Source organism: Henckelia pumila, chromosome 3 (genome assembly GCF_033568475.1).
Source record: "Henckelia pumila isolate YLH828 chromosome 3, ASM3356847v2, whole genome shotgun sequence".
NCBI classification, from domain to species: domain Eukaryota; kingdom Viridiplantae; phylum Streptophyta; class Magnoliopsida; order Lamiales; family Gesneriaceae; genus Henckelia; species Henckelia pumila.
Window position 1 is genome coordinate 131,212,132 of NC_133122.1, and position 72,089 is coordinate 131,284,220.

Consider the following 72,089-nt stretch of genomic DNA (forward strand, 5'->3'; position numbering starts at 1 on the left):
GAGTGGAGTACGACAATGTCGCCCGTACAACGCCTCAAAAGGTGCCATCCCAATACTAGTGTGATAGCTGTTGTTGTAAGCGAACTCGATCAACGGCAAATGATCCTGCCAGGCTGAACCAAAATCCATGACGCACGCTCTAAGCATATCCTCTAACGTACGGATAGCGCTCTGACTGACCATCAGTCTCCGGATGATAGGCAGTACTCAAACTGAGAGTAGTACCCATCGCACGCTGAACACTCCCCCAGAATCTAGAAGTAAACCTGGGGTCCCGATCGCTGACAATGCTCACAGGCACTCCATGAAGTCGGACGATCTCCTGAATGTACATCCGTGCCATGCGATCCACAGAGTACTCTCGGCTATAGGAAATGAAATGCGCTGACTTGGTGAGTCGGTCCACCACAACCCAGATAGCATCACAGTTCCTCGGGGATACCGGCAAATGGGTCACAAAGTCCATAGTGATAAACTCCCATTTCCATTCAGGAATAGGCAGACTGTGAAGCAATCCTCCAGGTCGTCGGTGCTCTGCCTTGACCTGTTGACACACCAAACATCTCGAAACAAACTGATAAACACTGCGTTTCATTCCCTTCCACCAGAAACGAGTACGTAGATCCTTGTACATCTTGTTGCTCCCAGGATGAATACTCAACTTAGTGCGATGTGCCTGAGATAAAATCTCCTCTCGCAACTCTTCATCCTGTGGAATCACAAGCCTACCAGACAAACACAGAAAGCCATCTGACTGATAATGAAATCCAGACGAGCTACCCTCGTTAGCTAGACGAGCTAAACGCTGGGTCTTTGAATCAGACATCTGAGCATCTCGGATCCGCGAATACAAGGCTGGCTCAGATAATATCGCAAACATCTGGATACTCTGCATACCTTTCTTATGCTTGAAGGTAAAACCTGAAGTACAATAGTCACTGATCGCACTAGAAATCGAACAAGTCTGAAGTGCGGATAGTCGCACCTTGCGACTCAAAGCATCAGCGGTGAGATTAGCAGCTCCCGGATGGTACTTAATCTCGCAATCATAGTCCTTAAGCAAGTCCATCCAACGTCTCTGTCTCATGTTCAATTCTGCCTGAGTGAACAAATACTTGAGACTCTTATGGTCGGTGAAGATCTCAAATTTCTCGCCATAAAGATAATGACGCCAGATCTTCAAAGCGAACACAATGGCTGCCAATTCCAAATCATGGACTGGGTAGTTGTCCTCGTGAAGCTTCAGCTGTCTAGAAGCGTATGCGATCACATGCCCATTCTGAGTCAGGACACAACCTAACCCCTGAAGAGAAGCATCCGTGTAAACTACATACCCTCCGGATCCTGACGGTAATGCTAACACCGGCGCAGAAGTTAACCGCCGTCGAAGCTCACGGAAATTCTCCTCACACTCGGAGGACCACTCAAAATCCACACCCTTGCGGGTAAGCTGCGTCAACGATCGAGCTAACTGAGAGAAGTTCAGAATGAAGCGACGATAATACCCTGCTAGACCCAGAAAACTACGGATCTCAGCAACTGTCGTCGGACGCGACCAATTAAGTACCGCTTCAATCTTGCTTGGATCAACAGAAATCCCCTCCCTGGATATGATATGGCCAAGAAAAACCACTCTATCCATCCAGAACTCACACTTGCTCAGCTTGGCGTACAATTGCTCATCTCGAAGAGTCTGCAGCACCAACCGCAAGTGAGAAACATGCTCTTCCGTATTACGCGAATAAACCAGGATGTCGTCAATGAAGACCACGACAAACTTGTCCAAATACTCCCTGAAGACACGGTTCATCAGATCCATGAATATAGCCGGCGCATTAGTCAAATCAAATGGCATCACTAGGAACTCGTAATGCCCATAGCGAGTACGGAATGCAGTCTTGGCTACGTCCTGATCACGGACTCTCAACTGATGATACCCAGATCTCAAGTCAATCTTGGAGTAAACTGATGTGCCCTGCATCTGATCAAACAAGTCATCAATACGAGGCAACGGATACTTGTTCTTCACAGTGACTCGATTCAGCTGCCGATAGTCAATGCACAGCCGCATCGACCCATCCTTCTTCTTCACGAAGAGAACAGGAGCTCCCCAAGGAGATACACTAGGACGAATGTACCCCTTGTCCAAAAGATCCTGTAGCTGATTCTTCAACTCACGCATCTCTGACGGAGCCAGACGATACGGTGCTCTAGAAATAGGCGAAGTACCCGGCATCAACTCTATGCCAAACTCGACTTCCCTAGCAGGAGGAAAACCCGGAATCTCATCAGGAAACACATCTGGAAATTCATCCACAACAGGAATGCTCTCTATCCCAATACTCTCAGCGGACAAATCAACTGCATAGATAAGGAAGCCTTCCCCGCCAGACTCTAGAGCTCGACAGGCTCTCAAAGCTGATACCAAAGGCATCGGGGGTCGCGCTCCCTCACCATAGAAAAACCAACTCTCACTCCCTTCCGGATGAAAGCGTACTAATCTCTGATAGCAGTCCACTGAAGCTCGATAGGTAGTCAGCACATCTATTCCCAGAATGCAATCAAAGTCATCCATCGCCAGGACCATGAGATTCGCTAACAGAATGTTCCCTTCGAACTCTAAAGGGCAACCCATCACTAGACGCTTAGCCAAAGCAGATTGGCCCGTCGGAGTAGAAACAAACATCACTACGTCTAGTGCAATGCATGGTAACTTATGCCTCTTAACAAAACGTGCAGAAATGAAGGAATGAGATGCACCAGTGTCAATAAGTACAAGAGCAGGTATACCATAAAGCAGAAATGTACCTGCGATGACTTTCTCATTCTCCTCCACAGCCTGATCATGTCTCAGGGCAAACACCTGGCCAGAAGCTCGTGGCCTCAAATGAGAACTCCCAGCAGACTGTCCCTGCGACCTCTGCTTTACGGTAGCCTGAGAACCCGATCCTGAACCAGAACCAGAACCACCTCCCCCAGACATTGGACAATCTCTCCGGATATGACCAGTCTCTCCACAACGGAAACAAGCTCCAGAAGCTCTACGGCACTTGTCGGATGGATGGTTCTTCCCACAGTGATCACACTTGTCCTTCTTACTGAAACGGACAATACCTCCAGAACCAGAGGAAGAAGAAGATCCAGACTTCTTGAAAGTTTGGGCACGGGGACCCAAAGAACTAGCAGGCCTCGACTGAGGGAAAGACCTGTTCCGCCGAATGCTATCCTCCGCCTGATGACAACGGCTCACCAAACCCTCGTAGGACATGTCGTCGCCAACCGCCACACGTTCATGGATCTCAGGGTTAAGGCCCTGAAGGAACAGATTATACTTCATCTCTGAGCTATCAGCAATCTCGGGGCAATAGGATAGCAGATCAAAGAACTTCTACTGATACTCATCGATAGACATGGCTCCCTGTCGCAGACTAAGAAGCTCGCCTGCCTTCGACTGACGGAGTGCAGGAGGAAAGTACCGCTTCTGGAAAGCTGTGCGGAACTCGGACCAGGTGGCCACTCCTCTCGCCGCAATAAAGGGTGCAGAAGTAAACCTCCACCACCTATGGGCTTTCCCATCCAGAAGATAGCCAAGGGTCTCCATCTTCTGCTCCTCGGTGCAGTGGAAAGTCTGAAAAGTCGTCTCCATGCGGTCTAACCAGTTCTCCGCATCCTCCGAAGACTCACCTCCAACTAAGGGCTTAGGACCCATAGCTAAGAATCGACGCACAGTAAAACGCTCATCGTCATGATGACGATGAAGCCGTTCTCGACGAGGCTCCCGGTCGGCATCACCCCAACGCCCACCAATACTGCCATGAGAACTCCGGTCGTCACGATTTGTCATCTACAAAAATACCTCATGATGAGACTAAATCCCAAGAAATCTTTTGCATGCTCTGATACCATAAATGTAGTGACCCTTACCCGGATCACCTACTAAACAGAACTTAGGCATGCAATTAACTTAATAAAACAGATATCAGAATAAAACTGCGGAAACCAATAACATTATACAATCCCAAGTAAAGGAATCTGTAACTTATCCAAATAATATACAACCAAATCGAATAGCTGTATAAACCCAAACAACAGTAATAAAACCTAGACGAAGCTCCAGCTGGCCAACCACTGACTAGCCCCTCCTGGATCCACCCTCCTCGTCCAATCGCAAATCTGCCCCATGGAATAGGGTGTCCAGAAAATACAGAGTACGAGACGTGAGCATAAAACGCTCAGTGCGAGAGTATGAGTATACATGCATGCAAAGTGAACTCCCTATAGACTCGAGGTCAAGGATCAGATAACAGAGACAGACCGGGCCCTGGTATGTAGCACGCTGTGCCGTCGCTTCAGGAGGTGGCTCCCATACCGAGATAACCATGGAAACGTCGGACCCAAATCGATGGAAGTCCATCCACTAACAGGATAGGGTACAACCCTACTAACAGACATCTCGAAAGAGATACAACAAGATGCAAATGAATGCAGCATAATATCATGGCATATAAATCATGCAGTCATATAATACATGCATACTCAGTCAGGATATCTCGAACAGTACTTTCGTACCTCAAAACAGTGAAAGCTCTACCAACTCTAGGTCCACGCCTATAGTCTGCTCTACACTGCCAAATGATACCACTATCATCAAAGTGCTCTAAAAGCCTTAACTAAGCTATTGCATACTCCTAAATATTTATAGGGAGCAAAAGCTATACCTTCGTCCGTCGTTAGCCCTTTGATGTCGATGCCTCCAGAACTTGGGCACAACTCCGCTACGACTACCGAACGCCTCTCCGACCTCCGGACCAAGCCTAAGAAGACTAGAACAGCTCCAAAAGGACTAGAAAGAAAAGGAGAACTCGGAATTGGCAAATGAAAGTGAAGTCTCGGCCTTCTATTTATAGACAACGATCGGAACTTCCGATCCTTGATCGGAACATCCGAACCTCGATCGGAACGTCCGATCCTGCCATCGGAGCTTCCGAAGATCCTGATCTGCCACGTGTCAAAATGTCACTTGTTGACTTCGGATAGGGGTGATCGGAGCTTCCGATCCTGATCGGAGCTTCCGATCTAACCACACGTCATGGATGACGTAATATCATCGGTGTCTCCGATTGCTCATCGGAGCTTCCGATCGTGCCTTCGGAGCTTCCGATCCGTCCGATACCCAATTTATTTAATTAGCATTAATCCTTTAATTACTCAATTAGGGTACGGGCTACTACATCGTCGCCATCACTCCAAGTGGCTATGAGTGCTTTGTTTTTTTCCTTGTCAACTTTCTTCTTGAGAGGACACTCATTTGCATAGTGGCCTTGTTGTTGACAGTTGTAGCAGGTAACTTCTTTGTTCGTCTTCTTTTTAAAGTTGTTTCCTCGCATAAATCTTTTGAATTTTCTTGCAAAGAGTGCCATATCATCATCTTCATCTTCTTTGGATTGGCTAGATAGAGCAATCCCCTTTGCCTTGATATCTTCTTTCTTTATTTCCTTCCTTGTTGACAGTTCCAACTCATGGGTTTTTAGAGTCCCATGAAGTTGATCAAGGTCATAGGAAGCGGTGTCGCCTTTGTTGGATTCTATGATAGCCGTCCTCTTGGCATCCCACTCCTTGGGTAAGGCGCATAGAGCTCTACTCCACACTTGTTTGGTTGGATATTGTTCCCCGAGTTGGGCTAGCTCATTGATAATTTGAGTAAGCCTTTGGAACATAGTATCTACATCTTCATTTGATTCCATCTCGAATGTTTCGTATTTGAGTTGGAGTAGATCGATCTTTGTTTCTTGGACTTGATTAGTCCCTTCATGGCATATTTCCAACTTGTCCCATATCTCTTTAGCGGATGAGCACATTGAGATCCGGTTGTACTCGTTCATATCTAAGGAATAATGAAGAATATTCATGGCTTTAGCATTTTGAGATATAAGTTTCATATCCTCCTTAGAAAAGTCGTCCATTCTCTTAGGAATTTTGACACCCTCAACCTCTTTAGTAGGTATGTAGGGACCTTTCACAGTAACCTTCCAAAGGTCATAGTCTACGGATTGGATATATAGGGACATTCGGTTTTTCCAATATCCGTAGTTTATGCCATTGAAAAAGGAGGACGATTTGTTGATTGCCCTTGAGCATAGTCACTCGCTAGGTTTGCCATAAGAACCTTTTTGAAAATATTTTGAAAAAGGTGGCTCTGATACCACTGTTAGAACCTAATGGGAGGGGGGGGGGGATTTAGGTTCTATTGGAAACTTTAGCAATTTAAAGCGATTATGCAAATACGCAAGCGGAAGACTTAAAGCAATTAATAATAAGTGCAGTAAATAAATGCGTAATGTAAATAAAACAGTAAAAGGGATAAGAGATGTTTATGGAAGTTCGAAGATAAATTGTCTACGTCTCCCCTTCTTGGTTAAGATCGATTAACCAAGGATCCACTAGCACTTCGAACGACTTGGCTTTGATGGCTCCAAGGATAGCCTTACAACTTGACACGATCACCGCGCCGATACAACTCAACACTTGGCCTTAAGGGCTTCAAGGATAGCCTCAACAATCACACAACACTTGGTTTCACACTCAAGTGTTTACACCAACGATTTTCACAACCCCGGATACAACTCGATATATGAATATATTTTGAAAGCTCAAAGGGGCTACAAATTTCTCAACAAATGGCTCAAATAATGCTTAAAAGGATTGAGAGACTTGAAGATGTTGGGATACTAGAAATGGTCTCGGAATGCCTCTATTTATAGTTGGAAATTCGGCATCGATCGGAACTTTCGTTCCCAGCATCGGAGCTTCTGAAATTTGAATTCTGAGTCACGCGGTTTGTACAGGATCGGAACTTCCGATCTCACTTCGGAGCTTCCTATCGGCGCATTAAATATGTTGTCAGGCAAAAGTCTTCCAGACAAGATTATCAGGCCGCCGTAGTAGATCGTAACTTCCGATCTATGATCGGTGCTTCCGATCTCATCACTTCGTAGCTTCCGTTCTGTTTCCAAACAATATAAAATCCTTGAAAATAGATCGGATCTTCCAAACCATGACCGGAACGTCCGATCGTCCCTTAGCTTCCGAAGATCATTCAGTTCCGGATCGGAGGTTCCGAACTCCAATCGGAACTTCCGAACTCCTAGTAGTATAAGTCTTTGAAATTTGTTTCTGATCTTGAATAAACTTGTACGAAATTGAGCCTTGAAAATTTTAACTCTGTAATAAGCTCATTGTAAACATTAGTAACATTTTAACCTAGATTTGTTAATCATCAAAACATGAACAAAAGGGCCTTGTTAATGCATTAAAAACATTAATCTCACAATCAAGATTTATATGCCTTTAAGGCGTAACAGAGTCGATGCTTTGTTGTCAATGATTCACCACATACTTGCGAGTGTGGATATCCTATGCAATCTGAGGAGATATTAGTGTGACGAATCTCTGGCCAGAGTACATGATGTGTTTTAGGTTACTTGGTTTCCTAGTAGCACATGCGATGTCACTATTTGATCTTCAAGATGCATTGCATAGTTATCGAATCTCGAACGACTCTCGATTTACCAATGGTTGTTGATTCGATCGGGATATATGGATGAAGGGACCGTACTGTACGCTAACCAAAATCTATTGGTTCTTGCAGGCACTATCAAATATACCTAGGGAATCATGGGGCGATGTTGCTAGGCGCTCTTACCATGATTCAATGGGCAAGTCGGAAATTGTTGTTCCGAGTCACAAGGAGTTGTGAGCCCACGGCTAGCTGTATCCCTGAACCATTGAGGGTCACACAAGTCATGGATTTTTAATCCCCGTTGAGATAATTAAATTTAAAGAGTTAAATTTAGTGAATAAAGAAGTGGGACTTCTTATTTAAAAGTAGAGGGAGTAAGATATCCTAAAATGACATAGAGATGGACATTTTTGGAAACCACTGAATTCGGATTCAGAAAATTTATCTTGACTTTAAAAGATGCAGAAATGGTTTCTGTGCACATTGGTGAAATTGGTTTATCAATCTGAGTCACGATGAATTTTATATTAATTTCTGAACATGCGGGCTTTGCTTGTCAAGCTTGAACTTATGACTAATGGGCCCTAAGCTGTTAGAAGCCCACATTATAAATAAGTTATTGCAGTACAGAAATTACACACAACTGGTCACAAAATTTTCGAAAACCCTAGTTTTTCTCTCTAGGTGTGGCCGCCCCCTCTCCTCTCTCTGTTCGAAAAATCCAGCCTGTGAATTTTGAATTTGCAGTCTGGTTTAACGGATCAAATCTGTTAATTTTGTCTTCGTAGAAACTTCTGATAGATTTTCTAGTGCAGTCTATCAGAGGGATTAAATTTTCGTTCGTGGACCAGATTGAAGAAACGTTCGTTCATCAGTTCCAGGGATATACAACAAGAGCAGATTAATCTGTTGGTGTCCATAATCTCGCTTCGAGATTTTAAGGTAAAATTTATATTGTTTAAATTTCATGTTATTAATTTTAATCGTAGGAATTTGATACCCATATGGAATCGTTCCATATAAAATTTTAAAACTTCCGCTGCACCGGGTATCATTTTTTTTTTAATCCGGAGAACGACTATGGTCCAACAGTGGTATCAGAGCCAGGTTGTTCTCGGATTTTACGATTAAAATTTTATCGATTGTACAAAGCCTCGATTTTTCAGAAAAATAAAACGGAAAAGAAAAAAAAAATTATTTTCGGGGCTGCCCGCTGCCCGAAGGCAGCGAGCAGCGCCGCGCGCAAATAGGCTGCACGCTGCAGCCCTGCGCAAGCTAGGGCAAGAGTTGCCCTAGCCCGCGCAGCTGGGCCGCATGGAGCGGCCCAGCGACGGGCGGGCAGCCCGGGATTGTCCCGGGCTGCCCAGAAATTTTTTTTTATTATTAAAATTAAATTTTTCCTTGAATTATGAATTCTAGCCCAAAATGGTTTTGGACCCAGTTTTTGGCCCGATTGAAAATTGTTTCAGTTGGTCCACGAGGCAATGAGTCAAAATTGTTGGAGCCCAAAAATTTTAAGAAAAATTAATTTTTGGATAAATTTTGAATTTTGGAAATTTATAAATTTAATCCAATAAATTAAATCTTTAATTATTAATTTTGGTACAATTGATAATAAAATATGATTTTATGTATAAAATTGGATTTTATATGTAAAATATGATTTTATGGATAAACTAGATAAAATATGATTTTATATATATAATAAGATTTTATGTATGAAATATGATTTATCTATTTATATTTATTGCCATTGCATGATATCCAATAAATTAATTTTTGAATTAAAAATTATTGGATAATGATGATCGATTGCCATGACCAATATTATAGGTGTATGTTAGGTTGTTTACATTTGGTTTTAATTATTGTTGTTGGATTTATTAATGGGCCTGGTTTATGGCCCAATATGAATTGTCACATGTAATAAAAGTGGGCTGGTTTATGGTCCGTTCCCACCCCTATAATGTATCCCTTTATTTATCATAGTAATTTATTGTAAATTCACTAGAAATAGTGGGAGATTTTGAAGATGGAGGTGGGCCCAGCAAGCAATGATAAAGACTGAAGAAATGTAAATTGGAAGCACAATGTAATAGGATTGCATTGCATACTTGCATATCACCTAGGATTGGACTTAGACTCGTGATTGGAAACCACAGGTCGATTAGTAATGGAATCGATCATCCTAAAATAATATATGATATTATTGTTGTATGCATGTTTAGACTAAATTGTATGAATCCCGCAAGCATACAAATTTTAAATAATGAGACAAATTTTCAAAATTAAAATCCCTCATTTTAAATATGATTTAAAATTGATATCAAGATAAACAAAAGGGCATTTAAATATTGTTTAAATGTTCCTACCTTCCATCAACGATCAATGTATGAGATGCTACCCGCGGATACGGTCCGGCTCATATTATTGGGGGGGCCCGTTCGTCGGAAAGTTGTACATTGGATCGAAACATGTTATAAGTTGGATGAAACTCCCATGGGATTGGCTCATATTATTGGGGATCCACATGGCGACCGTCCATCACAATTTAATATTGATGGGTCATCTTGACGTGTCACAATAAACGGCGTCATATTATTGGGCCCTTATTGGACATGAGGTAAAAACATGGAGGTTGCTTTGGAAGCATTAGGGCTCTACCATTTGAAAATTATGGTTGGCTGATATTATTCGGGACTATAGTTTGTCAATTGGACTTCATGTTCCCACTAAAGAAAATGTTTTTCGTTTTCACTAGAGGGTAGTGAAATCGTTAAAATAGTGGGAGTGAGATTCATAAAATAAATTTTGCCTTATTTTATGTCTTAGTAAATTAATTAAACAATCACTGATTATTGTCTGTTTCTTTTCAGTATTTCATTAAGATGAACTCGCGCAATCCACTATTCTCTATTCTCGAACAAAACAAACTGACTGGCGCAAACTATATGGAATGGTTCCGTAAGTTGAAGATTGTCTTGACCTCGGAGAAGATATTCTACGTGTTAGAAAAATCTCCTCCGAAGGAAGCACCAGTTGATATAAGTCCAGAAGAGTTGGCCAAACTTGATAAATGGTGGGACTATGATATCAAGGCCAAATGCTATATGCAAGTTCGACGTCTGATGAACTCCAGAGGCGATTTGAGGATACCGTGAATGCTGCTGACATTCACGCACAACTAAAGGAACTTTTTGGGGCTCAATCGAGAGCTGAAAGGTTCGCTACTGTAAAAGAGTTAATGACGTGTCGCATGCGTGAAGGAACTTCGGTCCGTGATCATGGGGTACGCGTAATTTGGCTCATTCAGAAGTTGGTAACGCTTGAATTGGTATTGGAGCATGAACTCAATGTGGACTTATTACTTCTCTCTCTTCCTTCATCGTTTGACGGTTTTGTGGTGAATTTCAATATGAACAAGATAGAGGCCTCCCTTGAAGAGATGGTCAATATACTTGTAACTTATGAAGCCACTTTAAATAAGGATAAACCGGTTCTCTTGGTGGGCTCCTCTTCTTCTGCTAAGAAGGGGCCAAGTACAAAGGGTAAGAAACGTTCTGTCCCATCCAAGAAAACCGGACCCGAGAAGAAGAACAAGACAAAAGCTTCAAACGTGGAAAAATCCAAGGATGTTTGCCATCACTGCAAGAAACCCGGTCATTGGAAACGTAAATGTAAGGAATATCTTGAGCAGTTGCGAACTGCGAAGGGTATGTTTTATATTGAAATAAATGTTTCACTTAATACTACTTCTTGGGTATTGGATACCGGATGTGGATCTCACATTTGCAATGATTTGCAGATGATGACAAGAAGTCGCAAGCTTAGGATGGGTGAGACCCAGCTGAGGCTCGGAAATGGTTCTAGAGTTGAAGCCAAAGCTGTGGGAGACGTTTATTTAATTTTGCAGAACGATTTTAAGTTACTTTTGAAAGATGTTTTATTTGTTCCAGACTTGATTAAAAACATTATTTCTGTTTCTATGCTTGATAGAGATGGTTTTTTCTTGCAATTTTGTGAATGGGATTTGCAATATTTACAAGAATGAATGTTTAATTGGATGTGGACAACTTGAAAACGATCTATATAACTTAAAATTAAAAGGAGTTCCAATTAATTATGTTGATAAACCGGTAACAACAAATAAAAGGAAAATTGATAATCAAAACCCGGCAAACCATTGGCATGCTAGGCTAGGTCATATTTCTTCAAGGAGGATGAACAAGCTAGTGGGAGAGGGCATGTTTGATATGTCCGATATTAACTCTCTACCTACTTGTGACTCCTGCCTCAAAGGAAAAATGACTAAATCTCCTTTCAAAGGGAAGCCAGAGCGTAGTCAAAATCTATTGGATTTGATCCATACAGATGTTTGCGGACCATTTAGTATTGGTACAAAATTTGGTCACACCTACTTCATTACCTTTACTGATGATTATTCTAGGTATGGGTACTTATATTTGATGAAATATAAGTCTGAATCATTTGAAAAGTTCAAAGAATTCAAGGCTGAAGTAGAAAACAAACTAGGTAAGAGTATTAAAGCACTTCGATCAGATCGAGGTGGAGAATACTTAAGTACCGAGTTCTTGGATTATCTAAAAGAGAATGGGATTCTCTCTCAGTGGACTCCTCCTATGACACCTCAGCTGAATGGTGTTTCGGAGCGTCACAATCGAACCTTGTTGGACATGGTTCGATCTATGATGAGCTTCACTGAGCTCCCACCTTTGTTTTGGGGCTATGCTCTTGAAACGGCGGTATTGTTGTTGAAACAACATCCACACTAAAGCAGTGAATAAAACACCATACGAATTATGGAATGGCAAAGCTCCTAAGTATTCGTACTTGAGGATTTGGGGATGTCCTGCTTACGTGAAGCAGACAGTGAGAGATAAGTTGGATAGTCGATCCACCTTATGTTATTTTGTAGGGTATCCGAAGAATTCAATCGGATATTATTTCTATCATCCTACTGAAACAAAAGTGTTTGTTTCAAGGAATGCCACCTTCTTGGAGAAGGAGTTCTTATTGGATAAGAAAGGAAAGATGATGGAACTCGAAGAAATTCGATAAGAACCCGAGATACAAAATAACGATCCTATACCTCAAGAATCATCACAAGACACGCCTATTACTAGAAGATCCGAGAGGACTTCTAGGCTTCCTATTAGATATGGTCTTCTTCTTGAAGGGGATCAAAGTGAACCCGACATTGGATGTGATCCAAGAAACTTCAAGGAAGCAATTTCTGATGCGGATTCGAATTTATGGCTTGAAGCTATGCAGTCGGAAATAGATTCGATGCATACAAACCAAGTTTGGTCTTTAGTAGATCCTCCCGATGGAATTGTTCCAATAGGGTGTAAATGGATCTACAAGAGAAAACTTGGGCCTGATGGAAAGGTACTGACCTACAAGGCACGATTGGTGGCAAAAGGTTATACTCAAAGACAAGGAGTTGACTATGATGAAACTTTTTCACCAGTCGCAATGTTCAAGTCCATAAGAATCCTTTTTGCCACTGCTGCATGGTATGACTATGAGATATGGCAAATGGATGTGAAGACTGCATTCCTTAATGGAAACATTAAGGAAGAGATCTATATGATGCAACCTGAGGGATTCACATCCATGGGAAGCGAGCATAAGGTATGTAAGCTTCAGAGATCAATTTATGGTCTCAAACAAGCATCAAGAAGTTGGAACCAGAAATTTGATGAAACAATAAAGGATTTTGGTTTCATCAAGAACCCGGAGGAACCGTGCGTGTACAAGAAAGTAGTTAAGGATGCTGTGACATTCTTAGTACTTTATGTTGATGACATCTTACTCATTGGGAATGATGTAGGGATGTTGCAGTCAACAAAGATATGGTTGTCAGGTAGATTCTCGATGAAGGATTTGGGTGAGGTGTCCTATATTCTAGGGATACAGATCTATAGAGATAGATCTAAGAGAATGATAGGACTTACTCAAGCTACCTACATCGACACTATATTGAAAAGGTTTTCAATGGATGAGTCCAAGAGAGGACATCTACCTATGTATCATGGAGTCTCTCTATCCAAGTCTATGTGTCCCAAGACTGACGAAGAGATAGAAAAAATGACGCACATACCATATGCGTCAGCCATAGGGAGTATCATGTATGGGATGATATCTACCAGACCGGATGTGGCATTTGCTCTGAGTGTCACGAGCAAATATCAAGCCAATCCCGGTCAAATGCATTGGAAAGCCGTGAAGGATATTCTTAAGTACTTGAGAAGAACTAAGAATGTATTCATGGTTTATGGAGGAAGAGAACTTAAATTGGAAGGCTATACCGATTCTAGCTTCCAAAGTGACGTGGATGACTCGAAGTCAACCTCTGGATTTGTGTTCATGCTCAATGACGGTGCTGTCTCTTGGAAGAGTTTCAAGCAGGACACCACAACAGATTCCACCACTGAGGCAGAATACATTGCGGCATCAGCTGATGCTAAAGAGGACGTTTGGATGAGGAATTTCGTCCAAGAGTTGGGCGTTATTCCTGAAGCTGTTGGTCCAGTCCCGGTGTACTGTGACAACACGGGTGCCGTTGCTCAGGAAAAGGAACCAAGGTCTCATCAAAGATCCAAACACGTACTGAGGAAATACCACATCATCCGGGAGATCGTGGAAAGAGGAGACATCACTGTCGAGAGAGTGGCCTCTGCAGACAATATCGTTGATCCACTTACTAAGCCCTTGCCAGGACCATTATTTGACAAACATCGCGAAGCAATGGGACTACGTAGTATTACTAGTTGGCTTTAGGGCAAGTGGGAGATTGAAAGAGTGGGTGCCCGGTGAGCCAACTTGTGGCTAAGGGCTTTTATGACTCTATGTATAAACAATCTTTTGTTTAATATAATTTACACTTTTATAATGACATTTACTTTATCTTTTATCATATTATTATGTTTTGACATACTATAAGATGTTTAGATGAAGATCTTGAATATACTATAGTGTATGTAAGATGTGGTAGCACATGGGGATGGCTATCATGAAACACATCTTATAGTCACTGTATATTCTAAACAGTTCCTAGTCGATTGAGCCGTCCGTTAATAAGGATAAGGATCGCTCGAGATTGAGACTAGCATTTGCGATGCCGAGTACCACGTTTCATTGGTATGGAACATAGAGATGTTCAAAGCATGCAAATGGATATTCATATGATGAATGATCGAACTACCCTATCCGGACTTTCCAAGTGGTTATCACTTATCGAGTTGATAAAGTCTGCGTTTTTGGTTGTACACCATTAGTCCTTACTACTTTAAACATCATTGAGACTCTATATGCTAGTACTGTACTTTGATTCGTTTACCGACTTTATTGGGGTCATCAGGTGTCGGGATTGGGTACAGTTACGACACATATAGGAGTCGATGCTTTGTTGTCAAGGATTCACCACATACTTGCGAGTGTGGATATCCTATGCAATCTAAGGAGATATTAGTGTGACGAATCTCTGGCCAGAGTACATGATGTGTTTTAGGTTACTTGGTTTCCTAGTAGCACATGCGATGTCACTATTTGATCTTCAAGATGCATTGCATAGTTATCGAATCTCAAACGACTCTCGATTTACCAATGGTTGTTGATTGGATCGAGATATATGGATGAAGGGACCGTACTGTACGCTAACCAAAATCTATTGGTTCTTGTAGGCACTATCAGTGATACCTAGGGAATCATGGGGCGATATTGCTAGGCGCTCTTACCATGATTCGATGGGCAAGTAGAAAATTGTTGTTCCGAGTCACAAGGAGTTGTGAGCCCACAGCTAGCTGTATCCCTGAACCATTGAGGGTCACTCAAGTAATGGAATTTTAATCCCCGTTGATATAATTAAATTTAAAGAGTTAAATTTAGTGAATAAAGAAGTGGGACTTCTTATTTAAAAATAGAGGGAGTAAGATTTCCTAAAATGACATAGTGATGGACATTTTTGGAAACCACTGAATTCGGATTCAAAAAATTTATCTTGACTTTAAAAGATGCAGAAATGGTTTCTGTGCATATTGGTGAAATTGGTTTATCAATCTGAGTCACGATGAATTTATATTAATTTCTAAACATGCGGGCTTTGCTTGTCAAGCTTGAACTTATGACTAATGGGCCCTAAACTGTTAGCGGCCCACATTATAAATAAGTTATTGCAGTACAGAAATTACACACAACTGGTCACAAAATTTTCGAAAACCCTAGTTTTTCTCTCTAGGTGTGGCCGCCCCCTCTCCTCTCTCTGTTCGAAAAATTCAGCCTGTGAATTTTGAATTTTCAGTCTGGTTTAACTGATCAAATCTGTTAATTTTCTCTTCGTAGAAACTTCTGATAGACTTTCTAGTGCAGTTTATCAGAGGGATTAAATTTCCGTTCGTGGACCTGATTGAAGAAACGTTCGTTCATCAGTTCCTGGGATATACAACAAGAGCAGATTAATCTGTTGGTGTCCATAATCTCGCTTCGAAATTTTAAGGTAAAATTTATATTGTTTAAATTTTATGTTATTAATTTTAATCGTAGGAATTTGATACCCATATGGAATCGTTCCATATAAAATTTTAAAACTTCCGCTGCACCGGGTATCATTTTTTTTTAATCCGAAGAACGACCATGGTCCAACATTCCATTCGGGAATATCAAGATTCTGCAGTAATCCACCTGGTCGTCGATGTTCGGCCTTGACCTGTTGACAAACAAGACATCGAGAAACAAATTGATAAACACTCCGCTTCATCCCTTTCCACCAGAATCTAGTTCGCAAGTCCTTATACATTTTCATGCTACCAGGATGAACTGACAATCGACTCCTGTGAGCTTGAGAAAGAATATCATTCCTGAGCTCCGCAATATCAGGTACAACCACTCGATTTGATAAACACAATAAACCATCTGCCTGATAATGGAATCCAGATGTATTAACTCCATTGGCTAGACGTGCCAAACGCTGAGTCTTAACATCAGATATCTGAGCATCTCTAATCCGAGAGTACAATGTCGGCTCAGATAATATAGTATACAAACGAATTCCATTTCTTCATTTCTTGTGCTTGAGTGTAAAACTCAATGAACAGCACTCCTGAACCATATGAGATATATCACTAGTCTGAAGTGCAGAAAGTCTCACCTACCGACTCATGGCATCAACAGTAAGATTAGCAGCACCTGGATGATATTTGATTTCATAATCATAGTCCTTCAGGTGATCCATCTAGCGTCTCTGTCGCATATTCAACTCCGCTTGAGTGAATAAATATTTCAGACTCTTGTGATCTGTGAATATTTCAAATTTCTCGCCATAAAGATAATGTATCCAAATCTTGAGCGCAAATTATTCTCATGCGTCTTCAACTGTCGAGAAGCATAGACAATAACATGTCCATGCTGTGTCAGAACACATCCTAACCCCTGACCAGAGGCATCAGTGTAGACAACATAACCTCCAAATCCAGAAGGTAAAGCTAGCACATGTGCAGTAGTAAGACGTCTACGCAGCTTGTGAAATGACTCCTCACAATCCAAGGACTAAATGAAGGCAATATCTTTCCGTGTAAGCTGAGTCAAAGGCCTGGCCAACTGTGCAAAATTCTCTATGAACCGATGGTAATAACCAGCTAGACCCAAGAAACTACGAATCTCAGCAACTGTCGTCGGACGAGACCAGTTCAACACTGCCTCTATCTTACTAGGATCAAAAAATATTCCTTCACTAGAAATCACATGACCGAGAAATACTACCTGATCAAGCCAGAATTCGCACTTGCTCAATTTCGCATACAACTGCTTATCTCGTAACGTCTGCAAAATAATCCTAAAATGCTGTGCATGCTCATTCTTGTCATGAGTGTAGACAAGAATATCATCAATGAAGACGATGACAAATCTATCCAGATATTCTTGAAATAACTGATTCATCAGATTCATAAAGACTGCCGGTGCATTCGTCAAAGTGAATGGCATTACCGAAAATTCATAATGCATGTATCTGGTCCTAAAAGCAGTCGTAGAAATATCTGAGTCTCGTACCCTCATCTGGTGGTATCCAGATCTCAGATCTATCTTGGAGTAGACAGAAGTATCCTGTAGTTGATCGAACAAAATATCAATCCGCAGCAAAGGATACTTATTCTTGATGGTGACACGATTCAGCTGCCTGTAATCAATACATAATCGCATTGATCCATCCTTCTTCTTGACGAACAAAACAGGTGCTCTCCATGGAGAAACACTCGGACGAATATATCCCTTATCAAGCAGATCCTGCAACTGATGTTTCAATTCCCTCATCTCTGACGGTGCCAGATGATAAGGTGCTCGGGATATAGGCATCGTTCCTGGTACTAGATCAATACCAAATTCAACCACTCGAACCGAAAGAAAACCAGGAATCTCATAAGGGAATACATCAGGAAACACGCTGACAACCGGTAACTGATCAATACCTGGACTACTCGTAGACATATCAACTGCATAGATGAGGTAGCCCTCCCCACCTGACTCTAATACATGACATCATCTATTTTTCTCTTGTAAATTATTATTGTGGAGTCTTCTAATTGGATATATAAATATACCGATAATATAAACATAAAATATTAATAAAGAGAAATAGATATTTTGGGAAATTGGATGATAAAAATAATGACAATATTCTAAATCAAATTATTTAGATGTAATTGTGCTATTAATTATGTCATTAAACATCCTAAATTCATTGTACAACATTCTATCAGAGCCGATACAAGTGGCATCAGAGCTCGCGCACCCTCACCATAAAAGTACCAACTATCACCCTCAACAGGATGAAACTATACCAGACGCTGATAACAATCCACAGTAGCATGATACAAAGTCAGCATATCTATTCCCAAAATACAGTCAAAATCTGCCATTGCTAAAATCATCAGATTAACCGATAACACATGACCCTCAAACTCTAGAAAGCAACCCATCACTAGACGCTTAGTTACTACCTCCTGCTCCAGCGGAGTAGATACAACTAAATCCATATCTAATGATACATAAGGTAATCTATGTCTCTTAACAAAGTGACTACAAATAAAGGAATACGATGCTCCAGTATCAATTAAAACAAGTGCAGGAATGCCACATAACAGAAAGGTACCTGCCAACATGCGATCCCTTTCCTCAGTAGCCTGCCCCTGAGACAGAGTAAACACCTGCCCTTGAGTCTGTGCACGATAACCAGAAGAACTCTGTGGTGCTGGCTGCTGATGTGGAAAAGTAGAAGCCTGAGATCCAACCTGTGATCCCGATCCACTAGCAGAACCCATACGCTGAGGACAATCTCTCCGCTGATGTCCCTGCTCACCACAAATATAACAAGCTCCAGTAACCTTTCGACACGAAGATGCAGGAAGCTTCCCACCACAGTGGCTGCAAAAATCCTCATTCTTCTTCTTCCCAAAATGGAATGTACCTCGTGAGCCACGAGAACCAGACGAAGCAGTAGTAGTAGTAGTAGTAGTAGAAGAAGACATAGGTCCAGTTTGCACAACAGACTGAGCCATAGGCCCAAGAGATCCACTAGGCTGTCCTGGCATCATCAACTGTGCCCGCCTGTTGCTGTTCTCCACTTGACGGCAACGGTTCACCAAAGTCTCATAAGATATCGGATCATCACAGACGACAACTTGTGAATAGATATCTTGATTCAAGCCTTGCAGAAAGATATCATACTTTGACGCATCACTGTCATTAATATGAGGAGTGAAAGGTAGCAGATCAAGAAATCTTTGCTGATATTGATCAATAGTCATTGATCCTTGCCTCAGAGTCAGCAACTCCATAGATAGTGCATGTCGAACTGCTGGAGGAAAATAAAATTTTTGAAACTGCTGATAGAAATCTCCCCAAGTCACAAGTCCTCTCTCCGTACGTGCCTGAGTAGCCTTGGCATCCCACCATAAGCGTGCTCGATCTTCTAGAACAAATTCTAGAACTTCTAGTTTCTGCTCTTCAGTGCACTCGAAAGCTCGAAAAGCACTCTCAATTTTGGACATCCATCCTCTCGCTTGTTTAGGATTCTCACCTCCCACCAAGGGTTTCGGTCCTACTTGCATGAACTTATTGATAGTGTAGCGACGTTTACCCTCATGAGGACGATTTCGATCCTCATGATGATGGTGATGGTGACGATGGTGACCACGTCCCTGGCCAACACTATCGTGACTCTTGTCAGCCATATCCTGAAAAGAATTGTACATTAAAATCCCAAATGCGCAAAATTCAAGACTAGACTAATCCGAAGTACTAATCCCAAAATCTAAGCATGCTCTGATACCAAAAATATAGTGACCCTGCTTGAAATCACCTACTAACTGGTAACTAATAACATGCATTAAACTTAATACAGCAAAATACTTAACAGAGTAAAACGTGCAGAAACGTAAACCAAAAGGTACATATCAGCTTAGTAAAACAAGTCCAGGCTTAATACTATACTGATACAACCAAATCGAAAAACTTAAAATAAATCCTCTGAAAGCTCCAGCTCTCCTAGTCCTACCTCGAACTACCGGCTCCATCCATCCTGCAACCTGCCCCATGGAAAAGGGTGTCCAAGATAACAACTAGGACGTGAGCACTAACGTCCAATACATAAACATGAGTAAACATATGTATATAATGCATGCAACATGATGACTGGTAAAGGGTCATCTGAAAAGTCATGCTCAGTACCGGCGCCACATGAGTGCTGCCACCGCACGGATCAACCTCTGGGTGCAACCACACTCGTCTAGTACACCAGAGTAGTCAGACATACATGTTCCCGCCGTCGCGGTCCTTTCAGTGACAGACTATCGATTATAGAGCTGAGCGGCTCTATAATCAGGTATAACAAGGTATAGGCTCAACGTGTATGTGCACATGATATATGAATATAGAAAACGGTAAAACATACATCATGCCACATAATAATGCCAAATAAATGCAACATATAAACATGTATACTCGCTGGCAATCTCAGTCAATGTGTACGTACCTCTAGGCTAGTTCAAGTCTTGTAGGATCCTAGGTTCCAAGCCTATATTCAAAAGTTCATCATATCACCACACAAGTTCTATAAATCTTAACTAAGCTAATAAGTACTCCCAAAACTTAAACAAATTCCCGGACCATACCTTCGTCCGTAGATAGCCCTTTGGAGTCGCTAGTCTCAGATGACTATAACCACACATTGGTTATACCAGAACCTTTATTATAATTGATAGGACCCTCAAGTGTATAACTCACACTATATAACTGAAGAAGGAAACTCGGGAATTCGTAATTCAAAATGAAATCGAATGAGCCCTATTTATAGGAAATTTTCCGATCATGTTCGGACCCTCCGAACTCGGGTTCGGGTCGTCCGATCCAACTCACTGCCTGCATGCGAGACACGTCACGTTCGGACCGTCTGATCGTCACTTCGGGCCGTCCGAAGTGTCCTAAATCCAACACTTGTCAAAAACCTTGGCTGAGTAATCCTGCCTACTTGGCACAGGAGAAGTTCGGGCCGTCCGATCTTGGTTCGGACCATCCGAACGTGCCTTAACTCCGAAGTCAACATGTCCTCTTCGGAGCCCCCGACTCGCTAAGTTCGGATCGTCCGAAGTCCTCTTTGGATCGTCCGAAATGGCCAAAATATTGAAAGTCCAATCCTTAACTCTGAAGTCCGATTGAATCCTCAAATTGGTTAATTACTAACCCTTAATCATGTTTAACATATTATTATCTTAAAATAGAATCTGGATTACTACATGGTTTGAGTGTTTTGGTTATTTGATGGGTCCAGTTGAACTGCTCAACTTGGACTGGTTTTGTTTATCGACTGCTCAACTGATTTCTCAACTCAGACTACTTTTGTTCGTCGACTGCTCAATTGATTTTCAGGTCTTCACAAACATTCGTGCTACATCTCTTAAAAAGGTTAAAAATCAGGATATGATCTTGTAACCGCTTCTCTACATCATAAGCACATAAACTGATATAGTTGAGAACTTCTTACAAGTACTTGTCCGAAAAGATATAAAGTTTGTATTAGAACTGAAATTTGATTAATGAGAGGATCAAAATAAAGATTAGAACTTCTTATTGGACTAATTTTGATATTTTCTTTCTCCTAAAGAAATACTTAATCCACACCCGGCCATACTCTTCCATGCAATATTATATGTTTGATCTTTTCCTCGCTTGGCTACCATGAAAGTTGTTGACCCCGTATCATATATCTCGAGTTCTTAAAGTCCTATTTCGTCATAATTTGGATGTATTTTTACAATGAAGTGGAAACATATGTTTGCATTGATGATTTTGGCATTCCATTTCGCCAATGTGATTATTTATAATGTAAGAAGTGTTGGTCCCAGCTGTGGCATTACGAGATAGAAACTATGGAAATTGAAAAATAAATAGACACCAAGATTTACGTGGAAAACCCCCAAAATTATTAGGGTAAAAACCACGGGCAAGATCAAAAGATTTCACTATAATATTTAGAGAATTACAACCTCTCTCTGTGTTTCCAAAAAGACACTCAGTCTTTTATACAGGAGAAAACCTATCTCACAAATATATATAGAAATAATTAAGGAGAGAAGATCACTCAAGATCACTCAAAAATATATAAACGCGTGGAGAATGCAAATTCAAAAGTGAATTTGCATCCAATTCGTCAATGTTGGCACCTCTTATCTTAATCCACGCACTCTAACTTTGCTGACTAATAGACATGTATTTATTGCATGTCCCTTGCCGACATTTCTCCCACTTGGAGATTTGATTGAGAATCAAACATATCTCCACACATCCTTTCAATCTTGCCATTTCCTGCTGGTTACGTTCCTGCGAGGCCACTTGAGGATGTACACCATTCAAACTTCTCTGTACTCACTGGCTTGGTCAGAATATCAGCAATGTTATCCTTCGTATGGATCTTCAGCATGTCCACACTTCCTTCCTCTACTACTTCCAGTACAAAGTGAAATTGTACTCCAATGTGTTTAGTCCTGGAATGAAAGGCTGGATTCCTTGCAATGTGCAAGGCACTCTGACTGTCACAAAATAGAGGAATCTTTTCTTGTTTGTGCCCAAGCTCTTCCAATAACCTTTGAATCCATATTGCCTCCTTGCAAGCTTGAGTAGCTGCCATGTATTCTGCCTCCGTTGTAGATAACGCCACAACTGTTTGCATTTTTGAAACCCAGCTGACTGCACCTCCTGCAACTGTAAACACATAACCAGTAGTTGATTTTCTTTTATCTGGATCACCTGCGTAATCTGAATCCACATAGCCCCTGAGTGTAAAATCTGATCCTCCAAAACATAATGCAGCTTCTGAGGTACCCTTAATGTATCTAAGGATCCTCTTAACCGTGCTCCAATGCTCTTGTCCAGGATTTGCCATATATCGACTGACTGCTCCCACTGCTTGTGCAATGTCTGGTCTTGTACAAATCATGGCGAACATTAAACTTCCCACTGCTGATGCATACGGTACTCGATACATCTCCATCTTCTCTGCTTCACTGCTAGGACACATCTCAGAAGATAACTTGAAGTTAATAGGAAGAGGGGTTGAAACTGGCTTACTATCTTGCATGTTGAAGCGCTGCAAGACTTTCTTCAAATAATTTTTCTGGAAAAACCAAATCTTCCTATTTCTTCTGTCTCGGTGAACTTTCATCCTTAGAATCTTGTTTGCTGGTCCCAAATCCTTCATATCAAATTCCCTAGCCAACTGTGCCTTCAATTCTTGGACCCGATCTTTGTTGGGGCCTGCTACCAACATGTCGTCCACGTACAACAGCAAAATGATATAATCATAATCACCAGACCTCTTGAAATACGTACAAGGGTCTGCACTGAGTCTGTTGTACCCAAGGCTCATGATATAGGAATCAAATCTCTTGTACCAACAACTCGGTGCCTGTTTGAGACCGTACAGAGATTTTTTCAACCTGCAAACCAAGTTCTCTTTGCCTTTTTCTGCAAAACCTTCTGGCTGAAGCATATAAATTTCTTCTTCAAGATCGCCATGAAGAAATGCCGTTTTCACATCTAGCTGTTCTAGATGTAGGTTAAACACCGCACACATTGCCAATACTATCCTAACTGTTGAAAGCCGAACCATAGGAGAAAATATCTCATTGAAGTCAATTCCTTCTTTCTGAGCATACCCTTTGACAACCAATCTTGCACGATACCGCTCCACTTGGTTATTGCCATCACGCTTGATCTTATAGACCCATCTGTTACCGATAGCTTTCCTCCCTCGTGGTAGTGTAACAAGATCCCAAGTTTTGTTCCTGTCCAATGCTTCCAATTCTTCCTGCATCGCTGTCATCCACAGGGATACATCCGAGCTTTGAGTAGCCTCATGGAAACTCGATGGCTCACCATCCTCTGTTAATAGACAATATGCAATGTTGCTTTCAGTGACATAATCTGAAAGCCAACCTGGTGGTCCTCTCTCTCGAGTTGACTGCCTCACTTTGGAAACCTCTGAATCAACTGGTTCTTGTACCTCGTGCTCTGGTACTGCTTCACAAGAAACTTGATCTTTGTCTGTCTTATTTTCCACCTGAATGATAGTAGTTTCTGAATTCGGTGTGCCTTTGTCTCCCTTCACTTTATCTTCCTCGAAGATAACATCTCTGCTGATGATAAGCTTGTGGACAGTAGGATCCCACAAGCGAAACCCCTTTACTCCATCAGCATAGCCCAAGAAGATACATTTTCTGGATTTGGAATCCAACTTCGATCTTTCTTGTTCATTGTACATAACGTACACCGGACTTCCAAATGTATGTAACCGAGAATAATCAGTTGGCTTTCCAGTCCACACCTCCATCGGAGTCTTCAAATCAATCGCCACTGAAGGAGAACGATTGATGATGTAAGAAGCGGTTTTGACTGCTTCTGCCCAAAATGACTTTGGTAGACCCGCAGTACTCAACATAGCTCTTGTTCTGTCCAACAGAGTTATGTTCATCCGCTCCGCCACTCCATTATGCTGAGGCGTGTAAGCCGTCGTGAACTGTCGTTTGATGCCCTCATGCTGACAAAATGCATCAAACTCATCACTGGTATATTTTCCTCCATTGTCAGTCCTTAAACACTTGATTTTCTTATCAGAATCAAGTTCAACTCGCGCTTTGAAAACTTTGAAGATTTCGAAAACATCTGATTTCTTCTTGATTGGATACACCCAACATCTCCTAGAGAAATCATCAATAAACGAGACAAAGTATCTCGCTCCTCCTAGGGACAACACCGGTGCTTGCCAAACATCAGAATGAATCAGCTCCAATATGCCTTTGCTTTTGGCAGTAGATGTGCCAAACTTTAATCTGTGTTGTTTACTGGTAACACAATCCTCACAAAAGGGTAAAGTCACTTTTGTAAGCCCCGGCAACAGCTTTCGTTCTGAGAGAATCTTTATTTCTCGTTCTGACATATGCCCAAGTTTTCTATGCCACAACATTGTTGCTTCTTCTCCCGAACCAATTGATGCAACAGCTAGTTCCGCCTTTTTGTGTGTTTCCCCCAACAAGACATACAGATTTGCAGCAACCTTTTCAGCCTTCATAACCACAAGCGCGCCTTTCACGATCTTCATGATCCCTTTCTCGATACGGGTTTTGCACCCAATATCATCCAATTGCCCCAAAGACAAAAGATTCTTTGTCAAGCCCTTCACATGTCGTACCTCCTGTATGGTGCGAATAGTACCATCAAACATTTTGATTTTAATGGTACCGACCCCAGCGATTTCCAAGGCATGATCATTTCCCATGAATACAGATCCTCCCGAGACTGGTTCATACTGGTCGAACCATTCTTTCCTTGACGTCCTATGCCACGTCGCTCCTGAATCCATAATCCATGCATCACAAAATTTGTGTCTGTCTTCCGCAACTGTTGCTGCTTCGCTGAATAATATTTCACCACCGCCTGAAGTACTGGCCACATTTCCTTGAGATCCCTTTTCGATGCTCTTCGTACACTCTCTTTTGAAGTGCCCTTTACCGCCACATTTAAAGCAGTAAATATTCTTCTTCTTACTTCTTGACTTGGATCTACCATATCTGTGGCTCCCACTGGAGTCACGCTCCATCAATCTTCCTCTCGTCATTGGTAAAGCCTCTGCTTGCTTCGACGTTGCCAACCTATCTTCCTTGTTCCTTCGACGACTCTCTTCTCCAAGAACCGCAGTTAAGACATCGTTAAAATTTAAATTATCCGAAAGAACATTGTTGGTAACATTGATGATGAGCTGATCGTATGAATCTGGTAGACTTTGAAGTAGAAGCTCCGCACGTTCTTTTTCCTCTATTTTATGCCCCATAGAGGTGAGCCGAGAAAATAGAGTATTCAGTGTGTTGATATGGTCGGTTATCGATGAGGATTCCGCCATCCGAAGAGTATAAAGCTTTCTCTTTAGGAATATTTTGTTGTGTAGTGACTTGACCTCGTACAGTTTTGACAGAGTATCCCAAATAACTTTTGCGCTTTTTATTTCAGAGATACTTGACAAAACTTCATATGCTATAGCCAAGTGTAAATTGGCAACAGCATTGTGATTCATCTCGTTCCACTTTTGATCGTCTGTGACGTCCACCGGTCTATCTCCAATAGCTGCCAAGCAACGCTCCTTTGTTAGAATTGCTTGCACCTTCAATTTTCGCAGCAAAAAATTGCTCTCATTGAACTTTTCTATCTCGTATTTTGCCGACATCTTGACTACAAGAATCCTGCTTTATAAAATCTTCAAAAAATCTTTTCTGATGTGGAAGATCAGTCACAGCTGCAACCACAGAGCATACACAGAATTTTAAGAAATTTTATGTCAAGACTCTGATACCACTTTTTGGTCCCAGCTGTGGCATTACGAGATAGAAACTATGGAAATTGAAGAATAAATAGACACCAAGATTTACGTGAAAAACCCCCAAAATTATTAGGGTAAAAACCACGGGCAAGATCAAAAGATTCCACTATAATATTTGGAGAATTACAACCTCTCTCTGTGTTTCCAAAAAGACACTCACTCTTTTATACAGGAGAAAACCTATCTCACAAATATATATAAAAATAATTAAGGAGAGAAGATCACTCAAGAACAGAAGGAGGAACTTGAGGATGAGATATACAGAATGAGGAGGGAAGGGCTCTATTTATAGAGCTCTTCCCCTGTATAAACGCGTGGAGAATGCAAATTCAAAAGTGAATTTGCATCCAATTCATCAATGTTGGCACCTCTTATGTTAATCCACGCACTCTAACTTTGCTGACTAATAGACATGTATTTATTGCATGTTCGTTGCCGACAAGAAGTGATCTTCATCAGCTTGTTCGTCCAAAAAGAAAGCTCAAGCCTGAGGAATCCGAATTGTTCGAATCGTCAGACATATCGAGAAGGTTTGATTCAAGGGTTAAGGATTTTTTCCGCGGGAATGAATCATGCAAAGTTAACATCTTCATGACATGGATTGCCCCAGCCGGTTCGTTTCGAAAACGACAGTTCTCCGGCCTGGACAGCTTGTTCCAAACTAATCCCAGAAGCTGTTTGGTCATACTGTCAAAAAGTATGGACTCGGTTAATGGGGACAAAATTCTTGAGCCGCTGATCGGGCACGGTTTTCGGGTTCTGGCCGTGACTCCGGACCTGTGGGATCTATGCAAGGGCACTCCTGCAGAGTCTTGGCTCAATGAAATAAAGAATGGGAGCAAGGATCCAGGGGCGATTCCTCTGGCACAGAATCTGTCAAATTTGATGAGACTTGCTGCATTGTACAAGTATGGAGGAGTTTATTTGGACACAGATTTCGTAATCTTGAAAGATCTTTCAGGGTTAAGGAATGTAATTGGAGCTCAAAGTGTTAAAAAAAAGGGAAACCCGACAAAATTGAATAATGCAATTCTTGTTTTTGACAGGGAACATCCACTAGTGTACACGTTTATGGAGGAATTTGCATCAACTTTTGATGGGAATCGATGGGGTCACAATGGGCCACATTTGGTCACTAGAGTGGTTGATAGGGTGGCAAGAAACAAGGATTTCAAATTCAGAGTCTTGCCACAAGTGGCTTTCTACCCGGTGGATTGGAACCGGATAGCGGGTTTTTCATCCGGCCTAGTGACCCAACCGATGCGAAATGGTTCGATGTCAAGATCCGGTGGCTCAACGATTCGAGCTACGGGGTGTACTTGTGGCACAAGGAAAGTGGTAGATTCAACATTGAACAAGGGAGTATTATTGATAGATTGTTGAATGATCTCTGTGTCATATGCACTAGGGATGTGTTAAACTAAAGTGGCCCCTAATTGTGCAGATATGTGAATGAGTTCCTTTCTCATGTTCGATAATAACTTCAAGCTCAAGATGACTGCAAACTTCAATTCAATTTTCATTTTTTTTACCCTTTTTATTTTATTTTTCTCAATGTCAAGGCAACATATGTTTTTTTTTTCCACTTACTGAAAATTCAATATAATGCAGATATTTTGTTGAATTCTTATTTATATCATATTTTATTTTATGATTGTAAGTAATTAATACATATGCTAACATATAAACTCAAAAACGTGATTCAATCAATGTGAGATATTTAACACGCAATAATAGAATTAAATATTAGTAATATATAGTGAATGAAAATTGATAACTATTAACTACGTCCTTTGGGTTTTGCAGCAAAATTTTCGCACTCATACATTTACTATCTTTAATTAATTTAATCATGTCCTTTTTGTGTTTCCGGAGTTTAAATTAATTAACATATCGATTTGCACATGATCTTCTTAATAAATACTCAAATTTTTTTCTACCTTAACCATAGCAGATATGTACACACAAACACACGTATATCGAAAATCAATTATTTTTTTGTCAATTAACTTGTCTAATTTTGAATTTTGGTCTATAAAAAAGTGTTCAAGTTTTTATTTTGATACAATAATTTTTAATTTTCAGTTATTTTGTCCAATTGCTGATTTGACATCGGACAAGTCAGCGATTTTCGATGTCATGTCAGCATTTTCTTGGTAGATGAGATCCTAGCATATGAGTAATACTCAAATCATGCATCCAACAGTTCGTATTTTTACACATAGACGTAATTAATTATATATTGTTGACGTGACAAATCATGGGACATTAGATCTATCATTGGGGTATTATCTATATGGTAGGTTGAAATCAACTCATTTTATGATATATCATTTTAAGTGTGTCACATCATCAATTAGACCAAAATAACCGAAAATTATAATTTAGTGTATAAAACCAAACTTTCTAAATTTAATGAATCAAAACCTAATATAATATCAACCAAGTTAATAGACGACCACCCCCCCCCCCCCCCACCAAAAAAAAAAATCATATTATAACATTTTAAAAAATGATCCTACACTACAATCATTTTTTTTAATTATTTTACGTTTCCGCATTTCTTTACTCCATGTTCTAGTATTAATTATTAGTTTCCTCTATTCTAGTATCGATTATTAATTATGGAGGACATGATCGAGTTTTAATAAAATAAAATAATACTCGAGAGAAACGTGAGTCCTAGAATATTAAACACAACCCTTTCGATACCCTGAAAAATCAAGGGACCCTAAGTGTTCAATCGATAACCATCTTTTGCTTAACTTAGCCTGCTCCGTCCCTCAAAACAACAAGCGATGGTACAAGTATTCACATGTCATCAATCGACTACCTTGTAAAGGAGTACAAAAGCGTTGAGAAAGCAATTAATCACTAGAAAAATTAATGAGGAGGATGAAAATATGTCATTGATATTAGAGAGACCATTCTTGGCTATTGTTGAGGCCAATATATATGTCAAGAAAGGTGAGTTGACGATGGGTGTAGACAGTGAGAAGGTGACTTTTACTGTATTCAAGGAAGCTATCAATCCATCCAAAGAAAAAGTGTTTATGATCGATCAAGCAAGAAGGATGGAGAGTTGTCGCAATTTTTAGAATAAAATAGCATTAACAAGACAAAAAGATCCGTCGGTGGAAAAGAAGAAGAAAAAGAAAAGAAATCAAAGATTAAGAGAGTCGTTGAGTATGTTTGGAAGGTGAAGGAGAAGGAAAAAACCTCCAACAAAGTGAAACCGGGCTAGAATTGAAGTAGAGTCGGGCTATGAACTATAAACTAAGCGCTTCTTGGAAGGCAACCCAAGCTAGTATTTTTTTTATTTGCTTTATTTTTATTTTATTTTTGTTGTTTGTCTTTTATTATATTTTTGTGCATGATGAGACAAGACATCAATAATAATTTTGAGTTGTGTAGGTAAAAAGTGTGGAGCTGAAAGAGTTTAGGCGCGACCCCTAAAATAAGAGCTATGAATGATCAAGATGGTGCCGAGTACTGACTCTCGGTGTCCAAGGTACGTGTCTTTTTTTTATTTAATACTGTACATTGAGGAAAATGCACATACTTAAGTTTGGAGGGTGTGAAAATTTGAAAAGTTTCAATAAGTTAGTTTGAGTTAAAGGCATGATGTTGTAATTGTATTGGCCTATGATGAATTTTTTTTTGTTCTGAAAAGTCAGTGTTAGCTATATTTAATCTTGAGTTCTCACATATATGCATAAATGCCATGATTTTCGATACTCCTAGTAATTAGAAAAAAATTATGTGGATTTGTGATGTGGAATTGAGGATTTGATTCTTAACTCTTGTGATTTTTGCTTGAAATTGAGGTAGATTTTTATGAACACAGATGAGATTTAGGCAATTTTTTTGAGTTCATTGAATATTTTTAGCCATTATTCATTTGTTAGCCTTGCTATGAAAAATCCAAAACCAAAAATAAACAGCTAAAAAGTTCATAGTTCAAAGAAAAAGTAATGGTGGAAAAAGTAAGGTGAGGGGAGGCCTTAAACAATGGATTGAAATTCTAGTCCAAAAATATAAGGCAAATTAAATATGTAGAATGTATGAGTAGAAAGGGAAAAAAAAAATCAATATCTGGCAACACAATGCAAATAATAAACTCAGCTACTTAATGCTGCTAAAATTGCAAAATATTCATTCCCTTCGCTTGAATTCTGATTCTTGATTATTGTTGGTACATATCTGGATACTTATCTCCTGCTTAATTTTCTTGAGCCTATTGTTAACCGAAAAGGTCCTTTTGATATGTGCAAATAAATATTGAACTTGGTTGATTGCATTTTGAAACTTGAGGGCGGAGTTAATTATTTTATGAAGCTTATAGATTTCATGATTTTATCAAAAGTTAGGTGGGTAAATGAGATTGATAAATCACACACACACAAGAACTCTTGAGAAAATTATCCGACATGTGGATTGAATTGTGGAATATAAAATTTGGAGGTCTATATATTACCCATTATTGTTTTGCTCGGATCTAGCAAAAGTCTAAGTTTGAGGGAATTTGATAAGTGCAATTTATGCACTTAATTTACATATGATTTGGCTTGGATTTTGTGATGTATCGAGTGGATTTTATGTGTATTTGTTGTTGTTTTTGTGATATGCAAAGATTGGAGAAAAAGTACCGAGAAGAGGCGGAAAAACAAATTACGGGGCTGCAAAGTTTAAAACATTATTATAGCTGTTAAAGAAATCCAAATCCGATCTTCACCGTTCAAATAATTTTTAGAATGTCTTAAGGCTTCTATCAAAATTTTAGCTCGATCCGACGGCTAAACTCAATATATGACTTTTGCAAGAATGCTGCGCGAGCTGGATGCGCTGCACTAGCGCGCCCGCGCCAAGGAATGAGCGCGCCTGCGCTTCTTGGGCATGAAAAGGGAAAATAAAATCGAAGCTCATGTGCGCCCGCGTTGTTGGATGAGCGTGCCCGAGCTAAGTGGAAAGTGTTGAAAAATAAAAGTGCGTAAGTGTTGCGCGCCCACGCGAGTGTAGTGGCGCGACCGCGCTGTCGCGAAAAATTTAGAGTTTTATATTTTCGGGATGGAAACTTTTGTATTTTTGTGGGCTTTTACTTGTTGGGTTTGAAGCACATATAAAAGAGATTTTGATGCACACAATTTAGAGCGAAGCCGCCTACAATTTGAAGAAGATTTCACACGCCTAAGTTGGAGAATTTTGGAGCAAAAATCTGCGCAACTTGAAGAGAAAAAAGCTAGAACAAGGAAGAAGATTGCATCAACCGGACTCGACATCGCGTCTTTGGCTTTGCTATTCTTATTCTTATCTTTTAAACTTTTGATTTAATGTATAGTTTTAAGAACATGATTCGTTTTTGTAATATTTTGAGTAAGAACTAAATTTTTCTAGTCTAGAAGATTATGTAGCTTGGTAGAGACAACTTCTATGACTTTTTGATTTTATGTGAATTGAACTCCCTTAATTTAATTGTGTTTTCTAGAATTGATTGTCTTTCAATATACTGACCATAAATTGATTTGTCATATTTATTTGAAATCGTTACTCGGGAGAGGGGATTTTGAATAGGACCATTAGAAAATACACTGTTAATTATTATATAGCTCGGGAGAATGTATAACTTTAACAGAGCTTTTGGAAGAACATAGTTTATCACATATCATTAAGCCCAGATTTTTAATAGGGACATTGAAATCGAATCTTAATTGATACATTTTATTTGTTGCTAGGAATAGGAAAAAAAAAAAACAAGTGTTCTTGGCTATTAAATAAAAGTAATTCATGAGAATTAATTAGTTAGAAGTAGTTGTTGTTGAAACCAAGTGAATCAAATCCTAGCTCTAGACGTTTTTCTCTCATTGATAATCCTATAATTTGCGTGGTTTACTTGCTATTTTCTATTAATTTATTTTGAGTTTGAAAGCAAAATTTTATATTTAATTTTATAAATAAAGTTTGGATTATTTTAATTACAAGTATTGATATAATTTTCAAGCATACTCCACGTGGGAACAATACTCTACTTATCATATATTAAAACCTTACAATCGTGCGCTTGCGAGCATAAAAATTAGACAACACTTGGCGTTCAAATGTTGCAAAACGAGAGGATGGCAAGACGGTATGCAAGCCAAAAGCTGATACCAAAGAAAGGAGCACAAGGTAAATCTCAAACTCCTATTAATCGTTCTAGAGATATTAAATGCTTTAAATTTCAAGGGGCTGGACATATTGCTAGTCAATGCCCATATAAAAATTTGATGACTGTGAATGCTTGTGGTGATATTGAGTCTAAAAGTGAGGAGGATGTTGAAAATTATTAGGACATGCCTGCCTTGGAGGATCCTGATGATGAGGGATATGGTGTAGTTGTTGAAGAGTTTTTGGTGACTAGAAGGATCATGAGTACACAATATAAGGAGGAGGAAGGTAGCCAAAGAGAGAACCTATTTCACACTCGATGTTTTGTGAATAAAAAAGTGTGCAGCCTTATTATTGATGGTGGGAGTTGCACCAATGTGACGAAATATGAGCTTGTTGATAAATTGAGTTTGCCTACATTAAAACATCCTCAACCTTATCGATTGTATTGGTTTAATGATTGTGCGAAGGTGAAAGTGACAAAGAAAGTCTTGGTTTCTTTTTCTATTGGTAAGTATGTAGATGAAGTATTGTGTGATGTGGTACCTATGCATGCTTGTCATATTTTATTGGATAGGCCATGACAATATAATCGAAAGATGATACATGATGGATTTAAAAAACGGTATTCTTTTACTTTGAAAAAAAAACCTATTGTATTGTTATCTATGACTCCAAATAAAGTGTTGAAGGATCAAATGAAAAATAAAAAAAAGAAGAGGCCGAAAATGAAACGACCCTAAACTCTCTAATAAATAAATATGCGGAAATTTATTTTTTTTTTTTTTTTTTACTACTAAATAAATATATGTACATATATGCCCATACATATATGCACAGAATAAAATATTTAAAAATAAATACATGACTAAATAAATAAACAATTTAAATACTTAAATAAAATGCATTCTTTGAAATAATTAAGCATCTGAGTCAACCCTAGAATTTAAAAATGTACTGCATAAATAAAATAGATAAAAATGTGCATGCACTAAAATATTTAATAAAATATTCCAACACCTCGACCCATAAAAATCATAAAAAATGTATCATAAGACATCAGTACGGTGACTCAGAAGCTGTCACGGTCACGGGGCTACTGCAGCACGGCTCATACATCCTCACCACCAGTAGGAGTAACCTGTTCCTCTATGTACTCACCTGCACCATATCAGTGTAGTGAGCCTAGAGGCCCAACATGCATACTAACAAGGGTTTAAAATAATTTAAATCAATTTAATACTAATACATACATATACATGAATGAGCATGCTTAAAAATTACATAACATAAATTACATAAATAAACATACATAACATACATAATATCATACATACATAAGTTGTTGAGCATTTATTTTCTGAACATCGAATGGTCCTATCCGTAAGTGTGACCCATAGTGCGACTGATCAGTCTAAGAAACCATCGTACGAGGCTGGTGGCGAACCACCCATACATAAATGGCAGAAAACTGCCCATACATAAATGGCAGAAACTGCCCATACATAAATGGCCACACTACTTCAATTTCCACCTAAAATATTTTATTTTGCTCAACCATAGAAATTAAATCATATCATAAAAATTGATTTCATGAATGCATGTACTTAAATAAATTGTGTGTCCTTCATATATATTTAATTTAATTTTCTTACTAACATATAAATATTAAAATAACTTAAATGCATAAAAATAATTAAATATATAATCAGGACACATGCAATTTTCTCATGGATGGTTCTGGACTGCTGGCCCTACACTCAAGCCCATTAACTTAAATCTGGCCCGTTAACATACTTAAGCCCAATAACTTAAACTTTAAGCCCAATTAATTAATCTAAGCCCAATTACATTAATTAAGCCCATTAAATTAATTAAGCCCATTAAAAATACCCGAAGCCCAATAACACTTAAACTGGCCCATTGGGCCCAAAAACCCAAAGACTGGCTCATTAACTTTTATGGGCCCAAAAGCCCATAAAATTAATGGACAACCTTAATTAAAATTTTAAAAGTCCAAATAAAATTATTTGGGAGTCCAAATAATTTTATTTCAATTTATTTGACCCAAAAACACATAAATTCGTAAAATATTTTAAAAATAAAAAGACTCGAGCCCGGCCCACCAAACCCGGACCCGGACCCACTTAACCCGACCCACTAACTTACTGACCCAACCCGAGCCCCCACGACCCGACCCGGTACCCTAAACCCTAGAACCCGAACCCCTTTACCTCACCAAGGCCGCGGCCGTGAGCAGCAGCCATTCCATGGCTGCTGCCGGCCGGCTCCGGCCGCCCCTGGCCGAAGCGCCGCCGCCCGGACGTAGCCCACGTCCGGGCGGACCTAACCTGTCCGAACCCCAGCCCCCATGCAGCCCGGAAACTGTCACCCGACGGTTCTTCCCTTCAAACCCTAACCTGCGCGCAGCTGGACTCTTCACCCCTAAACCGATCGGCCTAGCCCTTCTCAGACCCAAGCCCCGCCATGGTTCGATCCTTAGGCACCCTACGACCCCTCTTGACCGAACCCTCAGCCCTGAACCAAGCCATGCCATCAAAACAACCGTGAACCATGAATATGCACGCAAACAACAAATCTTCAACCGATTTTCTGAAAAATTACTAAAAGAATTTCCATGCCTACCTTAACCTACATAATATATACTGATATGATAAAGAAAAATCGAGAAGAAATCATGCCTTTCACCGTAGAAATCGATTTAGCACGCACGTAGGACGTTTCCGGGACGACGGGGCGACGACAACGAGCTTTGGTCCTTCAAAAGTGTGGCTATGGTGTTCTTCCTTGGCTTGCTAGGTGGAGAAGATGAACATGGAGGGGAATGGCGGCTGATGGGGGAGAAAAGGATCGGCTAGTAGGGTTTGGGTAGATTAGGTTTTATTTTGTATTAATTAAGATATAGGTTAAATAATTAACTATAAAAGGTTTTAAATATTAAATACACAACTTAAATTCTTAATTAAACTTTAGAAATCTGATAACATAAAATAAATCTCGAAATATTAATTTAGGGGAATTTTAAAAATACTAAAAAGTCAATATTTTGACTAATTTTGGATAAAAATGACCCCTAAAATTAAATAAAATTAAATACTTAAAATTTTGAGATAATAAAACTCAAAATAATATTTTAAGGCTCCAAGAAGGCTCATAAAATAATTTGGGTAGAAAGTTGTCATCTCGTCCGTCCACGGTCCCGTCTACGCGATTAAATAATGAAAATACTAAATATCATAAAAATCACTAATTATGGGTTAAATGCTTAAAATATAACTTAAATCATGCATAAATGATTCACATAATTATTTAACCCATAAATCGTAAATTTAAATAATTAAATATCCTAATTATGCAGGCGGATTTATGTAATTAAAAATACCGGGTGTTACAATTCTCCCCCCCTTAAATTGAATTTCGTCCTCGAAATTAAAGTACTTACCCGAACATCTCCGGGTAGCGAGTCCTCATATCCTCCTCGGTCTCCCAAGTAGCTTCCTCCTCCGAGTGATTCAGCCACTGGACTCTGACCATCGGTATGACCCGCGTCCTAAGCCTCCGCTCCTCTCTAGCCAAAATCCGCACTGGTCTCTCCTCGTAAACAAGATCTGGTGGCAACTGTAAGGGCTCAAAATCCAATACATGCGACGGATTGGAGACATATCTCCGAAGCATGGATACATGGAAAACGTTATGCACTGCCGCTAGCCCTGGAGGTAGAGCTAAACGATAGGCCAACGTGCCAACTCGCTCCAATATCTCGAATGGCCCTATGTATCTCGGATTAAGCTTGCCTCTCCGCCCAAAACGCGCTACTCCCTTCATAGGTGACACCTTCAAGAATACGTGATCACCTACCGCGAACTCCAAATCGCGTCGTCTGGCATCTGCATAACTCTTCTGCCGACTCTGCGCAGTCCTCATCCTATCTCGAATCTGCGTCACTATGTCAGCTGTCTGCTGCACAATCTCTGGACCCAACAAAATCCTCTCACCAACATCATCCCAATGCACCGGAGATCTGCATCTCCTCCCATAAAGTGCTGCATATGGAGCCATACCTATAGACGACTGAAAGCTGTTGTTATAGGTAAACTCCACTAATGGCAGTCTAGTCTCCCAAGATCCTCGAAAATCGATAACACAAGCTCTCAATAGATCCTCGAGAACCTGGATCACCCTCTCTGACTGACCATCTGTCTGGGGATGAAAAGCTGTACTGAACAAAAGTCTAGTCCCCAAAGCTGTGTGCAGACTCTTCCAAAACGCTGAGGTGAATCTCGGATCTCTGTCTGACACGATAGACACTGGTATGCCATGCAGTCTAACAATCTCTCTGATGTAAAGCTCTGCATACTGTGTCAAAGTGTAAGTAGTCCTTACCGGTAAGAAATGAGCTGACTTGGTGAGTCTATCCACAATCACCCAAATCGCTGTACACCCTCTGGTACTCCTCGGTAAGCCAACTACAAAGTCCATCGTAATATTCTCCCACTTCCATTCCGGAATGGGGAGAGGTCTAAGAAGTCCTGCTGGACGCTGATGCTCTGCTTTGACTTGCTGACAAGTCAAGCACTCTGACACCACTCTCCCGATGTCACTCTTCATCCCGGGCCACCAATACAATAACTGTAAGTCTCGGTACATCTTCGTACTTCCGGGGTGAATGGAGTACGGAGATGCGTGAGCCTCTGCTAGAATCTCGGCTCTCAACTGATCAACGTTCGGTACCCACATCCTCCCACGGTACTGAACGATGCCATCCTCCACTGTATACAAGAGACTACCTCTGGCCTCATCTCTCTGTCTCCATCGCTGTAGCTCCTCATCAGTGGACTGTCCCTCTCTAATCCGATCTCTCAAAACTGGCTGCACCGTCAACACTGACAAGCTCGGTGCATGGCCACTCGGATAGCACTCCAAACCAAATCTCTGAATCTCGGTCTGTAGTGGTAACTGTACAGTCAAACATGATACCACTGACGACTTTCGACTCAAAGCATCTGCTACTACATTAGCCTTACCCGGATGGTAGCTAATGTCACAATCATAGTCTTTCACAAGCTCAAGCCATCTGCGCTGCCTCATGTTCAACTCCTTCTGGGTGAAGAAGTACTTGAGGCTCTTGTGGTCGGTGAAAATCTTGCACTTCTCGCCGTAAAGATAGTGCCTCCAGATTTTCAACGCAAATACCACTGCTGCAAGCTCCAAATCATGCGTCGGATAGTTCTGCTCATGAATCTTCAACTGTCGCGACGCATATGCGATAACTCTGCCACTCTGCATAAGTACTGCGCCCAACCCAAGCTTGGACGCGTCGGTGTACACCACTAACTCCTCATGTGGCACTGTCATAGCTAACACAGGTGCTGAAGTAAGTGCATCCTTCAGCTGATCAAAACTCCTCTGACAATCTGGACTCCAACTATACTTCGCGTTCTTCTTGGTCAAGGAAGTCAAGGGTACTGCAATAGAGGAAAAACCCTTGATGAACTTCCTATAGTATCCTGCTAAACCCAAGAAGCTACGAATCTCCGAAGCATTCTTTGGAATCCCCCAATCCCTCACTGCCTGCACCTTGGACTGATCCACTGCAATCCCATCTCTAGAAATAATGTGGCCTAGAAACGCCACCTGCTCCAACCAAAACTCACACTTACTGAACTTTGCAAACAGTCGATGCTCCCTCAAAGTCCGCAAGGCTGTATGCAAATGCTGTGTGTGCTCCTCAATGCTCCTCGAGTAGATCAATATGTCATCAATGAATACAATGACAAACTGATCTAGATATGGCTGGAAAACACGATGCATAAGATCCATAAACACTGCTGGAGCATTGGTTAACCCAAAGGGCATCACCAAAAACTCATAGTGTCCATACCATGTCCTAAAGGCAGTCTTAGACACGTCTGAATCTCTGACTCTCAGCTGATGGTAACCAGATCGCAGATCGATCTTGGAGAATACCGAAGCTCCCTGCAACTGATCGAATAAATCCTCTATCCTCGGTAGTGGATACTTATTCTTCACTGTGACTCTGTTGAGCTCTCGGTAGTCAATGCACAATCTCATGCTGCCGTCCTTCTTCTTCACAAACAACACTGGAGCTCCCCATGGAGAAAATCTAGGACGAACAAAGCCCTTCTCCAACAACTCCTGAATCTGCCCCTTCAACTCTCTCATCTCTGTAGGAGCAAGTCGATACGGTGCCTTAGAGATAGGCACAGTATCCGGCAACAACTCAATACTGAACTCCACCTCCCTCACTGGTGGAACTCCTGCAACATCGTCAGGAAAAACATCTGGATAGTCACGTACCACCTCTATATCTGATAACGATCTGCTAGAAACATCTGAGGTAGTGACCACACTAGCCAGAAAACCCTGACATCCACTGCGCAACAGTTTCCTCGCACGGACAAGTGATATCATCTGAGGAATACTGCTAGACTGAGATGCAAAGAAAGTAAACATCTCACCTCCTGCTGGCTTCACTGATACTGTCCTACGTCGAAATCAATCGAAGCTCCATTAACTGATAGTCAGTCCATACCCAAAATCATGTCAAACCCGGTCAATGGAAGAACCACTAGATCCGCTCGAATTGAGTGTCCCTGCAACTCCAATTCCAGATCTCTGATAACACTAGTGGTAGTGATAACCTGTCCGGATGGCATGGTAACATCGTAACCACTGTCTACAACCTCCAGTGTAATGCCTATCCGTCTGATAAAATCTCGGGAGATAAACGAGTGCGTGGCTCCTGAATCTAGCAACGCAAACGTGGAGTTGCCTCCAACTAGAATTCTCCCTGCACGCAGAAGATTCCCAACAATTCATACCACTATGCTCCCAAGGTTAAAACACTACAATTCCTTAATTCTAATCACAAAGAAACAAAATTCTTATTCTAGCATGCTGATAATTAAACTCATGTGACATGCATTCAGATATAATCGCAATTTAAACAAAAGCAAAGAATTGAAAAAGTTCTAGGGGTTAAGTATACCGGTGATCAAGGAGGTATCTGGGTCTGCCTCCTCAGCCTGCATCACATAAACTCTCCCACTGACATTCTGCCTCTGCGGGCAGTTGGCAATCTGATGCCCTGGCTCCTTGCAACGATAGCAGACTCCTGCTCCCAATAGACACTGCCCGGAATGCATCTTCTGGCACTTCGGACACACTGGATATCTCCCTGGAGTAGGGGCCCCGCCCCTAGTCTGCTGCTGTGGCTTTCCCTGAGGCCTCTACTGATTCGGGCCCTTAGATGGCCCTGTAGACTGCTTCTTCGCAGGTGGCTGCGAAGATGGTCGCTGATACCCTGTCTGCACAAACTGCCTCTTACCCTGCTGCTCTCTCTATATCTCTCTCCGTCCCTCCTCGGAACGCAAGGCCCTGCTGACTGCAGACTCATATGTAAAGACGTCTGCCATACGCACGTCGTGCCTGATCTCAGCCTTCAGGCCCTCCACAAACTGTCGCAGCTTCTCCTGCGGACTATCAGCAATCATGGGCACAAAGTGACAGCCCCTCTCAAACTGGCTCACGTACTCCACAACAGATCTGTCCCCCTGACGGAGACTCATGAACTCCCGGATCATGCGACTGCGCACATCCTCAGTGAAATACTTGGCGTAGAAGATACGCCTGAACTCAGCCCACGTCAGTGTAGGTAGATGGACCCCTCTAACTGCACCCTCCCACCAAAGGGCTGCATCGCCTCGCATCATGTACGTCGCACAGCTCACCCTGTCGGTGTCTGTGATCCCCATATAGTCGAAGATGGACTCAAGAGAGCGAATCCATCCTTCAGCCACCAAAGGATCGGTGGTCCCCAAGAACTCCTTAGGCCCCTTCTTCTGGAACCTCTCTGCGACGTCCTCCTCGTGGGACAGTCTGGGACGGGCTGCCTGCTGCTCCAGCAAGGCAGTAATACCCGCCATCATCGTGGCACTGGCCTGCTCCAGTGCTGTGATGGGGTGCTGCTGAGGTGGCGGTGGAGGTGGAGGTCTTCCACGTCGGTTCACCTGTCTGGGAGGCATTCTGCACCACCACATATTTATTTACGTAAATCGCCTTGCATAACTAAGTGTTTTAAAATTAAGGCTAACTTAAATTCTAGAAATTTAAATCATACTAATAACATTAAAACTTACAGACCGGTAGCGTGGATTTCTGAGCTCGCATAGCAGTAGTGACCCCTCCAAGGACCGTGCTCTGATACCAACTGAAACGACCCTAAACTCTCTAATAAATAAATATGCGGAAATTTTTTTTTTTTTTTTTTTTTTACTACTAAATAAATATATGTACATATATGCCCATACATATATGCACAGAATAAAATATTTAAAAATAAATACATGACTAAATAAATAAACAATTTAAATACTTAAATAAAATGCATTCTTTGAAATAATTAAGCATCTGAGTCAACCCTAGAATTTAAAAATGTACTGCATATATAAAATAGATAAAAATGTGCATGCACTAAAATATTTAATAAAATATTCCAACACCTCGACCCATAAAAATCATAAAAAATGTATCATAAGACATCAGTACGGTGACTCAGAAGCTGTCACGGTCACGGGGCTACTGCAGCACGGCTCATACATCCTCACCACCAGTAGGAGTAACCTGTTCCTCTATGTACTCACCTGCACCATATCAGTGTAGTGAGCCTAGAGGCCCAACATGCATACTAACAAGGGTTTAAAATAATTTAAATCAATTTAATACTAATACATACATATACATGAATGAGCATGCTTAAAAATTACATAACATAAATTACATAAATAAACATACATAACATACATAATATCATACATACATAAGTTGTTGAGCATTTATTTTCTGAACATCGAATGGTCCTATCCGTAAGTGTGACCCATAGTGCGACTGATCAGTCTAAGAAACCATCGTACGAGGCTGGTGGCGAACCACCCATACATAAATGGCAGAAAACTGCCCATACATAAATGGCAGAAACTGCCCATACATAAATGGCCACACTACTTCAATTTCCACCTAAAATATTTTATTTTGCTCAACCATAGAAATTAAATCATATCATAAAAATTGATTTCATGAATGCATGTACTTAAATAAATTGTGTGTCCTTCATATATATTTAATTTAATTTTCTTACTAACATATAAATATTAAAATAACTTAAATGCATAAAAATAATTAAATATATAATCAGGACACATGCAATTTTCTCATGGATGGTTCTGGACTGCTGGCCCTACACTCAAGCCCATTAACTTAAATCTGGCCCGTTAACATACTTAAGCCCAATAACTTAAACTTTAAGCCCAATTAATTAATCTAAGCCCAATTACATTAATTAAGCCCATTAAATTAATTAAGCCCATTAAAAATACCCGAAGCCCAATAACACTTAAACTGGCCCATTGGGCCCAAAAACCCAAAGACTGGCCCATTAACTTTTATGGGCCCAAAAGCCCATAAAATTAATGGACAACCTTAATTAAAATTTTAAAAGTCCAAATAAAATTATTTGGGAGTCCAAATAATTTTATTTCAATTTATTTGACCCAAAAACACATAAATTCGTAAAATATTTTAAAAATAAAAAGACTCGAGCCCGGCCCACCAAACCCGGACCCGGACCCACTTAACCCAACCCACTAACTTACTGACCCGACCCGAGCCCCCACGACCCGACCCGGTACCCTAAACCCTAGAACCCGAACCCCTTTACCTCACCAAGGCCGCGGCCGTGAGCAGCAGCCATTCCATGGCTGCTGCCGGCCGGCTCCGGCCGCCCCTGGCCGGAGCGCCGCCGCCCGGACGTAGCCCACGTCCGGGCAGACCTAACCTGTCCGAACCCCAGCCCCCATGCAGCCCGGAAACTGTCACCCGACGGTTCTTCCCTTCAAACCCTAACCTGCGCGCAGCTGGACTCTTCACCCCTAAACCGATCGGCCTAGCCCTTCTCAGACCCAAGCCCCGCCATGGTTCGATCCTTAGGCACTCTACGACCCCTCTTGACCGAACCCTCAGCCCTGAACCAAGCCATGCCATCAAAACAACCGTGAACCATGAATATGCACGCAAACAACAAATCTTCAACCGATTTTCTGAAAAATTACTAAAAGAATTTCCATGCCTACCTTAACCTACATAATATATACTGATATGATAAAGAAAAATCGAGAAGAAATCATGCCTTTCACCGTAGAAATCGATTTAGCACGCACGTAGGACGTTTCCGGGACGACGGGGCGACGACAACGAGCTTTGGTCCTTCAAAAGTGTGGCTATGGTGTTCTTCCTTGGCTTGCTAGGTGGAGAAGATGAACATGGAGGGGAATGGCGGCTGATGGGGGAGAAAAGGATCGGCTAGTAGGGTTTGGGTAGATTAGGTTTTATTTTGTATTAATTAAGATATAGGTTAAATAATTAACTATAAAAGGTTTTAAATATTAAATACACAACTTAAATTCTTAATTAAACTTTAGAAATCTGATAACATAAAATAAATCTCGAAATATTAATTTAGGGGAATTTTAAAAATACTAAAAAGTCAATATTTTGACTAATTTTGGATAAAAATGACCCCTAAAATTAAATAAAATTAAATACTTAAAATTTTGAGATAATAAAACTCAAAATAATATTTTAAGGCTCCAAGAAGGCTCATAAAATAATTTGGGTAGAAAGTTGTCATCTCGTCCGTCCACGGTCCCGTCTACGCGATTAAATAATGAAAATACTAAAAATCATAAAAATCACTAATTATGGGTTAAATGCTTAAAATATAACTTAAATCATGCATAAATGATTCACATAATTATTTAACCCATAAATCGTAAATTTAAATAATTAAATATCCTAATTATGCAGGCGGATTTATGTAATTAAAAATACCGGTGTTACAGAAAAAAAGAGTGATAAAAAAAGTGAGTTGGCCGTAAAAAAAAATAATGAAAGAAAAAAAGATGTAAAAAAAATTGAGTTGATTAAATTGAATAATGAAAGAAAAAAAGATGTTCTCCTAAACACAAGTGATATAACCAAAAATCTTTCGAACAATATTGTTTCTCTTTTGCAGGAATTTGAAGACTTATTTTCGGAGGAGCAACCTCAAGAATTACCACCTTTTAGGGGAATTGAGCATCAAATTGATTTCGTACCCGGAAGTGCGTTGCCAAATCGTCCAGCATATAGGAGCAACCCGAAGGAGACTAAGGAACTACAAAAGCAGGTTAGTGAAATTTTAGATAAAGGTTTCGTGCGTGAGTCTATGTCACCGTGTGAGGTTCCTATGTTATTAGTGCCTAATAAAGTGGTTCATGGAGAATGTTCGTTGATTGTAGAGCCATAAATAATATTATCATCAAGTATAGGCATCTCATACCTAGACTAGATGATATGTTGTATGAAATGCATGGTTCTAGCATATTTAGTAATACTGATCTTAAGAGTGATTATCATCAAATTAGGATCAGAGAGAGAAAACCAATTTTAAAACTAAATATGATTTGTATGAGTGGTTGGTTATGCCTTTTGGATCAACTAATGTGTCTAGCACTTTTATGAGATTGATGAATCATGTCTTGTGTGCACATATTGTGAAATTTGTTGTTGTTTACTTTGATGATATCTTGGTGTATAGCAAGAATTTGAATGAGCATGTGGAACACTTGAGAATTGTGTTAATCACATTAAAAGATGAAATTTTATATGCGAACTTGAAAAAGTGTGTCTTTTGTACAAAAAAACTTGTGTTTCTTGGCTTTGTTGTGAGTTTTCAAGGGGTGAAAGTTGATGAGGAAGAGGTAAGTGTAATTCGAGATTGGCCAATGCCTACTTTTATTAATCAAGTTCGAAGTTTTCATGGGCTTGCAAGCTACTATAGGAGGTTTTAAAAGATTTCAGCACTTTGGCGGCACCTATGACAACGGTGATAAAAAAGAATGTTACATTCCATTGGGGCGAGGAGCAAGAGAAGTCTTTTAATATTATTAACCAGAAATTAATTAATTCTCATTTACTTGTTTTGCCTGATTTTGCTAATAATTTTGTAATTGAATGTGATGCATCAAGTATAGGGATTGGAGGCATGTTGATGCAAGGAGGAAGGCCAGTCGCATATATTAGCGAAAGGCTGAGTGGATCAGCATTGAATTATCCTACCTATGATAAGGAGTTCTATACATTGGTAAGAGTTCTTGAGGCATGGCAGCACTACTTGAGGCCCAAAGAGTTTGTGATTCATACAGATCATTATTCTTTGAAGCACCTTAAGGGGCAGCAAAAGCTGAACAATGGACATACTAAGTGGGTGGCATTTGTGGAGACTTTTTCATACGTAATCAAGAATAAGCAAGGTAAATAAAATGTGGTAGCGGATGCACTATCACGGAGGTATGTATTTTTATCTACTCTAGATTCTAAGTTCTTAGGATTTGAACATGTTAAAGAGTTGTGTGCTACGGATATTGATTTTGGTGAAATTTTTGAGTCATGTATGCGCGGTCCAAAAGATAAATTTTATGTGCATGATGTATATTTGTTTAAAGAAAATAGGTTGTGTATTATTAAGTCTTCAATTCATGAATTACTTGTTAGAGAATCGCATGGGGGAGGTTTAATGGGAAATTTTGGTGTGGCTAAAACTTATCAAACATTGTATGAACATTTTTATTGGCCTCATATGAAGCATGATGTTGAGAGGATATGTGATGTTGAGAGGATATGTGAGAGATGTGTGACTTGTAAAAAGGCTAATTCTAGACAACAACCACATGGACTTTATACTCCACTTCCTGTTCCTAGAGAACCGTGGGTAGATATGTCTAAGGATTTTGTTCTAAGACTACCAAGGTCTAAGAAGGGGAGAGATTCTATTTTTTTTTGTGGTTGACAGGTTTTCGAAAATGTATCATTTTATTGCGTGTCATAAATCTGATGATGTTTCTCATGTTGCTGATTTATTCTTTGGTGAAATTGTGAGATTGCATGGCATGCCTAGGATCATTGTTTTTTTTTTATAGGAATACAAGATTTTTGAGTTACTTTTGGAAAACATTATGGTGGAAACTTGGTACTAAACTACTATTTTATACTGCATATCATCCTCAAACGGATGGTCAAACTGAAGTTGTTAATAGAACGTTAGGAACTTTGTTGCGTACTATAATTAAAAAGAATTTGAAAAGTTGGGAAGAATGTTTTCCTCTCGTTGAGTTTGCTTATAATCGTAGTGTGCATTCTACTATGAATTTTTTTTCGTTTGAAATTGTGTATGATTTTAACCCATTAACTCCGTTGGTTTGATGTCTTTACCTATAAGTGAAAGGGTTAATATGGATGGTAAGAAAAAAACGGAGTTTGTGAGAATTTTGCATGAGAATGTACGGGCGAATATTGAAAAGAAGAATTTGCAATATACTAAGCAAGCGAACAAGGAAAAGAAAAAGATTGTTTTTGAACCGGGTGATTGGGTGTGGTTGCACTTCAAAAATAAACGTTTTTCGAAAAAGTGGCGTTCTAAACTTCTACCTAGGGGTGATGGACAATTTCAAGTTCTTGAGCGAATCAATGATAATGCCTATAAATTGGATTTGCCAGGTGAGTACAATGCGAGTACTACTTTTATTGTTTCTGATCTTTCTTTGTTTGATGTAGGTAATGATCTAGATTTGAGGATAAATTATTTTCAATAAGAGGATGATGATGCGATCATGGATGACTCGCATGTTGATCAAGTTTTTAAGGAGGCTGAAGATCCATTAGAGATGCCACGAGGACCAATTACGATAGAGCATATCAAGAAGTTCAAAGAAGAGCTTTGAAGAATTGATAATAAATTATCAAGAAGGAGTTGTAATACTTGGAGATCACTTTTTAGAATGTTTTAATGTCATTTAAGTGCGAAAAGACCAAGGCAATGAAGAAAATGGAATAAAAAATGAAGAAAATAAAAAACTAATCAAGCGCCTTAGCGCTTGTTGTTCGAAGAACAAGCGCTGCCGCGCTTGATCTTAGCGCGGCTGCGCTTCCTGTTCGAAAGTCCAGCGCCTCAATGCTACTCCTATAGCGCTGCAGCGCTAGTTCGTGATTTACACATAGTACAACGTGTATTGTGTGTGCGGGATTTTTATTATTTTTGTGGTATTTTCCTATTTTTGAGAGTTTGAAGCCTATTAGGAAACTATCTTTTGATATCTTTTGCAATATTTTGCATTATCTTTTATTATTTTGATTTGTAAACAATATATAATACTATATTGCTTTATTATTGAATAAAATTCAGATTATTATTGATTTTATCAAATTTAAAATTCTCTCCAAAACTTTTCTCAAAGCTTTGCTTTGTTCTTCAAATCAAACTTATCAAAGTTTACTAACTTTTTGGCGTTTGTCGATTGTTCTTCATTGTGGATTGTCAAATACAAGTTATTTAAAGGTCTCTTTGAATCACAATTATTTTTGTGATTATTTATTACTAGTTGTTTATCAATTAAGGGAGAATATCCAAAAAGTTTACTTTTTTCAAAGATCGCGAAAAAAACTTGGATCTTTTGTTTTATTGGATTGAGGGCACGATTACATCAATTTGTCGTGTTTGATTTTCATGTTCAATAAGATTTGTATCAAGACTTGTGCTCCCCAAGGAGAAATACTCGGGCGAATATATCCTTTGTCCAGGAAATCCTGTAATTGTCGTTTCAACTCCTTCATCTCTGATGGAGCCAGACGATTACAACGCTCGGGATATCGGAGATATCCCTGACAATAAACCAATGTCAAATTATACCTCACGTACTGGAGGAAAACAAGGAATCTTATTAGGAAAAACATCAGGAAACTCGTTGACTAAATGAATATGCTCAATATCATGACTACTCTTGGTAGTATCAACATCATAGATGAGATAGCCTTCATCGCCAGACCCTAAGGCATGACATACCTTCAGAGCCGACACAAGTGGCATTGGGGGTCTCGCTCTCTCACCATAAAAATACCAACGGCCACCCTCATCTAGATGAAACTGAACCAGTATTTGGTAACAGTCCATAGTAGCATGATATAATGTCAGCATATCAATTCCCAAGCTACAATCAAAATATGACATCGCTAATTTCATCAGATTCGCAATCAAGAAATGACCCTCAGATTCTGACACACATCCCATCACTAGACATTTAGTTATCATCTCCTTACCCATAGGAGTAGATAAAACTAAGTCAAGATCTAGGGGCACATAGGGCAATTTATACTTTTTGACAAAACGGCTAAAGATGAATGAATGTGATGCACCAATATCAATTTAAACAAGCATAGTTATTCCACATAATAAGAAAGTACCTACTAGCATACAATCTCTTTCAGCATTCGCCTTGTCCTGACTGAGAGAAAACACCTGCTCTTGAGTCTGAGGTCGCAGGGTAGAAGTACTCGGAGGTACTGGCGACTGATACAGCGGAACATAAGCCTTAGATCCACTAACAGTTCAAGAAATAGTGCCTCCTATCTGATGAGGAAAATCTCTACACAGATTCCCTTTCTCGTCGCACATAAAAACAAGCTCCAGATGCCCTCCGGCATTCCTCAGTCGGGTGACTCCTGCCACAGTGATCACAACATCCTTCTTTCTTCTTCTTCTTTTTCCGAACCTGGAAAAATCCTCGAGATCCAAAAGAATTAGAAGTCGAAGTAGAAGTAGAACCCTGCTTCTTTAATGCCTATGAGTGGGGTCCAAGTGATCCACTGGGTTGAGAAATCATCAGTGCCTTTGCACGCCTTGCACTATTTTTTTCCTGACGACAGTGATTAACCGGAGTCTCATAAGATGTTGGATCATCATAGATCGTGACCCGATAAAAGATGTCCTGGTTGAGTCCTTACAAGAACAGATTATATTTGGATTCCTCACTGGCACTAATATAAGTACAGAACGGCAACAGATATATGAACCTCTGCTGGTATTTGTCGATAATCATCGACCCTTTTTTCAAAGTCAACAATTCCATATATCGTTCCTGAGGAACAGCTGGAGTAAAGTAAAATTTTGTAAATTGCTGACGAAAATCTTCCCATGATACTGGCCTTTTTATTGTTCGTACTTGGGAAGACTTTGCTTTCAAACATTTTCGTGCTCGCCTTTTTAACGAGAATTTGAGAACTTCCATATTTTGCTCCTTAGTGCAATACAAAGCTTGAACAATACTTTCTAGTTTGTCCAACCAATCCTCAGCAACCTCAGGGTTATCACCTCTCACCAAAGTTTTTTGCCAAACATGCAAGAATTTATTTAGGATATAGCGGCGTTGACCCTCATGGTAATGATGGTGTTTGTCGGGATTTCCCTGCGCATCTCCAGCTTCTGCAGGATCTATTGCATGATGTTCCTCTCCTTTCCTGGACATTATACTACTAGGATTATCAGCTATTAGTCCCAATCCATCATACTAAGCCCCAAATGAACAAATAGCATGTTCTGATATCATAAATGTAGTGAGCCGCCAGGATCACCTACTAGATAGCAGTCTTAAACATGGCATTAGCTTAGTATAAAATTTATTAAATCAAAATTAACAGAGTTTATTATGGAAACTTAAAAATCAACTAATTACAATATAAACCTGCGGAATACAACTGATATTACAAACCCAAGTGTTTTCACCCAAAATATTTACAACTGAAAATGACTGTAGCAAGTAACTCCTGGTATCTCTAGAACCTACAACTAACCCTACTTTGATCCACCCGCACCGTCCAACCTGAGACATGCCTCGTACAATGGGGTGTCCAAGATAATACCAGGCACGTGAGCGACTAACGCCGAATATGTAAATATTAGTATACAAAACTTAATATGATTCACGTTGCGTGATGACTGGGTGAATGGTCAAATACCAAGTCCTACTCAGACTAGGTGCCAAAGATTATGTAGCACCATCAGGGACTCCGACCACTGGATAGCCCACACCTCGTCTAGATCACCGTAGTGTCAGTCTCCGCTCTATGCGGTAACTCCTGGTATCAGACAGTATAATCAAGTGTAGGGCTGATTGACCCTACGAGAAAGGCTATCTCGAAGAAGATACGACTCAACGTGTATGTGCACATTAAAGTAGTAAAACATGTATCATGACACATAAAATTAAAAACATAAACATGAATACTTGATAACTGCATTTTGTGTGCATTATTTTATTTTATGTTATTTTTATATTTAGTTTGCATGCATTCATATTGTCTCATTGTGTTTTATGTATTTTATTTATGATTTATTTATTGCGTGTGCATTTCAATCTCCATGTTATTTTTGTAGGAAAATAGATTATTCAAGGGAAAATCTGGCAGAAGAATTCGCGCTGGAGCGGGACTTTCTACCGCTCGAACGCCAGCTAAAGAGAAAGAAGATGGTATAAAATGGCGCGCTCGAGAGGAGCTTTTTCTCGCTCGAGTGCGACCTGAATTCCAGTTGAGTGCTTAAGATGGCGCGCTCGAGCGGGACATTCTACCGCTCGAGCGCAAATTGGGGAGAAATAATGTTTCAAAAAATCCTTGTGTTGGAAGGAAATATTTTATTCGAGGATCCTGGCCATATAAATAGATTTTATAACATACTTTGGAGGGTTCCCAGTTCCAATTCCTGACAGACAGAGGCGGCTACATTTGAAGATTGGATTGAAGAATTCTATTTTCTTCTTTTCTTATTTTTAGTTTTAATTTTATGGTTGAAAACTTTGTTTGAGAATTGATTGAGGCCGCGAGATTGTGCTGAACAAATTATAGTTAAACAGTGGATGTTTGTTTGGGATTTTCAGACTTTTATTAAAATTATCGTTTTTAAATTTTTATTTTGTTTTTGTGAATAATCTGGCCAAATATTTGCTTGCATGTTAATTGGTTCTAAGTCGAAAGATTAGAAATTAATTTTGATCACTCAAATGATTGACAAAAAGTTAAATCGACTAGGAATAGTATTCGATTTCATTGTGTGGCTTTAGGTGAAAATTGAATTCTCATAGTTTCTAATGAAATTGAATTTGATTAGAATTAATTAGAGATAATTAATCTGTCAATATTTGAATAGTTTTAACATATTCTAGAAATAGACTTTTAAACAAATTAGGAGAATTTACCGTGATTTAAGATTAAATCTGGATCCTAGATCTACCACATGTTTTCATGATTTGTTCGGTACCTGCGTGTGTCTTGATCGAGTTTTTCTTAATTGAATTTATTACCCAAAGTTTTGTTGTGTTCTTATTTTGATTTAATTTATTTTACTATTAATATATATTTTAATTTAAGTTTTAATTAAATTAATCAAATCATCTTATTTTGCTTGGTCTAGATTAAGTACAATTGTACAAATAATCATATTTTGGTAATCATAAAAATCAGTCCCTGTGGGTTCGACACTTGGACTCATCGTCCACTTACTATTACTTGACCTAGTACGCTTGCTAGAATTTATTTAATACCGAATCGGTTGGTCAATACTCAGCTGAAAATCTCAGTCAGTACTTACGTACCTCTAGTAGTAGATCAAGCCTAGCAAAGTCTAGGTTCCAAGCCTACAGTCAAATATTCATCTTATCACTAAACATATTCTAAAAAGCTTAACTAAGTTAACATATACTCCTATAATTTACATAAGATTCTCGGACCATACCTTCGTCCGTTGTTAGCTAACTGATGTCGATTTCTTAGTTTCTACTCTCAACTGTATGCTATTTCAGAAGCACCTCACTTATATCTTTAGGCCCTCAATTATAGATTGAATTAGGAAAGGAAACTACTGAATTTGGGTCAAAAATTTTGTCTGGCGTCCCCTATTTATAGACGGAGATCGGTAGTTCGGAACTAGAGTTCGGATCTTCCGATCTCTGTATGCTCACAACGTTTCTAAACGTCGGAGTTTGGATATTTCGATCAAGTTTTCGGTGGTTCTGATCTTTGCATGCATTCACACGCATCCAATTTCATTGCATAGTCATCATTCCATGTCATTGTAGGCTCTGATCTAGCACTTCGGATAGTCCGAGTGGCACCATGTGTCAGTTCATCTCGTGACTACTCATGGACAACTTGGCTACAGGAGTTTGGACGTTCCAATCCTCAGTTCGGTTGTTCCCAACTGCTCTCTTGCTTTCGAATTTGACCATGTTGACTAAGCTGATTCCAAAGTGTATGTTGTTGGGATCTTCCGAATGTAGTTCCTTCCTTCCGAATTATTTGAGGTTCAATTTCTAACTTTTATGTTCATTGGTTTTGTTTAATCTCTTGTCTCTTGAGTTAGTAACCCTTAATCTTGTTTATTATTTAATTACTTAAACCAGAGTATGGGTTACTATAGTTACAAATAAACACAAGGATAAAATATGATCCTCGAAGCTTGAATAATTATCACAAGTCGATCACTATATTGATCTAATGGAACAATAAGTGTGTGATAGCAGCTCTAATGTATGATCTAGTTCTTTGCTTGAATAATGATTGTGAAAGCTTTGAAAATACTTGTACGCTTGATGATTCAAAAATTCAAGACAGTTGTAAATGAGTATTCTTTTAAGTATTTATAGGAGAGAATATCCAACGTTATAAAATTTAGTCGGTGCAAATATGTTTAAATAATAGGCTCTAATTAATCAGAATGCGCCACACATCTATCTCTCCAAATATAGTATTGACTGTACAGGGTGAGTGAAAATGAATCTAGATATGGGAATAACGTCTTTCTTCTCTTTGTATTTTCTCTAACAAACTAGATTGGTCTTGAATTAAAATTGAGAGCTGTTCGAAAGACAGACTTGATCTGGTTTGGAAGTCTGAAGTGGTCAGGAAGTGAAAACCAGACTAGTTTCTCTTTAGCCAAAGCTTGGTCCAATAAAAATACTAATTTGATAAGAGATTCCTTATCATCTTAGTCTTGTTTAGATCAAATATAGAAGACCAATTATGATATATTGATTACGTCATTGGTTTTGTTCATCGTTTCCAACTGATTTGCTTAGGGGAGATTGAACTTGTTCGAATACATTGTTTTATGTAATTGTCATCACAAAATTAAGATATTATTTTATCAGAAATATAAATGATTAAAACTGAAATTTGATAATATAAATAATAAAAAAAAACGTTAAAAATAAACAAACATTACTAGAATTGCATTCTTTCTAATTTTATATTTGTCATTGATAGTTACCTCCCAACTATCATTTCCCTCTCTTTTGCCCTTGTTATTATTTAACTTTCCAATTAATTATTATATGTAAATATATTATTTATAACTTCAACATATGCTGTAAGGTTGGAGTAAGACTTGGTACGACATATTCTTCAAACAATTTTTTATAAATAAAAAAAACATCATGTTTTGCTCTTTTATTTCAAATTATTGAAACTAATTATGTAAGATTGATCATTAGTAGTAATAATGTAGATACTAAAAAACAATGGCCTCACGATGTGTTTGAGTTTGTGGAGTATGTGACTAATTATTTAATGATCATAAATTCGATTATCTCTGTCAATATTTTTTTGGACGAACCTGTCGCACTACTGCATTAGTCCACTTATTTATTTACCTAATGTCCACTGAAAGATAATGGATACAAATTCTCATCATAAAAATATATGTAAATATTAAAACATTTGTGTTATACCAAAATAATTCCTTGTTTAGCTTGACTAATTTATATTATGATTATTATATCAATTTGAAAATATTAAGAACCTGTTTTGTTTTCATGAATTTTTTACTCATTATAGATCTGTCTACTGTTTCATCATGTCAACTCACGATTTCATTTTATTAATTACATATAATTTTAATGAGTAATTTGATTCCATATCTCAAAATATATATTTAAAAGCTACGTAACAAACTAACAATAACCAACAATATAAAAAAAATACGTAAAGTATCATAATTCAAAAATTTCAGAGAAACATAAAAGAAAGTAGACTCACTTCTATGTTTCAAGTTAAAAAAAGAAAGAATATATACTTTTGGTCTTGTTATTGTGTTATAAATTTAGTGAAGAAAAAGAGATAATGAAATTCGAGAGAAATACAATAGATAAAGATAAGTTTTATGATATATGGACTAAACACCTCTATTTATAGGGTAGAGAGATTATTGTAAAGAAAACAAAATTACAATCAAATCAATCACTTAAATATCATCTATATATATAACCCCCCCCCCCCCCTCTTAGATGATTGATGTAAAATCCATTGTTGTCTCGTTAAAATCTTGTCAGTAAAATCCAGTGGAAAAAACCTGAACGAAGAAAAATGAGTAGAACAATTGATACTTCCCCTGATTTCAATCACCGGAGATCTTTTAATTGATGCATCCCTATCTTTGCAACAATTTCTTGAATGTTGATGTCGGTAATGCTTTAGTGAATAAATCAGCTACATTGTCACTTGAACAAATTTGTTGGACATCAATATCACCTTTCTTCTGAAGTTCGTGCGTGTAAAAAAATTTTGGTGAAATGTGTTTCGTTCGATCGCCTTTAATATACCCTCTCTTTAGTTGTGCAATGCAAGAAGCATTATCTTCGAAAATAGTCGTGGGGCTATCTTTCCTTGTTGGTAGTCTGCATAATTCTTGAATATGTTGGGTTACTGTAGTAGCCCGATTCCATTTTACAAGATTAAGTGATTTTAACATGTTAGAAAATGACATAATTTTAAAAGTGTCAAAACATGTTTAAAGATATATTATTTGGTGAAAATAATTTGAAAATTAGATCCAGAACTTCCAAAAATGTTAGGAAGGGTCCCACGGGTCTCAAAAAGTCTAGAAGCAGCCAAACGAATTCGGAAGGACAAGACCAGAATGTTGCGTCCGAACCAGAATGGACGCAACGATCCGAGAACGTTGCTTCCGATCAACGTTGTTTCCGTTATGCTGGATGGACAGGTGTCAACGAGATCATGACACGTGGTTGGATGGTGCAAGAACGTTGCGTCCGATCTGAAGAACGTTTCTTCCGTTCTACTGGATGGACAGATGTCAACGAGATCATTACAAGTGGCTGGACGGTGCAGAACGTTGCGTCCATTCTCCGTCTATAAATATGGGCGAGATTTGCTCATTTTCAGTCGCTCAGAATCCTCTCCTTCGCCCATATGGCTCTAATTTAGGGCCTTTTGGGTACTCTTATTTTAGAGTTGGAGTAGGAATTATATATTTTAGTATAGTCAGACAGTGTCTAACATAGTAGTTGATAATGCTCGTAGTAGCGGCCGGGCAGCGGAGCTCTGGCGAGGCGTTCAGGGGTCGTAGCTATGCTATGCCCAAGCACTGGGACATGCGCCATCAGCGGGCTGACGAAGGACGAAGGTATGGCTCTGGTTTCCTATAGTAAATAGGGAGTAGGCTATAGTTTAATTAATGCTTTTAGATCCTGTTAGGTGATGTTTGGCATGATTAGATAATGCATGGTATTTATGCATTGTAGTGTTGGATGGTAGGACTGGACCTAGAGGGGAGCTTCTGGGATCTGCGTTAGAAAAGTACGGAAGTATTTATTCGAGATATCCAGATGAGTATGCATGTATTATGTCTTTGCATGGATTATGTGATTGCATGTTTTATATGTCTTTATATACAGCATGTCATGATTGTATGCAGCATACATGAGTATATTGATTTCCATATCCTTGAGATATCCTGTAGTAGTAGGGCGCTCACCCTACGAGTTGTGGATGATTGAATACGTAAGTCTTGTGTCAGGTCACCGTTATGGTTGGACACTTGTACTAGTATCAGGTCACCATTATCCACTAGGTATATGAGTCACCTCCTGAGGCGACGACCCAATGTGCTATATACCCTGGGCTCGGTCTATGAGCTAGTTTCTTGACCTGCGTGTCTTGGTACCCAGTTCATTTGCATTTATGCGATATAATAGTGTATACTCATACTCTCGTACTGAGCATGTTAGGCTCACTTCCGTTTGTTTTTTGTTATCTGGATACCCCATTCAATGGGGAAGATGCAGGTTGTTACTCCTGAGGTCAGGAAGTTTAGGTGGTGACCAAGGTTGGATGGCAAGGTTGACCACTAGGCTTTACTTTCTGGTATTGGTTTATTTTAAGTTCTGCATTTACACTGATTAAGATTATTAATGTTTAATTGCATGATTAAGTATCTGATTAGTAGGTGATCATGGTGCGGGTCACTAAAATTATGGTATCAGAGCATGCAATAAGATTATTTGGGACATAGAATTGATTTTGTGTTATCCTTTGTAGGATTACAAGTTGGATTCAATGAAAATAGCAGTATCAGAAATTGGAATAACAAGATGTTTAAGCTTTTTTAAGATCGTAATTTCCAAGGTTGGCATCAGAGGTTCGTATTATGTGGATCCCAGCAGGATGTAGCTGGAAGAGAAGATCCAGTTTTCAACGTCAAGCGCTTCTCAGGGTTGAAGGGAATGTGTGACACATAGTCATCCATTCTGCATTGACCAAGGAAGCCACCCCGTTAGATCCTACCAAGAGGATGTCTCAGGAAGCTTTGGACATCTCTAGTAGGATATATATATTTCTTTTAGATCTTGTGATGAATAAGGTCTGTTGACATGCCTACATTGATAATTTTGTGTGTGGCATACAGGAAACTTCATGTTCAAAATCAGTAAATGGAATGAAAGATTTCCGCATTTAGTCAGATTGTAAAATTTCAATTTTGATGTACTAAGTTATTTTTGTATTGTACATCTTTCAAGTGTAATCTTTTGATTAAGTTATGTATTACATGTGATTGTAATAAAAATTGTATTAGAACCTAGATTGATGGTTCAATATTGTAATCTTTTAGATTATCTTGATTATATTGAATAAAGTATCAGTCATTTGTTTTAACGTGTGTATAATTAAGATTGAATTATGCATGTTTTCAATTGATTAGTACTAGGTGTTTTTCCTAGGATGACCTAGTTAATCAATTGAATGTGGATAGTGCCATGGATGATGCGATTCATCAAGGGGAATGCGTGTTTGTTCTAGGCAGGTTTTCGTAGAACAATTGGCTATTTTGACCTCTTTAGATTGTTGCTTTGTGATGATAGATTTTCATCACGGTGTCAGGTCAAGTAATACCAAGAGTTGTGGATTGTGATCGAAACTAGACGTGAGGAGGAGCGACCCTTTGTCGGTATTGCTCTGGAAGTTTTCATACTTCAGAGGTTGTTTGAAGGCATTTGTGCTCCAGGGACTATATGAAACATCTACTACTAATAAATGCGAATTTTTTTTTTAAAAAATAATACTAAGTAAAATAGATGTACATACATGCCCATACATATATGTACAAAATAAACAGATTTAAAAATAACATAAATAAAATGCAACATTCTTACTTAAATAACTGAGTCAAACTTAAATAGAATACTGTCAAACAATCCACTTAAAAGTTTGCATGCAATAAAATTACTTAATAAAAATAATACTAAAATTCACCACTGACAAAACATAAAAGAAACAGAGTTTTAAAATTCTTAAAATATTCATGAAAACTCAGCCGGCGGTCACGGGGGATCACTGCGCGTCCGCTCATACGTCCTCACCACCGGTAGGAACTACATCTTCTTCTATGTACTCACCTGCACCATATAAGTGTAGTGAGTCTAGAGGCTCAACATGTCTAATCCTTTATAACAAGATTAAAAATAATGCATCACATAATTACATTAATACATATCATATACATGAATGAGCATGCTTAAAAATCATGAATCATGACTGAAAATCTTGCTTAAACTTGATCTTAAATATAATCATATAATACATACATAACATTGTTGAGCATAACATTTTCTAACATCGCATGGTCATATCCGTAGTGTAACCTTAAACTTAAAAGTTCGACTGATCAGTCTCTTAAAATCAACGTATGCGGCGGTGACGAATCACCTCTTAATGGTAGTAACTACCCTTAAACTGACAGTAAACTGCCCTTAACATGTGGGGACTGGTCCCCCTTAAATTGTCACACTACTTCAACTTCCAACATAAAAATTATTTTCTAGCTCAACCTTAAACATTAAATCATGCCATAAAATTATTTCATGAATGCATGCACTGAAAATATGTCCGTAATATATATTTAATTAATATTTCATAGTATAATATACTTATACTTAAAATAGAATTTATGCATAAAAATAATTAAATATATATTCCGGACTTATTTATTTTTCATGGGTTGGTCCAGACTGCTGGTCACTCACTCTAAGCCCATTAAAATTAAATAAAAGCCCAATTATCATATCTTAGCCTAAATCACTTAATTATACTTAACTGGGCCTAAATAAAAATATTTAAGTCCATTAACTGAATTAAACCCAATAAAATTCTAGACTGGCCCAAAAATCCACTGACTGGCCCAAAACTTCTCATGGGCTTCCAAGCCCATAAAAATCATTGGGCTAACTTAAATAAATTATTTAAGGCCCAAATAAAATTATTTGGAGGCCCAAATAATTTTTTAATTAATTTAAAAAAATCCAAAATACACCTAAACTATTAAATACTTAGAAATTAAAATACCCGAGCCCGACCCACCGAACCCGGACACGGACCATCTAAACCGACCCTAATACTACCCAGACCCGACCCAGACCCCCAGGAACCGACCCAACCCCCACCCATAGCCCAACCCGATCCCCCCTTTCCCTTCCATACGCTGCGCGAGCAGCAGCCCTGTCCGGCCATGGCCGGCCGAAGCGCCACCGGCAGGACCTTCCCAGGGTCCTGCCGGTCCTAACCTAGGCCACGCCCTGCTGGTCCATGGCCATGCATGGGCCAGCAGAGCCTTCTTGCCCATAAACCTAACCCTGCGCACCTACAGCTCTTCCATGGAATTTCTGATCGGCCAGCTCCCTTCCAACCTATAACCTGACCATGGCTCGACCCCTAAGACTCTAACACAACCCTTGAACCTTGAACCAGCAGTCGGATCCTCTCCCAAACAGAAAACGTAAGGATGAACATAGAGTTATGCAACAAACCGAGAGTAAAACTAAGTTCAAGCCCAAAAACGTGATCATAATAATGCATAACCACCAAAACTCAATAAAATCTGTCATGAATGATCTAAATAGCTCATATGGTGTGCAAGAAAGGAATTAAACATGCCTTGAATTTATTTGACGAAGGAAGATGCGTATACGAGGCTCCGGGACGACGAACGGACAAAATCTTCAAAAGAATTTGAGGTTGATCGGCTAGGGGTTGAATTTCTGGAAAAGAACGTGAAGAAAGGCTGATGAAGATTATAGGAGGCGGCTGATGGGTTTTAGAATAAGTTTAGGGAGTGATTTAGGTTTAAATTTTTGGTAGATAATGTGTTAATAATAGATATTACTCAATATAAATAATTTATACCTTAAATTAATCTTTAAAACTCTTAAAAATAATAATAACAATCTGATATCAAAGTATAAATCCCGAAATAATATAATAGGGAATTTTTAAAATTTAATAAAAGTCACTAAAATGACTTATTTTGGCTAAAAATCAACCCTTAAATAAATATATAATTAAATACTAAAATTTTCTTGACAAAATACCTTAAAATATTATTTTAAGGCTCATAAAACTCATAAAATATTTTTGGCTAAATATTTTGGTATCTCGTCCGTCCACGGTCCCGTCTACGCGATAAAATAATTAAATTTCCATAAATCATGAAAAATCACTAATTATGGGTTAAATGCTTAAAAATAACTTAAAACATGCACACATAATTTCACATAATTATTTAACCCATAATCTAAAATTCTAAATAAATAAAATCCCTAATTATGCATGCGAATTTACGTACTAAAAATACTGGGTGTTACAATTCTCCCCCCCTTAATTTGAATTTCGTCCTCGAAATTAAAGTACTTACCCGAACAACTCCGGGTAGCGAGTCCTCATGTCTGCCTCGGTCTCCCAAGTAGCTTCCTCCTCCGAGTGATTCAGCCACTGGACTCTGACCATCGGTATGACCCGCGTCCTCAATCTGCGCTCCTCCCTAGCCAAGATCCGTATAGGCCTCTCCTCAAATGCTAACTCCGGTGTCAACTGAAGAGGCTCAAAATCCAAAAAATGTGACGGGTTCGAGATATATCTCCGAAGCATGGATACATGGAATACATTGTGCACTGCCGCTAGCCCTGGTGGTAGAGCTAAACGGTAGGCCAACGTGCCAACTCTCTCCAAGATCTCGAATGGCCCTATATATCTAGGGTTAAGCTTACCTCTCCGGCCAAAACGTACCACTCCCTTCATAGGTGACACTCTCAGAAACACGTGATCAACTACTGCGAACTCCAAATCTCGTCGTCGATTATCTGCATAACTCTTCTGACGACTCTGAGCAGTCCTCATACGATCCCGAATCTGAATCACAATGTCTGCAGTCTGCTGTACAATCTCGGGACCCAATAGAATCCTCTCTCCAACCTCATCCCAATGAATAGGAGATCTGCATCTCCTCCCATACAAAGCTGCATAAGGAGCCATACCTATAGACGCCTGAAAGCTGTTGTTATAGGTAAACTCCACTAATGGCAATCTCGTCTCCCATGAGCCCTGAAAATCGATGACACAGGCTCTCAGTAAGTCCTCAAGAATCTGTATCACCCTCTCAGACTGACCATCTGTCTGGGGATGAAAAGTTGTGCTGAACAGTAATCGAGTCCCCAATGCTGTATGTAGACTCTTCCAGAACGCGGATGTGAATCTTGGATCTCTATCGGATACGATAGACACTGGTATGCCATGTAGTCTAACAATCTCCTTGATGTAAAGCTCTGCATACTGTGTCAAGGAGTAGGTAGTCCTCACCGGCAAGAAATGAGCTGACTTGGTGAGTCTATCCACGATCACCCAAATAGCGGTACACCCTCTAGTACTCCTCGGAAGGCCAACTACAAAGTCCATCGTAATGTTCTCCCATTTCCATTCCGGAATAGGAAGAGGTCTAAGAAGTCCTGCTGGACGCTGATGCTCCGCCTTGACCAGCTGACAAGTCAAGCACTCTGACACAACTCTCCCGATGTCTCTCTTCATCCCGGGCCACCAATACAATAGCTGCAAATCTCGGTACATCTTCGTACTTCCGGGGTGAATGGAGTACGGAGATGTGTGAGCCTCTGCTAGAATCTCAGCTCTCAACTGATCGACGTTCGGTACCCATATCCTACCACGGTACTGAACAATGCCAACCACAACTGTATACAGAAGACCACCCTTGGCCTCATCTCTCTGCCTCCAACGCTGCAACTCCTCATCTGTAGACTGTCCCTCTTTGATCCAATCCCGTAGAATCGGCTGCACCGTCAACACTGACAAGCTCGGTGCATGACCACTCGAGTAAAACTCCAAATCAAACCTCTGAATCTCACTCTGCAGTGGTAACTGCACTGTCAAACACGATACGACTGATGACTTCCGACTCAAAGCATCGGCCACTACATTAGCTTTACCTGGATGGTAGCTAATGTCACAGTCGTAATCCTTAACCAACTCCAACCATCTCCGTTGCCTCATGTTCAACTCCTTCTGAGTGAAGAAGTACTTGAGGCTCTTGTGATCAGTGAAAATCTTGCACTTCTCGCCATACAGATAGTGCCTCCAGATTTTCAAAGCGAAGACCACTGCTGCTAACTCCAAATTATGTGTCGGGTAGTTCGGCTCGTGAATCTTCAATTGCCTCGACGCATACGCAATAACCTTACAACACTGCATAAGTACTGTGCCTAAACCTAGCTTAGACGCGTCGGTGTACACCACTAACTCCTCGTGTGGTACTGCCATCGCCAAAACCGGTGCGGTAGTGAGTGCTTCCTTCAGCTGATCGAAGCTCCTCTGACAGTCTGGACTCCAAACAAACTTCGCATTCTTCTTGGTTAAGGAAGTCAAGGGTACTGCAATAGAGGAAAAACCCTTGATGAACTTCCTATAATATCCTGCCAAACCCAAGAAACTGCGAATCTCCGAAGCATTCCTCGGAATACCCCATTTCTGCACTGCCTCAACCTTCGACTAATCCACTGCGATCCCATCTCTCGAAATAATGTGGCCAAGAAATGCCACCTGCTCAAGCCAAAACTCGCACTTGCTGAACTTGGCAAACAAACGATGCTCCCTCAAAGTCTGCAAGGCTGTCTGTAGATGCTGCCTATGCTCCTCAACGCTCCTAGAGTAGATCTAGATATCATCAATGAAGACTATGATGAACTGATCAAGATACGGCTGAAATACCCGGTTCATGAGATCCATGAAAACCGCTGGAGCATTGGTCATCCCAAATGGCATCACTAAGAACTCATGATGCCCATAACGTGTCCGGAAAGCAGTCTTGGATACGTCTGAATCTCTAACTCGCAGCTGATGATAACCCGATCGCAGATCGATCTTGGAGAACACTGAAGCTCCCTGCAACTAATCAAATAAGTCCTCTATCCTCGGCAGTGGGTACTTATTCTTCACCGTGACTCTGTTGAGCTCTCGATAATCGATGCACAGTCTCATACTGTCATCCTTATTCTTCACAAATAACACTGGAGCTCCCCATGGAGAAAAGCTAGGACGAACAAAGCCTTTCTCTAATAACTCCTGAATCTGCTCCTTCAACTCTTTCATCTCGGTAGGAGCAAGTCTGTATGGTGCCTTTGAGATAGGCACCGTGTCTGGCAATAAGTCGATACTGAACTCCACCTCTCTCACTGGTGGAATCCCTGCAACATCCTCCAGAAAGACGTCCGGAAAATCACGAACCACCTCTATCGCTGATAATGATCTACTAGCTGGTTCTGAGGCCGTGACAATACTCGCTAGGAAACCTCGGCAACCCCGTTTCAACAGCTTCCTCGCCTGAATAAGAGATATCACCTGAGGAATATCACTGCTCTGAGATGCATGAAAAGTAAACGGGTCGCCTCCCGGCGGTTTCACTGACACTGTCCTCCGACGAAAATCAATCGAAGCTCCATTGACTGTCAACCAGTCCATACCCAATATCAAATCAAATCCGCTCAATGGCAAAACCACTACATCTGCGCGAATGGAGTGCCCCTGTAGCTCCAACTCCAGCTCTCGAATGACACTAGAGGTAGAAATAATCTGTCCTGACGGCATAGTGACATCATAACCACTGTCGGCAATCTCAGGTGTGATGCCTATCCGTCTGATAAACTCTAGGGAGATAAACGAATGCGTAGCCCCTGAATCTAGCAACGCAAATGTAGAGTTGCCTCCAACTAGAATTCTCCCTGCACGCAGAAGAATTCCAACAACTTCATACCACTACTCAACTTTTCCCCCAAAGATGAGTCACTAATAACCTTTAATTCTAATCACAAGTAAAACATGCTTCCTATTCTAACATGTAGATAGAAAAATCCCAAATAACAAATTATTCCACAAAGAAAAAATCGAAATTCTTAACCAAAGGAAGAAATTATAAAATACTAGGGGTAAGATATACCGGTGATCAAGGAGGTATCTGGGTCTGCCTCCTCAGCCTGCATCACAAACACTCTCCCTGTAGTGTTCTTATTCCTTCGGCAATTGGCCATCTGGTGCCCTGACTCTTTACAATGAAAACAGACGCCCGCTCCTAGAAGACATGGTCCTGGATGCATCTTCTGGCACTTCGGGCAAGTAGGATATCCTCCAGCATTAGGGGCCCCGCCTCTAGGCTGCTGTCTCTGCTGCTGTGGCTTCTGCTGGTTCGGGCCCTTAGACGGCCCCGTATACTGCTTTTTCGCAGGAGGATGCGAAGATGGTCGCTGATATCCAGTCTGAAACTGCCTCTTACCCTACTGCTCCCTGTGGATCTCTCTCCTACCATCCTCCGAACGCAAGGCTCTACTGACTGCCGTCTCATAAGTAAGGACGTCCGCCATGCGAACGTCATGCTTGATCTCTGCCCTGAGCCCCTCAATGAACTGTTTCATCTTCTCAGGTGCACTGTCAGCAATCAGCGGCACAAGGTGACAGCCCCTCTCGAACTGTCGGATGTACTCCACAACTGTCTTGTCTCCCTGTCGGAGACTCATGAAATCTCGAATCATGCTACTGCGCACGTTTTCAGTGAAATACTTGGAGAAGAACATTCTCCGAAAGTCTGTCCATCGCAACGTAGTCAGATTCACTCCCCGTGATGCACTCTCCCACCATAAGTCTGCATCACCCTTCAGCATGTACACTGCGCACCTCACTTTTTCCGCGTCAGTCAACCCCATATAGGCAAAGATGTTCTCCAAAGAACGGATCCACCCCTCAGCAATGAGTGGATCTGTGGCGCCTGCGAACTCCTTAGGTCCCTTCTTCTGGAACCTCTCAGCCACGTCCTCATCGTGAGACAGTCTCGAACGTGCTGCCTGCTGCTCCAACAGAGCAGTAATCCCGGTCATCATGTTTGCATTGGCCTGCTCCAATGCCGAAAGCAGATTCTGCGGAGGTGGAGGTGGAGGTGGAGGTCCCCCGCGTCTGTTAACTGGTCTCGGAGGCATTCTGTACCACCACATATTTCTTTACGTAAATCGACATGCATAACTAAATACTTAAAGATTTTCTGCTAACATAAATGCTTAAGTCTTAAACATGATACTACTAAATCATACTAAAAGCAATTAAAACTTACAGACCGGTAGCGTGGATTTCTGAGCTCGCATAGCAGTGATGACCCCTCCAAAAACGCGGCTCTGATACCAATTGAAACATCTACTATTAATAAATGCGGAATTTTTTTTTTTTATAAATAATACTAAGTAAAATAGATGTACATACATGCCCATACATATATGCACAAAATAAACAGATTTAAAAATAACATAAATAAAATGCAACATTCTTACTTAAATAACTGAGTCAAACTTAAATAGAATACTGTCAAACAATCCACTTAAAAGTTTGCATGCAATAAAATTACTTAATAAAAATAATACTAAAATTCACCACTGACAAAACATAAAAGAAACAGAGTTTTAAAATTCTTAAAATATTCATGAAAACTCAGCCGGCGGTCACGGGGGATCACTGCGCGTCCGCTCATACGTCCTCACCACCGGTAGGAACTACATCTTTCTCTATGTACTCACCTGCACCATATAAGTGTAGTGAGCCTAGAGGCTCAACATGTCTAATCCTTTATAACAAGATTAAAAATAATGCATCACATAATTACATTAATACATATCATATACATGAATGAGCATGCTTAAAAATCATGAATCATGACTGAAAATCTTGCTTAAACTTGATCTTAAATATAATCATATAATACATACATAACATTGTTGAGCATAACATTTTCTAACATCGCATGGTCATATCCGTAGTGTAACCTTAAACTTAAAAGTTCGACTGATCAGTCTCTTAAAACCAACGTACGCGGCGGTGACGAATCACCTCTTAATGGTAGTAACTACCCTTAAATTGACAGTAAACTGCCCTTAACATGTGGGGACTGGTCCCCCTTAAATTGTCACACTACTTCAACTTTCAACATAAAAATTATTTTCTAGCTCAACCTTAAACATTAAATCATGCCATAAAATTATTTCATGAATGCATGCACTGAAAATATGTCCGTAATATATATTTAATTAATTTTTCATAGTATAATATACTTATACTTAAAATAGACTTTATGCATAAAAATAATTAAATATATATTCCGGACTTATTTATTTTTCATGGGTTGGTCCAGAGTGCTAGTCACTTACTCTAAGCCCATTAAACTTAAATAAAAGCCCAATTATCATATCTTAGCCTAAATAACTTAATTATACTTAACTGGGCCTAAATAAAAATATTTAAGTCCATTAACTGAATTAAACCCAATAAAATTCTAGACTGGCCCAAAAATCCACTAACTGGCCCAAAAATTCTCATGGGCTTCCAAGCCCATAAAAATCATTGGGCTAATTTAAATAAATTATTTAAGGCCAGAATAAAATTATTTGGAGGCCCAAATAATTTTCTAATTAATTTAAAAAAATCCAAAATACACCTAAACTATTAAATACTTAGAAATTAAAATACCCGAGCCCGACCCACCAAACCCGGACCCGGACCATCTGACCCAACCCTAATACTACCCAGACCCGACCTAGACCCCCAGGAACCGACCCAACCCCCACCCATAGCCCAACCCGATCCCCCCCTTTCCCTTCCATACGCTGCGCGAGCAGCAGCCCTTTCAAGGCTGCTGCCGCCTTGCTCCGGCCATGGCCAGCCGGAGCACCACCGGCAGGACCTTCCCAGGGTCCTTCCGGTCCTAACCTAGGCCACGCCCCACTGGTCCATGGCCATTCAAGGGCCAGCAGAGCCTTCTTCCCCATAACCCTAACACTGCGCACCTACAGCTCTTCCATGGAATTTCTGATCGGCCAGCTCCCTTCCAACCTATAACCTGACCATGGCTCGACCCCTAAGACTCTAACACAACCCTTGAACCTTGAACCAGCAGTCGGATCCACTCCCAAACAGAAAACATGAGGATGAACATAGAGTTATGCAACAAACCAAGAGTAAAACTAAGTTCAAGCCCAAAAACGTGATCATAATAATGCATAACCACCAAAACTCAATAAAATCTGTCATGAATGATCTAAATAGCTCATATGGTGTGCAAGAAAGGAATTAAACATGCCTTGAATTTATTTGACGAAGGAAGATGCGTATACGAGGCTCCGGGACGACGAACGGACAAAATCTTCAAAAGAATTTGAGGTTGATCGGCTAGGGGTTGAATTTCTGGAAAAGAACGTGAAGAAAGGCTGATGAAGATTATAGGAGGCAGCTGATGGGGTTTAGAATAAGTTTAGGGAGTGATTTAGGTTTAAATTTTTGGTAGATAATGTGTTAATAATAGATATTACTCAATATAAATAATTTATACCTTAAATTAATCTTTAAAACTCTTAAAAATAATAATAACAATTTGATATCAAAGTATAAATCCCGAAATAATATAATAGGGAATTTTTAAAATTTAATAAAAGTCACTAAAATGACTTATTTTGGCTAAAAATCAACCCTTAAATAAATATATAATTAAATACTAAAATTTTCTTGACAAAATACCTTAAAATATTATTTTAAAGCTCATAAAACTCATAAAATATTTTTGGCTAAATATTTTGGTATCTCGTCCGTCCACGGTCCCGTCTACGCGATAAAATAATTAAATTTCCATAAATCATGAAAAATCACTAATTATGGGTTAAATGCTTAAAAATAACTTAAAACATTCACACATAATTTCACATAATTATTTAACCCATAATCTAAAATTCTAAATAAATAAAATCCCTAGTTATGCATGCGAATTTACGTACTAAAAATACTGGGTGTTACACTATATAGGGAAGGCTACTCAGTTTGGGGATTTGGAAACAGTCACAACAAGATATGACTTTGGATTGGATAGAACCAGGTTTGGTATCAGGGTTTGGTTATCATCTATTTTCCGTTTGAAATACAGATGTTATGCTATCAAAATTAGTCTTGAAAGGGATTTTCATTGACAAGTAATCATTCTGGATTTGACTTGTGCTTCTATAAAGTTAAGCAAGTTTTCCTTGACCAATGAGTTTGGTCCGGATATGAATGTTGCTCAGTAATAATTTATCAAAGACTCATGGATTAGTTATGCGAGGATACTGATGGCTTTCGAGTTTTGAGATGGTATAGTAAGTGCGACCTTATGCCGGTGTACTCTGGAAAGATTCTTCTATTTTAATTTGGCATTTTAGGAAGATTTACCTCAGTCTCAATGTATGTACAATCACAATAATGGGTTTAACTATGAGGAGGATATTCAAATTTTATTTGAGTCTTCTAGAGCTTATTCTTGATGTTGGGTAGTGTCAAGGGATATAATGAGTTATCATCTAACTCCATCAGAGGTGCAAATTTTGATTCCGTGGATAGAATAATCATGGAAAGGAATCCTTGGAAAGTGTATATTCTAGACAAATAGTTTTTCGCACGTGATACTGGGGGAGAACCTAGAGGTTTTTCCAGCATTGTCTGATTTTATCAGAAAAGTAATTAATGATCAGATATATGATCATCATGATAAAATTGGGATTCTAAGTGATGGATTTAATTAGGTAAGATTCCATGTAAGAATTGAAATTTGATTGTTGGATTGACAAGTAAAGACAAGTTTACATCAGGACACCGACATGACTTATACTGGGAGATGTGAACTGCGATCAGGACTAGACATGTTGAATTATATTTCCAATGTTACTTTGGAAGTATTTTGTACTTCAGAGGGTTATGGAAATTTACCTAGTCTAGAGATCATTTCAACAGTTATGTTAAAGTATAATTTGGCATCAGTTTGATAACCTTGCAAGGATACTTGATCTTATTAGTGGATAAGAACTGTGATCGGATAAGTGTTTCCTGGCTAGGAACATTTTGCATTAGAAGAGTTTGAGATCTATCAGATGATTGATCTAGTTAGTATTTGATGGATGTCATGAGCCTGCTAAGATACAGTATGGATTTGGCAATTTGAGAATTCACTTGGATAGTGAAAGAGAGAACTTAGGTGTTCATGTTTTCTTTGAAATAGTTAGACTGGGGAAAGATTAGTGCCCAGTGACCATTTGTGACTATCATCTACGGAAGTCAGAAATAGACATAGTTGTTACCAAGAAATATGCTAGTTCAGCTTTTGGGGTTCCTTCTGCTTAAGAAGAATTGATAAGAAGTTTTACTTTTAATCTATATGTGGTAGATACAGATGTTATAACCCCGTGATGGGGGAGGTAATTTTTCTTTTGTAGAACGATTGAAATTGTTCATTACTTGATGATTAGGAACTGAACTGTGAGATTTTTTAATACAGTACCCTGGTAAGCGGTAATTAGAAAAGTTTTTGAAGTACTTCTGGGATTTTAGTGCCAGAAATTGATCTAGAAAGTGTTTAAATTTCAATGGGTATTAACAGGATAACATCAAGTGCTTAGACATGGAAAAAGGTCATCAGCTGAGATCTAAGTTACTAGGTCTAGTGGGATTGTTGTCATTGATTTTTCGGTATGTCTAATGGATGCGTTAGGCCATTGATAAATTTGATTCGATGAATCGAGTCAGGGGTTAGCTAGATTATTTTGATTTAAGGACTTTTCCAAAGAGGGATGAAACAATTTTGTTCATTTAGTAGCGCAAGTCAGAATTCAGCAAGGAATTGTTATCCGTGGCAAGATAATCAGTATTCTCATTTTTAGGTGTTATCTCAAGTTATGAGATAGATGTCATTATATTAGTACTAGGGATTGTACTAATAGACTTTTGAGTCAACAGAATAAATATTGATATTTCCAAGAAGAGTTCAGAAAACCAGAAATTGTAGACAACAACGTTGTCACATGTGTTATGACAAGTGTTAGTCATTAGTATGAGAACATTTTCGGTATACAAGGTTTTGGTGGAAAGGAATGAAGTGAAGTGTGTATCAGTATGTCTCTAGATGATTGGTGTGTCAGCAGGTCAAGACAGAGCACCGAAGACCTGGAGGGTTGCTTCACAATTTACCTATTCCTGAGTGGAAATGAAATTTGATCGTGATGGACTTTGTGACCCATTTACTGGTGAGCTCGAGGAATTGTGATGCTATCTGGGTTGTGGTGGACCAACTCACCAAGTTTGCACATTTCATTCCCTATAACCGGGACTACAGTTTTGATAGGATAGCATGTTTGTACATCCAGCAGGTTTTTCGATTGCACGAAGTGCCTATGAGCTTAGTCAGCGATCGAGACCCCAGATTTACTTTCAGATTATGGGGGAGTCTTCAGCGTGCTATGGGTACTACTCTAAGTTTGAGTACTGAATAACACCCAAAGACTGACGGGCAGTCAGAGTGCACGATTCATACTCTTGAAGTCATGTTGCGAGCATGTTCTTTGGATTTTTGTCCAACATGGCAAGATCAGTTGCCATTGATTGAATTCGCGTACAACAACAATTACCATCGCAGTATTGAGATGGCTCCGTTTGAGACGTTGTACGGGCGACGGTGTCGTACTCCACTGTTTTGGGAGGAAGTGGGGGAGCGACATGTTGAGGGACCAGAGTTAGTTCAGCAAGCTGTTGATATTGTTGGGCAGATCAAGAAGAGAATTAAGGTTGCGCAAGATCGACAGGCTAGCTATGAGAATGTCAAGCGCATACCTTTGAAATTTGAGGTGGGTGAGAAAGTATTCCTGAAAGTCTCACCATTTCACAGGATTTTGAGATTCGGTCTCAAGGGTAAGCTATCTCCTAGGTTCATTGGCCCTTTTGAAATACTAGAAAGTTTGGAGATCTGGCTTACAGGTTGGCGTTACCTCCGTATTTGTCAAGTATCCATGACATGTTCCATGTTTCACTATTACGACGGTATGTGGCAGATGAGTATCATATATTACAACCATTTAAAGTACAGTTGGATACGGATTTGACATATGTGGAGAGACATTTGCGTATCATAGGTCATAAGGTAATGTGTTACGCAACAAGGCCATTCCTCTTGTTCTAGTTCAGTGGCAGCGCCGAGGCACTGAGGAGGCCACTTGGGAACTTGAGAGTCGTATGCGTATAGATTATCCAGAGCTATTTTGAATTGTTGTATTTTCAGATTGTATCTTGTAAAATGAATCAATTTGAATAAAATATGTTTATTCAGTATTTTATTGCATTTAGTACTTAAGATTGTTCGAAGATGAAATATCTTAAGTAGGGGGAGAATGTAGTAGCCCGATTCCATTTTATAAGATTAAGTGATTTAAACATTTTAGAAAATGACATATAATTTTAAAAGTGCCAAAACATGTTTAAGGAATACTTATTTGGTGAAAATAAGTTGAAATCAGATCCGAAACATCCAAAAATGGTAGGAAGGGTCCCAGGGGTCTCAGATAGTCCAGAAGTAGCCAAACGAGTTCTCTGTGTATGAGATTGATGAACAAATACTCCTTTTGATAAATGTTCAATTTCCAATCCAAGACAAAACTTTGTTTTTTCCAAATTTTTCATCTCAAATTCACTTTTTAAATAATTGGCAGTTTTGGTGAGCTCTTCAGGAGTTCCTATAAGATTTAGATCATCGACATATACTGTCACGATTGCAAAACCCTAATCAATATTTTTTGTAAAAATGCATGGGTAAATAGCACTATTTGTGTTACCTTCTTGTAGTAAATACTTACTAAGACGATTGTACCACATGCGCTCGGATTGTTTTAATCCATATAATGATTTTTGCAATTTTATTGAGAACATGGTCTTGGGAGTTATATCATTTGCTTCCGATGGTTTAAATCCTTCAGGGATTTTCATGTATATGTCACTATCAAGTGAACCATATAAATATGCAGTGATCACATCCATAAGTCACATGTCAAAATTTTCTGATACAACCAAACTAATCAAGAATCGAAAAGTGGTGGTATCGATCACAGGTGAGTACGTTTTCTCATAGTCGATTCCAGGACATTGAGAGAAACCTTGGGCTACAATTCTGACTTTGTATATTAAAATTTCCCCATTTTCATTTTGTTTTCGTACAAACACCCGTTTGTATCCTACAGAGACTACATTTTTAGGTGTTTGAACTACGATTACAAACACTTAATGTTTTTCCAGAGAATCTAATTCAGAATGTAAGCTTCCTTTCATTTTGGCCAGTCATTTTTTTGTTAACAATCTTTAACGGATTTTGGTTTTGGATCATCAATACCTTGCATAATATCAAGAGCCAAGTTAAGTGTGAAAACATTATTGATGTTTTATGAGTTTCACACTCAAGCACAAGAAAAGGAGAAATGAGATTCGTTTGTATACTATTTTATCTGAGCCGACTTTGTATTCTCGGATTAGAGAAGATCAGATATCTGATGTTAAGACTAAGCGATTGGCACGTCTATCCAATGGAGTTAATACATCTAGATTCCATTATCAAACAGATGGTTTATTGTGCTTATCGAACCGAGTGGTTGTACCTAATGTTGCGTAGCTCAGGAATGATATTCTTTCTCAAGCTCACAGGAGTCGATTGTCAGTTCATCCTGAAAGTATGAAAATGTATAAGGACTTGCGAACTAGATTCTGGTGAAAGGGGATGAAGCGAATTGTATATCAATTTTTTTCTCGATGTTTGGTTTATTAATAGGTCAAGGCTGAACACCAACGACCAGGTGGATTATCGCAAAATCTTGAGATTCCCGAATGGAAGTGGGAGCACGTGACTATGGATTTTGTCACCCACTTGCCTGTGACTTCACTCAGTGTGATGCTATCTGGGTCGTTGTTGACCGTATGACGAAATCAACACATTTCATTCCTTACAACTTGGAGTATTATTATGATCGCATGACACGCTTATATATCCAGGAGATAGTGCGATTGCATGGGATTTCAGTGAGCATAGTCAGTGAT

At 39.5% G+C, this 72,089-nt stretch overlaps 1 protein-coding gene across 1 annotated transcript; it reads left to right on the forward strand.

Annotated features, from left to right (window-relative positions):
• The first annotated feature begins 27,050 nt into the window (after positions 1-27,050).
• Positions 27,051-27,842, forward strand: LOC140889508 (uncharacterized). The gene has a single exon (XM_073297224.1). It carries the CDS (start codon positions 27,051-27,053, stop codon positions 27,840-27,842), a length of 792 nt encoding a protein of 263 aa, XP_073153325.1.
• Positions 27,843-72,089: the final 44,247 nt, after the last annotated feature.

Bases quoted from the DNA above. Each gene is read 5' to 3' on its own strand.
- LOC140889508 (XM_073297224.1), top strand. From the start codon at position 27,051: ATGACATGGATTGCCCCAGCCGGTTCGTTTCGAAAACGACAGTTCTCC.